The sequence below is a fragment of the Mustela nivalis genome (assembly GCF_964662115.1).
Source record: "Mustela nivalis genome assembly, contig: HAP1_SCAFFOLD_556, whole genome shotgun sequence".
Classification (NCBI taxonomy): Eukaryota; Metazoa; Chordata; class Mammalia; order Carnivora; family Mustelidae; genus Mustela; species Mustela nivalis.
The window spans coordinates 165,602-237,023 of NW_028136103.1; the positions used below are offsets into that span (position 1 = coordinate 165,602).

General features: G+C 43.9%; 1 protein-coding gene across 8 annotated transcripts; it reads left to right on the top strand.

The window, feature by feature from the left end:
- The first annotated feature begins 6,874 nt into the window (after positions 1 to 6,874).
- LOC309857252 (conserved oligomeric Golgi complex subunit 2-like) lies at positions 6,875 to 40,228 on the top strand. 8 transcript variants are annotated; one of them, XR_014307579.1, is made up of 7 exons: positions 6,875 to 7,185; positions 26,042 to 26,202; positions 27,365 to 27,427; positions 34,475 to 34,654; positions 36,307 to 36,434; positions 38,390 to 38,512; positions 40,128 to 40,228. XR_014307579.1 is itself a non-coding variant. In XM_082750027.1 (7 exons), the coding sequence occupies exons 4-7, from the start codon at positions 33,627 to 33,629 to the stop codon at positions 37,022 to 37,024; spliced, it is 378 nt and encodes a 125-aa protein (XP_082606153.1). In that variant the 5' UTR covers positions 26,042 to 26,202; positions 29,491 to 29,571; positions 31,186 to 31,289; positions 33,545 to 33,626; the 3' UTR covers positions 37,025 to 37,092. The 8 variants fall into 8 exon arrangements, 7 of the variants coding, with proteins under 7 accessions (XP_082606150.1, XP_082606151.1, XP_082606155.1 ...); XM_082750027.1 differs by lacking the exons at positions 6,875 to 7,185; positions 27,365 to 27,427; positions 38,390 to 38,512; positions 40,128 to 40,228 and adding exons at positions 29,491 to 29,571; positions 31,186 to 31,289; positions 33,545 to 33,653; positions 36,982 to 37,092; XM_082750024.1 differs by lacking the exon at positions 40,128 to 40,228 and having other exon boundaries at positions 38,390 to 38,843.
- The last annotated feature ends 31,194 nt before the right edge of the window (positions 40,229 to 71,422 follow it).

Sequence of the window (71,422 nt, forward strand, 5' to 3'; positions counted from 1 at the left end):
GATTGTTATTCTGATGTCAGAGCACTTCCAACATCTGCCCTAATCCCCTTTCCGATGTTAACCTTTACCCTTAATAAGGAGAGGAAGCTCTAAAGGTGGAGCCCCAGGACTGCCCACAGAAGGGCATTATTTGAAACAAAGCTGGTATTTCAACTTTGGTATCAGCCCAAGTCCTACACTCTAATAAGATCTGAGAGGAGTGTCTTGATCTTCCAGGAAGGAGAGGAGTATCCTGATATCAGACCCAAGAATGGGCTTATCATCGATCCTACAGAGCACACATGGAGTTTGGATCTGGAAATGGACTCCCTTAAAATGATCTGCACATAAGGATTCTTTATAGAGATTTTTCAACTACCCTTGGGGACATGGAACCCTACACCCTCAGGTGTAGACAAATATTTTACAAGCTATGCTGGGAATGAGGTGCGGAGAGAAATATGGAGGTTGTTATAGGAAGATAGAAGGTTAAAGGAAGTCTTTGTTTTGGTTTTTTTCCTTTTGTTTTTAAGAAAAAGGTCATTTGTCTTCTGACTGGAAGGATCCATTGGAACAAGAACTTGATATTGACCCTGGGAGTGGAGTCCTGGAGAGGGCTGGAGGGAACAAATCCCAGACACAAGGAAGAACAAACCCCAGCTGGGGATGTCTGCTCTTCTCAATAAACCTGCTCTGTCTTCAACTCTTTCTGTGTTTCTTGTACATTTCTCCAATTACCATGTAAATTCCATGATGCCAGGGACTTTTCTGTGTTGTTCACCACAGATTTATAAACACTCAGGGCAGTGTGTAGCACTGACTAAATATTTGTTGAGTAAATGTCTAAAAACAAATTAAAAATGGATAGAAATGTAGGTATAGATTTGATTGGGTGGTGGTAAGATAAGGGAATTCCTACACAAAGGGCTTTTATTTTCTTGAAGTGTGACACTAGTGATGAAGTTTTGGAACACAGGTGAGGTTTGGTGGGGTGAGGTCCAGAGCCAATGACCAAGAAAGGATTCTTGAGACGTCTTAGGTGCAAATGGTGGTTTTATTAAAACACAGGGACAGGACCCAGGGGCAGAAAGAGCTGCTCAGACAGAGGCATGGTTGACTGGGAGCTGAGGAAGGTGAGGACAAAGGGGGTGTCCAGAAGGACTGTCATATGCTAAAGAAGAATTTCAGGATAAGGGAGACCTGGTTATTGTCAAGTCAAGGCTGTTTTTGCCTCTCATGGGGGAAAGCATGAAGACAGTCGGGAGTTTCCTGGAGATATGTTACATTCCTCCTATCACACATCCTTGTCAGTGGGCTTTGGGCTTAGAAGAAATTTAGTTTTATTACACTTCCCTCCCCCTTAGCCTCCCACAATTTTATGGAGGGGAGGGTGATGTTAGGGCTTCTGGAAACTGAGGTATGGGTCTCTGGAAGTCAGGCTATTGATGAGAAAGCTTCTTCCTTCCTTGTAAGTCGCTAGGACATTTGTAGATGGAGGTAGACTCCTGTCCTGCAGGACTGGGATCTCTATCAGTTAAGCATCGTTTTTCCTTTAGGGCAGCCAGGAGTGCATGAGGAATGTTACACATATGGCATGGGGAGAGGGTGTAGGGTGCCAGTTTCTGCTTTGTCCTAAGCTTGCCTTCTGCTCCCTCATCCCTGGGACAGGAGCTGGGAGTGAGGTGACATAGTTCAGAAGAGGTGGGGGTAGGGATTGTTGAGGCAAGTCTTAAAGGTGTGAAACGGTCATCGATTAGAGGGAAAGCAAACTCACCGGAGAGACAAGGGAGTTTGAAGCCAGGGTTGACTATCCACTGGAGAATTGTGGTCAAGTGTTTTAAAGTACAGCAGGTTGGCTCAGCTGTATGATTCCTTCCTGGTTTCTGGTGCATGCCGCTGGCATTGGTAGAATCATTTGTAAAGAAACAAAGCAAAAGAGGATAAGCCATTCTTTCAGAAATGATGATGAATCAAGTTTTGAACATGCTGGGTTTTGAGGCACAGGTGGGACATCAGTGAAATAGCATGAGTAGGTAGTCAGTTACACGGGCCTGGTGGGTAGGAAAGAAACAGATGGTCGTGTATCAGTGGGAGAGATGTTGGCTAGGGAATGGGAGCTGAAACCAAGGGCACAGTTGATATCACCACAAGAGAGGGTAGCTTGGAAGAGAAAGGTTAACTGAACCCCCAGGGAAACCCTGATGGGAATGTCACATGCATTTCTCAGGCATGCCAATGTTGACACAGATTACTGTAACTCCTGGGGGCCAGAAGCCATGTCTTTGAGATTCATTCATTCTCTGCCTCTGGCATAGCGTGGGCCACATTGAAGGTAATTCTAAAATTCATTCCGATTTGATTTCATTGTACTTTTCATTTACCAGAATCTTGTCATGGTTTGCTAGTGTATCATTTTCTCAAAAAGATTAAATAAGGACCATTTTACAAATATGAGATGAATGCCTGAAGGGATTTTGTTTAATTCATTCATTAGCTCGGGAACCACTAAGATGTTACCACCACTTCAAGCAAGAATCTCAAGGCAGACACATATACAATCAGTAATACTTAAACGAATTTGCTTTGATAGATGCAAATAGATATGCAAATAGAATGCAAATGGATGCAAAACTGCCTTCTACCAAAGGAAAGGGGGTCAACTGTACTTCCAGTGGACAAAATACATTTACATATAGCTAGACAAGATCATCTGCATCCACATCAATTATGTACAATCTATAGAGTTGCAAAATAGCTCAAAGACAAGAAAGGCACAGAATATCCCATAGAATTGGTCAGCCCAGAAGGGTACATGAGACAACACCTGTTTTCCCTTGGAAGACACTATAATCTTTTAGGTTGATTTCAATGTCTTTCGTGATTTTGCCTATGCTTTAAAAGAAAAAAAAGTTACCCTTATCATTCTTATTAGTTTGAAAAAAAAACTAATAAAATACTAGTCTGTTATAAAATACACATGGAAGAATGTTCTGGCACTATCATACCCAATTTGGGGTACTAACTGATTAGGAAGATGAGGCAGAATTTGGGTGCCCGTAAAATGAGTCTGTTTCCGGTTGGAATGGGAAACATTTAAGAATCAAACTAAATGATCTCAAATCCACTCTGGAATGAAACAGGTTATAAGGAAAACACAGAAGATGTTGAAATGGACCTGTTGGCTCATTTTGAGCTTTCCTGGTCGAATGGAGACCTCTACCATGATGCTTGTCCTCCATGTCCCACCCGTCCCATACCTGCTATCCTGGCACCAAAGGGCCACCAGACTTTAGGCTCAGTCTGCAGTTCCAAATGGAAACCCTCTGTTCCCACAGTAGTGGACAGAATGACTCTGGTTGCTGGTGGAAGCGTCAGCTGCTTTAGTCCAACTGTTCAAGAGAGGATCAAAAGAGCATGAGGACGGTATTGGAAAAAAATGCTCGGACGAATTTCCAGAACACAATATTTCTCTTTGCAATTTTTGAGTGTTCTGTAGCCAACCTGCCAAAAAAAAAAAAAAAGTGAAAACTATAAATAGAGAGGAGTGGGAAGAAGAAATGAGGACCTGTCACAGTGCCAGGAAAAATAGGAAACTGAGAATTTTCCAGAGATTCAGAGTCAAAGGGGGTTAATATTTACTTAGAAAAGAAGTCGTGGGCACAAGCTCTAGGATGAAATGAAGGCAAGAGAGGCAAGTTAGGGAATCGAGAGAGAGAGAGAGACTTGAAGGTAAAAAAAAGTCAACTTAAAGTCTCATTCCTCATTAAGGAAAGTACAGATCAGAGAAGAGGGGAGAGACTGGGATATAGTTGATCGCCGGTTGTGTCTGGCTCTGATTAGAAGCTTTGTATCCACTTTTTAATTTCATCTTCCAGCCTGTTTCCTGGATTCCAGCTTCTATTTCCTATGAAATAGGTACCATCACCAAAGACGAGAGTCAAACATGTAACAGTAGTCAAATCTTTAACAGCGCGGACAACTAACTAACCAAAAGCTGGCCCGGGGATCCCTGCAGAGTCAAGTGTTACACGCCCAGTGCCTGGATCGCAAGGCCATGGTAGGGATCTTGGGAAGGGTTCAGGGTAGGGAGACACACAGCAGGTTCTGGCCAGAGGCCAGTCACCAAACTTTGTGTGGCTGAAGGGGTGTGTACCAGCTGAATGTCAGCTCCCAGATGAAACTGAGGGAAATGTCCTTTGGGAAGGTGTCCGCTGACTCTCTGCCTTTCCTTCATCCTCCCCAGGGTGTTCCATTAGCATTTGGGGTCTGGGGTCTTGCCTGTTGCTCCTGGCTTTGGTGGGCCACGCCACTGCCACAGCCAGGGCTCCAAGTGGCAGTGCACTGTATGGGGTCTTGACTGTTCCCTCCTGACTCTCGGAAGGAGAACAGGCAGCAGGGATTTTCATTCTTTGTTGGCACCTACTCTCTTCAGCAACCCCAAAATCAGTACCCCAGGCTGCACAAGCTCAGGTTTATGTCTTTACCAAAGGCCGGCAATAATTTCAGAAAGGAATGACAATGAAGGTAAAAAACAGTTCAACTACTCGCTCATCTGGACTTCTAGAGCAGGTGGGGTTCCCAGACAACTTTGTTCCGTCGGTCTGGCACCCTTGCCCCCGCCTCGGTGCCTTGGTGATGAGTGTGGGCCTTGCTGTTTGGCTGCCTGAATTTGCCCTTGTCGCTTATTAGCACTGTGGCCCTAAAAGTCTGAGAGGCTAAAAGTCATGCCTCTCAGAGCCAATCGGAATAGCTTATTAGACCTATTGATTCTGGCATAGTGGGCCTGTGTGGAAATCTCTCTTCTTCATCCCTCCTCCTTCTCAGTCTTCCCCTCCTCCACCTCTTCCTCCTCCTTCTTTGATGTGTAAACCAAGGTATTTGGGGAGCAGGGAATGATGTGATGTTTGCGATTTACTTTAAAATATATTCCAGACCTCCCCTCTCCCCCAAAAACAAAAATACAGGCACTTTGGGGGCAGTAGAAGAAGGAGGGCCTATGAAACAGTTGGGGAAGCAGAGTGATAAGTACTCGGAAGGGCCTGGATCCTTCTGCTCTACACACTTTGGTGTATGCTTGAGAATTTTCATAATAAGAGTAAACAAACAAAGACCAAATAATGAGGCTTTCATTCCCTATATCCAAATGACCACAACAGGGCATAGAATGCAATTTCATAGTTGCTCCCCTGGCAATTTATTCTGATTCTCCAAATAAGATTCCAGCTCTCATCCTTCCTGTCATAGTCTCTGGATATTGACTGGGCACGTTTTCCTCAACAAGGCCTTGCCAGGCCCACTGCTAGGGAATGTATTGTTTCAGATTCTGTACTCAGGTTTTAAAGATTTTTTTTTTTTATTTATTTATCAGAGAGAGAGGGGGGGAGAGAGAGAGCACAGGCAGACAGAATGGCAGGCAGAGGCAGAGGGAGAAACAGGCTCCCTGCTGAGCAAGGAGCCTGATGTGGGACTCGATCTGAGGACGCTGTTATCATGACCTGAGCCGAAGGCAGCTGCTTAACCAAGTGAGCCACCCAGGAGTCCCTGTACTCACGTTTTAAAAAAAAAATGTGACCAGTTTCCCGTTTGGAGTGACTCGAATGCAAGACTCACAGTAAGCCATTGTCTTGCTGTGTCCCATCCCTTTCTAAGGACTGCTCCTGCTATCTCTGGGAGATCACAGCATTGGGAGGGACAGCCCAGTCCTGGGCTATTACAGCAAAGCTGCAGCCTGAAGGGCATGGGTGAGATCTGTGGTTTGAGCTGTCAGAGTTTCACGGATAAAAAAAAGAGAAATGAATCATCATTTGACCATGACATTCCCACTAAAGGGGAGGACAGTGGGAGAAAGAGCAAGGGAAGAGGAAAGAAAAATCTCAAAATAAATGTGGGGTGGACGGCAGGAGGAGGGGGGCAGGTGTGGCGATTGAACCAACGCTAGCCACAAACACACGATTCCGCCCATTCTGGAGTGGACTGGACATAAACATGCTCCCACATCTACTTGTCGGCTGCGTTTTGTCGGCGGGAGCGAGGTGATTCTTTAAGAGCTCTGAGAACCCAAACTTGTGGCCTCCCAGCAGCTGAGCCGAAGTGGAGCTGGGAGCTGCCCAGACGACCGAAGGCTGCCAGCTGCCCAGTGCCTGGATCGCGAGGCCATGGTAGGGATCTTGGGAAGGGTTCAGGGTAGGGAGACACACAGCAGGTTCTGGCCAGAGGCCAGTCACCAAACTTTGTGTGGCTGAAGGGGTGTGTACCAGCTGAATGTCAGCTCCCAGATGAAACTGAGGGAAATGTCCTTTGGGAAGGTTTCTGCTGACTCTCTGCCTTTCCTTCATCCTCCCCAGGGTGTTCCATTAGCATTTGGGGTCTGGGGTCTTGCCTGTTGCTCCTGGCTTTGGTGGGCCACGCCACTGCCACAGCCAGGGCTCCAAGTGGCAGTGCACTGTATGGGGTCTTGACTGTTCCATCCTGACTCTCTTGGCTCCTACTGATCGCTGGAGCCAAGCTCGGCGGGGGAGAAGCCACGCTCCGGAGTGGGTGCGGGGGCTAAGGGCGGAAGCCGGGTTCCCACAGAGGACTCCGCGCCCAGGCGGATGCAGTGGCGGCGCACGGGGACCTGAGGCCGGACACCAAGACGCGCCCCCCACTCTGGACAACAGGCCACAGAAGTAAAGGGCCAGCATCCCGCCACGGCTATGCTTAACACGGGACAATCTCGGGAGAAGGTCCTGGAAGAGGCTCGCAGGCCGATTTTCCGAGGGAAACGGCGGGTTGGGGAGGGAGCGCCCCTGACCCTCCCCGCCCTCCCCTCTCCCGCTCATCCCACATCACCAGCGGCGGGGCTGCTCCGCAGAAACTTACGCGAGGTTGTAGTGTCGCCCTCCCGACGCATGGCGGCAGCATCACCTGCTGGCTCGGCGGCAGCGGTCCGCACCCCTCTCTTGGCGGAGGCAGGCGGAGGCGGGCCTGTGGCGTCCTCTTTCATTGGCCGGGGGACGGACGCTGCCATGTTGGAGGAAGCAGTGCCTTCTGTACAGTGGAAACGCGGTGGCTTCACCGGTAGCGTCGGGGAGCGCAGCCTCCTACCTTTACTCCTCGCTCGAGTGTCGGTGCTGAGAGGCGGCGGCCGGCGGGATGGAGAGAAGTAGGATGAACCTGCCCAAGGGGCCGGACACGCTCTGCTTCGACAAGGACGCGTTCATGAAGGTGCGCGCCTGGGCTCTGCTCCTCGGAGCTGGGCCGTGGGTGGCCTGCCCTCCTTGGCCCTCCGGGGCCTCTCCTCAGGCTTCTCCTGCGGGCTTCCTGGGCCCTCCCCGCCCCGGACGGGTCCTCGGCGGGGACCTCACTGCACTTCGCAGTGAGTCTCTTGGCCTCGGGTGGGCTAGGTGCAGCCTGGAGAAAGCACTCCTGTGAAATCGTGCACATTGAATGAAAAGGCCTGAAAGTTCAGGGCAAGTGGTTTTGAGCTAAACGTAAAAGCCCCGGACCCGTAGGACCCGCCTCTGGTACCGTGCGGCACAGTCAGACCGCCACTCCCCCAGCCTGACAGAAGCCTCCCAGTGCCTTGTGCCTAGAAGCTCAGCGACTGTGCGTTGAACACATCTCTGAACGCACGTACTTACCAGGAATCCGGTCAAAAAGGCACTTAACCTAACGTTTATGCCTGACTTTCGTCTTAAGCTCAGAATGAGAAATCTGAAAGATTGTACTGTCTTTACTGGTTCTGGTCCAGTACTACAAAGCATACCAAGCTCCTTTTCTAAAGTTGCCCTACTTCTCTTGGTGAGGTCAGCCTGAAGCTGGCAGCAGATAACTGTAGGACATAAACTTACAGAATAGAAATTTAAACTGAAAAGACTTTACTGACAGGAAAGGTTCATCAGACATAGCCTTGAAAATGTCCCAAGGTTTGAATCAGAGGCAGGAGGAGCTTTATCTGTTTTCTGTATCCCTCTGGGTCTGTACTTAAACTATCAAAACGTATATGTTTAATTTCTAAGGATTGGGATTTAGTAGCTGGTTTCAGTGTTAAAAAGTTTTGGCTCTGTAGGTACCTAAAATTCTGAAAAGAGTTTGAATTTCTTACTTTTTTATGGCTTCAAGTCATAATATGTTTTTTTCTTTTTTGGGTTAACCAGCTAGTTCCTTTTTGATACTTGCATTTGAAAGACCCCCCCCCCCCGTTGTTAACTAATTAACTGCTCTTTTGTTGTGTAAGAGTACCCCTCCTCCCCTTGTAATGAAAAGACCCTTCCCCCAGGGTTGAATTCAATGTAACTGCTCTTTTGCCTTTCTGTAACCACTTGGCTTTTAGGGCTTGAGACTTGTCTCCTGTTTGAACAAGATACCTTCTCCTAATAGCAGAGGCAAGGTCACGCAGGCAAGGGGGCTGCATGGTCAGGTAGGTCACGTAGACAGGGGGCTGCATAGTCAGGTATGCAGGATGTCTTTCCGCTGAGTAATAAGGTCAAACTTCCCCTCTTTGTTTCCCCTTCCCGCCTTTCTCTTCGTGTGAGGGGGTCTTCCAAAGCCAATCCGCTAACACCAAGAATGCCTTTTTTCAAATGTTCAAATTGTCAGCCAATCGGCCCCGTCCCATCTGGGACTTGTTTGTACCTGTCTATAAAAAACCTGCACCACCCAGCCAGGTGTGCTCAGCTAGCAGGAGCTGCTGACCACCCGCAGGCGCCTGTGCTACAATAAAGAAACTCTTGCTGTTTGCATCCTGTGGCAGTGTTGAATTCTTGGGTAAGGGGATCCGCGGGTCTTTCAGCATTCAGATCACATCTCCCAAACTCTGGCTTTAAAAGTGCTTATGTCTGGATCCTCTGCGGTGTGGCCATATCATTTTTAATATGTAGGGATGTCTAGACGAAGGTATATTGTACTCTTGTTCTTGTATGGTGATGTTAAGCCACTGTAATAAAAGGTGTAAAGTGAATGGAGTGTCTGAAGGAGAGCACAGAGTGAATTCTCGGATCCAGAAACCTTTTGTTAACGAAGGACACGTGATGAGGAGAGAGGTCATTGGAAGAAGAAAAGGCACAGACACAGACTTAAAGAATGTCAAAGCACGGAAGTCTTTTTAGCTGTCTGTCTTTGGACTTCGTCAGGCTTTCTTTGGGCCTAACACTAGCATTTTCTCACACTTCCTAGCCCTGCCATCTTTCTCACTCTGAGCTGACATAATGCCTTTGGCCAAAGCAGCTTCGGAAAATAGAAATCTCAAAATATCAGTTCTAAAGTAGGACTTAGAGGTAGGGAGAGAGCAAACTGGGAAAGTGGCTAGAATGCCAGCAATTCCATATTCTTTCAAAGCTCTGAAATTTCTGAATATAATGTACAATTTGTAGTGTTAATGAACATGACCCCTTCATACATAGAAGGAAAATACATGGAACAGCTGTTCTGTGTAAAGTGGTATTGATCTTCTATGTGGGAGCTGGAGATAAAGGTTATTTGCAATTTGTGTTTCCGTCAGAGAGATGTTTTGTTAAGTTACAGTTCCGAGGCAGAAATGAGCAGAGAGCTTGCTCTCGGGGTTGTATTTCTATGTAGGTGTCTTGTTTGGCACATTTTGGAATGAGACTGGGATGGTAGAAAGGGAGATGGGGTGGGGCTGTGGGTTGCACCTTGGACACTGCATACATTGAGGGGTCCACGTTGATGCAGTCTTCATGGTAGAGCTGCAGTCAGGTTTACAGCAGGAAGTTGCATGGTCATACCTGTTGAGTGCGAGCTGACTGGTGGCAGGAGACTACTTAAAAAGTCATGTTTATGAGATCTAATAAGAAATAGAAGGGGAAAGGTATGCAAAAAAGGTAGGTGATCAAAGTGCAGGAATGGCAGATGGGGAAGGGTCACCTGGGGCAGAGGCACTGGCAACATCATACTTTGTCGGCTTAGAAATATGAAAATCCTTTGGGTTGACAGCCAACTAATAGATGAGCAGGACATAAGGTATTGGTAGTAGGGGGAGAAAGTGGCCTAACAGATAAATTAGACCATTTACATGGGTGTGCTATTGACATCACAAGTAGCCTTCCTCTTTCATCTCCAGTTGTACAGAAAAATTAGCAGCCATCCCACGGGACCTCCTCCATCCTGCTGATCATGATCCCATTCTTGTATTTGTCCCCTTCTCCTCCTCGCCTGGTACGGGGAGGGGCTCTCCTTTCTCCTCGGGTTCGGTCTCCACTCTGGCTCAGAGTCCATGCCCTCCCGCCCTTCCAGGAGCCTGGAGGATCCTCTCCCCTGCACTCCTTCCCATCACGCTCTCCTGTTTGATCCTCTCCCACTTGACTGCCCCACCTCTAGGTATTGCCCTGTCACTGTCGCGCATCACAGCCAGTGCTCAGGGGTTGACTTGACTTTCCCACCTTCCACCCTTCAGGCCCTGTCATTCCACTAAAGAGTTCTTACCAAAACTGTTTCTAAGTCAGCGCACCTGACCTTTCTCTGTCTCCTTACTCGACATCGCAGTAGACCAAATGCTCTGCATTGCTTCCTGTCTTTCTTCTACCTCTCTGATGTGTCTCCTGTGCAAAGTCATGCTTCTGGTAGCCACTGAATGCTGATTATGGGCTCAGCCCCGTGTTCCTTTCTTTCCCTAGATGACCTTTTGTGCAGCTTCATGACCACCTATCAGCAGGTAAGGCAGATTCCTATCTCTGGCCCACACGCCTCCTGAGCACCAGTTCTGTGTATCGGACTTGCTGACCTTTCTTCTCGAATGTGTCTGTGGTCCCTCAGACTCATCAGGTTCAAGACGGTATTCATGAGCACCTCCTCCACTGAAAACCACCTTTCTTATTCTATTGCCTCTCTCGGTAAACACTTCATACGTTTAGCCTGGGGTCGGGAAACCAGAAGTCAACTCCTACTCTGTCACCTTTCCAAAATCTAGTCTGTCACACCAAGTCCTGTGGATTTCGCTTCCTAAACCTCTTGAGTCCATATACTTCTTTCCATCTCTTCTCGTACCTTTGCAATGCGCCCTTGCCATCACACCATAGAAGCTTCTCACCCAGTCTCCATGCGCCTTCCTTGTCTTTCTGGCCCCTGGTCTACACTGCAGGCAAGCCACTCTTGTCAGAATGCGGATGTGGTCTTGTATGTACCAGGTGACTGGTCAGTCCACCAGCTCTTGAAAAACCATTTTCCCACGCACTCGAACGTATTTCAAAGAGAATCAGTCCCCCATGAGGTAGTTTTCCTTGGTAGACAGTTTGTTTCTGCACTGAGCCATCTGCCTCCTTCAAACTTCTCTGTGTCAGTTCCTCTCTGGAACCTGTGGCTTCATTGGCACCCCGGGTAGGCACAGGATGACCTTTTCCATGAGAAGTGAAGGCAGGAGCCCTCTGGACGGTGAATGTATGTACCCTCATGTTCCATAGGTAAAAGAACAGTGTGTGGGGGTGGGGGGTAAGTCCTTGAGGTTTCTCCCTGTTATAAGTGGGTGAACTGGGAATTTTTTTTTAAAGATTTTATTTATTCGACAGAGAGAGATCACAAGTAGGCAGAGAGGCAGGCAGAGAGAGAGGAGGAAGCAGGCTCCCCACCGAGCAGAGAGCCCGATGCGGGGCTCGATCCCAGGACCCTAGGATCATGACCTGAGCCGAAAGCAGAGGCTTTAACTCACTGAGCCACCCAGGCGCCCCTGAACTGGGAATTTTGAGACAGGAAGCAGGTCCTGTGTGTCCTTGTTTGCAGGGAGCATGCATTCTGATGGACAAAACGGAAAAGGGGAAGAATGAGCAGCTGCTCAGATCTGTTTGTACTGTGCTGGTTGATTAGCTGTGACCTGCAGATGTGGGTCCCATCCTCGGCTCTGCTCTCTGCCTGCTTATGTCTGACTTGGGGCAAATCACTCGCCTCCAGCCTTCTGTTTGCTTGTTAGTATAATGAGGTGGTGCTTATCTATTTGATCTTTGCCAGCTCCTCTGAAAAGACTCTAGTCCATCCTGGCTTGCAGATAAGGAAACTGAGGCCTGAGGTGTGATGACTTCCTTTAAAGCCACACAGCTAGTTGGGGCCAATCACAGGCCAGATCTCCTGACCCCCACACATCAGTCCTTGGAAATCCTACTGTAATGTGTTCCTTTCCAGAGGCCACAGGTGGGAACTGAGGGAAGTGGGACAAGAGCTTTTGATTTTCTAATTCACTCTTTGTAGTACCATAAAACTTATTTAAATAAAATGTTGGCCTACTAAGTTATTGATTATTAGTAAGTTCTTTGTTCAAAATTTGAGAGCAAGAAGTATTATGTAAATATATCTTTTTGTTATTTAACTAGTCTTACAACATTTAGCATCAAATTTCTTGAAACATTTAAACAAATTAATCACAAACTGGGGCTTGGGCTCTTTCTTTCTTTCTTTTTTTTTTTTTTAAGTAATCTCTATACCCAACATGGGACTTGAACTCACAACCCTGAGATCAATACCTGCACGCTCCAGTGACTGAATGAGCCAGGTGCCCTTTGGGCTTTTTGTTTTTAAGTTCCTCAGGTGAGGGGCTGCCTTAGTGGCTCAGAGGGTTAAGCTTCTGCCTTCAGCTCAGGTCATGGTCTCAGGGTCCTGGGATCGAGCCCTGCATGGGACACTCTGCTCAGCATGGAGCATGATTCCCTCCCTCTCTGCCTACTTGTGATCTCTCTCTCTGTGTCAAATAAATAAATAAAATCTTAAAAAAGTTTCTTAAGTGATTCTTAAGTGTGACGAGTGTTGAGAACTCTAGCACTGGATAATTCCTTTAAATAGTTCAAGAAATTAATTTTGAAAAGTGAACTAAAAGCCTACATAGATTATGATTGGTGTTAAATTGAGGGGAAAAAAGAGATAAAGAGAAGAAATCAGCTGGAACAGAGTGTAATTAGGTACTCAAATATTTGTTAGATGGATAAATACATTTACGGAAAGTAGATGTTATTTTTTTTTTTGTCTCTTCATAAATATGTCAAATGGGTATATAAATTCAAGAAAGGAGTTTGATATAATATTGATGAAAATGTTAGAACAGAAGTTTTTTAGAATTTCAGTGTTACTATTTCATGATGCTTTTAAGATGATCTCTCTGTAGATGGTGGGAAGATCTTGTTAGCATATGTTTTTAATTTCTCAAGCTTGGATAATTTAGTCACCAAACAAAGATTTAGAATGAGTTTTGGGAGACACAAGTCCTAGATTATGTCCCCACCTAGCTGGGTCAGAGATTTGAGAGCAGGGGCTGGAGGGAAGAGCTCCAAGGACATTTTTGTATACATGCTGATACCTTGGGCGGGAACACTCTTCCCACACTTCCTGTGGCTAGTTCTTTTGTGTCATTTGGATCTCAACTCATTGTTCTATATTTCCTGGTTCATCCAAGTTAAAATACATGCCATTTGTCACTCAACCTTTACTGTGTCCTGTTTTCTTTTTAGCTGTGATCACTATTCATTAATCACTATTTGATCACTGTTCATTAATATAATGTTTGTTTACATATTTATTTTCTCATTTCTGCATTAGAATATCTGCTCCTTAAAAGCAGAGACCTTGTCTTTTCTTTTTATGACTGTGTCCCCAGGTCTTAGAGCAGAGCTGGAGTTGCATGATAAATAATTGAGGAATATTTATGGGATATACAGGAACATTTATTCATCTCTGTTGTCCATTGTTTTCAAGAATGGTTGGAAACACACACATACGTGAGCTCACACAAACTTTCTATGTCTTTCAACCCCTATGTAGTGTGCAGATTAGTGCTTAACTATTTTGGTTTTTTGTCTCGATGAAATGGGACATGTTTCATAAATTTCATATGCCCTCTTAGTACTTCTCATCATTACAGAGTGATGGTTCTGGGGGATTCTGCTTCTCGTGAAGATAGTATATAGTGATTTTATAAGTCCATGTATCTGGGAAGGAGTGTTTTACTTCTTGGCAGCTTAGAGAACTTCAATCTTTCCAAATTCCATGTAATTTTCAGAGCAATAAAGCTACTAATTTCAGATTATTGGTAAGTTTTAAATGATTAATTCCCAGGTTACTTTGAATTAGTTTTTGTTTGCCATCCCTGATTGCAGCTAGTTAGTAAAGTAGCTAAACTTTTAAACTCTATTTGGTTTTAATTTTGAGTGATGTCACTGCTTCTCTCATGGTTAATGGTTCTTAATTACCTGCAGCTTGTCTGGTTTGCTCATTTATTTTCCTGTGTTCCAACACCTCTTGTGATCTCCCAACTTCTGGCCTTTTGGGGGATTTGTACTTTAACTGGGTTCAGATAGGAAATACCCCTGAGTACAAAGAGAAGATATTTTTCTTCTAACTTCACTATCTCCTATTATTAATGTATTACATTGTTGTGGTACATGTGTTACAACTGATGAACCAGCATTGATACAGTATTAATTAATAACCCATGGTTTACATTAGGGTTCACTCCTCTTTCTATAGTTCTGTGGGTTTTGACAAATGTATAATGTTATTTACCTACTGTTGGTATCTTACAGCCTAGTTTCATTGCCTTGAAAAACCCTGTACCTCATCTATTTGTTTCTTCTCCTCTCTCTGCACCCTCCTCGCTCACCCCTCAGCCCAGGATCTTTTGACTGTCTAGAGTTTTACCTTTTCAGAGGCACCTGGCTGGCTTAGTTGCTAGGGCATCTGACTCTTGATCTCGGGGTTGTGAGTTCTAGCCACCACATTGGGTATAGAGATGACCTAAAAAATAAATAAAAATAAAAATGTTGGTTAATTTTTACCATTTCCAGAATGCCATAGAGTTGGAATCATATAGTATTTAGCCTTTGAGACTGGTCTTTCACTTAGCAATATGCATTTAAGGTTCTTCGAAGTCTTGTGGCTTAATAATTCATCTTTTAATTGTCGAATAATCCATTGTGTGGGTGTGGCACAGTGTACCTGTTCACCTACTGAAGGAGATTGGATTGCTTCCAAGTTTTGGCACTTCAGAGAATAAAGCTGCTGTAAATATCCTTGTGCAGGTTTTTGTGTGGACACTAGTTTTAAGCTCTTTTAGGTAAATACAAAGGAGCACAATTACTGATCTTATAGTGAGAATGTGTTTAGTTCTGTGAGAAACTGCCAAGCTGTCTCACACAGTGCATCCCATTTTGCATTCTGACCAAACAGTGAATGAGAGTTCGGTTGTCCCACATCCTTGCTAGCATTTTGGTATTACTAGTGCTTTGGATTTTTTATATTCTACGCGATATGTAATAGTACCTTGTTTAAATTTGCAATTTCTTAATGACATACAAAGTTGAGCATCTTTTCAGATCCTTTTTTTTTTTCGTTTTTAAAGATTCTATTTATTTATTAACAGCACAAGCATACGGAGAGGTAGCAGCAGGCAGCGGGAGAGGGAAAAAAGCAGGCTCCTCGCTGAGCCGGGGGCCCAGTGTGGATTTCAGTCCCAGGACCTGAGCTAAAGGCAGATGCTTAACTGACTGGGTTTCCCAGCCACCGCTCTTTTCACATTTTTTTTTTAAGATTTTATTTATTTATTTGACAGACAGATCACGAGTAGGCAGAGAGAGAGAGAGGAGGAAGCAGGCTCCCTGCTGAGCAGAGAGCCTGATGCGGGACTCGATCCCAGGACTCTGAGATTATGACCTGAGCCGAAGGCAGCGGCTTAACCCACTGAGCCACCCAGGCGCCCTCTTTTCACATTTTTAAATTAGGTTTGATTTCTTGTTGCTACTAAGACATCTTTATATTATATTTCTTATTTTAAGTCCTTTACCATGGATGTGTTTTGCAGATATTTTCTCTACTCTGTGACTGGTCTTTTCATTCTCTCTCTCTTTTTTTTTTTTTAAGATTTTATTTATTTATTTGTCAGAGAAAGAGCGAGCAAGAGTGAGCACAGGCAGACAGAGTGGAAGGCAGAGTCAGAGGGTGAAGCAGGCTCCCTGCAGAGCAAGGATCCCAATGTGGGACTTGATTCCAGGACGCTGGGATCATGACCTAAGCCAAAGGCAGCTGCTTAACCAACTGAGCCACCCAGGCGTCCCGTCTTTTCATTCTCTTAACAGTGTCTTTTACAGAGAAGTTTAATTTTAACAAAGTTCCTCTCATCCATTTTTTTCTTTTGTAGATCATGCTTTTGGTTTTATATCTGAAAAGTCATTGCCAAATCCAAGGATCCCTACATTTTTTCTTATGTCATCTTTAAGAAGTTTTGCATTTTACGTTTAGGTTTTGTGAAAGGTGTGAAAAGTTTGTTTTTATTCTTTTCATTTGTTTGTTTTTTCTTATCAATGCCCCATTGTTCGGTTCCATTTGTTGAAGACTGTCCTTGCCATTGAGTTGCCTTTGCCTGTGTGTGTGGATGTTGTTCTGGGCTCTCCACTCTGTTCCAAGGACCTGTCTCTTTTGCCAGGCACCTTCTGTCTTAATCACTATAGCTTTAATAGTAAGTCTTGAGATTGGGTGGTGGCAGTCCTCAATTTCCTTTTTTTCCCCGCTCTTTAATATTTTGTTGACTACTCTGGGACTCTTGGTTTTCCAGTTTTCCATCCAAATTTTAGAGTCAACATGTTGGTATCCACAGAATAACTTCCTGGCATTTTGATTGGGATTGCATTGAGTCTGTCGATCAGTTTGGGAAGAACTGACCTCTTAACAGTATTGAGTGTTCTTACCCAAGATTATGGACTTTCTTTCCACTTCACATCTTACCTTGCTTGTTATCTTTCATCAGAATTTTATACTTTTTCTCATATAGATCTTGTGCATATTTCGTTAGATTTGCACCTAAGTATTAATTTTTTTTGGTATGCTAATGTAAATGGTCTTGTGTTTTTAACTTCAAATTCCACTTGTACATTGCTGGTATATATGAAAGCAATTGACTTTTTAAATTTTTTAATTAAAATTCAATCTCATTAACATATAGTGTACTTTTAGTTTCATGGTTAGAATTTCGTGATTCACTGGTTGCATACAACACCCAGAGCTCATCCCAACAAGTGCCCTCCTTAATACCCCTCACCCAGTTACCCCAACTTTCCCCTCTCCAGTAACCCTCAGTTTGTTTCCTGTAGTTAAGTCTCTTGTGATTTGCCTCCCTGTCGGTTTCTATTTTTCCTTCCCTTCTCCTATATTCATCTGTTGTGTCTTAAGTTCCACATGTGACTGAAACTATATGGTATTTGTCTTCCTCTCGTTCCATCCATGTCCTTGCAAATGGCAAGATTTTGTTCTTTTTGATGGCTGAGTAATGTGTGTGTGTGTGTGTGTGTGTGTGTGTGTGTGTGTGTGTACCACATCTTCTTTATCCATTCATCTGTTGATGGACATCTGGGCTCTTTCAGTAGTTTGACTATAAACATCGGGGTGCTTTTGCCCCTTCAAATCACTTTGTATACTTTGGATAAACATCTAATAGGGCAATTGCTAAGTCGTTGGGTTGTTACATTTTTAACTTTTTGAGGAGCCTCCATACTGTTTTCCAGAGTTGCATTCCCACCAACAGTGTAGGAGGATTCCCCTTTCTCCACATCCTCGCCAACATCTGTTGTTTCCTGACTTGTTAATTTTAGCCATTTTGACTGATGTAAGGTGGTGTTTTGATTTGTATTTCCCTGATGCTGAGTGATGTGGAGCCCTTTTTCATGTGTCTGTTGGCCATTTGGATGTCTTCTTTGGTCTGTTCATGTCTTCTGTCTATTTCTTGACTGGATTTTTTTGTTTTTTGGATGTTGAGTTTGATAAATTCTTTATAAATTTTGAATACTGGCCCTTTGTCTGATACATCATTGGAAAGCAATTGACTTCTGTATTTTAACTGTGTATTGTGCAGACTTGCTATAATCACTTGACTAGTTTCAGGAGGGTGTGGGGTGTGAAGTCTTTGTATTTTCTGTAGACAGTCATGTCATCTGTGAACAAAGTTTTATTTTTTCCCAGGTTGTATACCTTTTGTTTCCTTTTCTTACCTTATTTCATTAGTTTGGCCTTCCAGTATAGTATTGAATAGTAGTAGTAGGAGGGACATCCTTGCCTTGATTCCCTGTCTTCTATTTTCTCAGTATTAATATCATGTTAGCTGTGGATTTTTGGAGACATTCTTTATCAAGTTGAGGAAGTCCTCCTATTCCTAGTTTCCTGAGGGTTAATAATGAAGAGGTGTGGATTTTGTTAAATGTTTTTTTTCCTCCCTTCATTGATATGATCATGTGATTTTTTTTTCTGTTGATATGATGGATCACATTGATTTTCTAATGTTGAACATTTTCTAATGTTGCATACCTGGAATAAATCCTACATGATCCTGGTGTATAATTTTTTAATATAGTGTTTGCTTTTATTTGCTAATTTTTGTTGAAGATTTTTGTGTCTGTGTTCATGAGAGATACTAGTTTGTAGTTTCTTTTCTTGTAGTATTGGTTTTGATGTCAGGGTAATAATGATCTCCTAGAATGATTTAGGAAGTATTCCTTCTACTTTTACTTTCTGGAAGAGATTTTAGAGAATTGTGTAGTATTCCATAAATGTTTGGTTGAATTTACAGTGATTGGGATTGTTAGCAGTAGCCATCCCTTCTTTCATCTGATATTAGTAATTTATGTCTTCTACCGTTTTTTCTTTGTTTGCCTGGCTAAGGGTGTATCTGTTTTATTGATGTTTTCAAAGAAACAGACTTGGGGTTTATTGATTTAAAAAAAAATTCCTGGTTTTAATTATATTGATTTCTGCTCTAATTTTTATTTTTTTCTACTTCCTTTAGGGTTTTTTTTTTAATGATTTTATTTGACACAGAGAGAGTCAGTGAGAGAGGGAATACAGGCAGGAGGAATGGGAGTCAGAGAAGCAGCCTCCCTGAGCAGGAAGCTCTGATGCAGGGCGCTGTCCCAGGACCCTAGGACCATGTCCTGAGCCAAAGGCAGATGATTAACCAACTGAACCACCCAGGAGCCCCTCCTTACTGTAGATTTGATTTTGTTGTTGTTGCTTAAAATGGAAGCATAGATTATTGACTTTAATCTTTTTTTTTCTAATATTTGCATTCAGTACTGTATTTTCCCTTTAAGCAGCATTCCACACATTTTGCTACATTGTATTTGGTTGAGACTGCTCTCCTGTCATTTAGAAGTGTGTCATTTAATCTCCATGTATTTTGGACTTCTTCAGCTGTCTTCTGTTACTGATTTTTAATTCCATTGCGGTCTGAGAACATACTTGGTATAATTTTTATTTTTAAAAATTTGTTGTGTTTTGTGGCCCAGAATTATTCTGTCTTGATGAGTGTTCCATATGAGCTTAAGAAGAATGTGTGTTGCACTATTACTGGGCGAAATTGTCTGTGTACATCTGTTGTACGGTAATTGATGGTGGTGTTAAGTGTGCCATGTCTGGACTGAATGTCCACATCTGTCAAATCCTTGTTGCCCTGCTGCTGGATCGGCCCATTAATGATGGAGAAGTGTTGAAGTCACCAGCTGTGATAATGGAATTGTTTATTTCTCCCTGCAGTTCTGTTAGGTTGTGTCTCACTTGTGTTGATCAAGCACACATACATTAAGGATAATTGTGTCTTCTTGGTCAGTCGATTTCTTTATCATGATGTAATGCTGGTCTTTATGCCTGATAATTTTCCTTCTCTGAAATCTGCTTTGTCTGAAATTCATGTAGCTATACCATTGTTCCTGTGATTAGTGTTACTTTGGATTTTTTTTAATGTATCCTAGCATTTAACTTGTTGATATTTAAGTTGTTTCATTTTTCATCAAAATGTAATTCACAAAGCATAATAGTTGCCATTTTAAAGTGTACTCTTCTCTGGTTTTTAGTATATTTACTGTGTATATGGTACATATGTCACTTCTGTCTAATTCCAGAATGCTTCCATCACCCGAAAAATAAACCTCTTAGTTCCAATTCTCCCCTCCCCTTATTCCCTGGCAATCATGAATCTACTTTCTGTTTTTATGGATTTGCCTTTTCTGGAACATCTCATATCAGTGGAATTGTATAACACGTGACCTTTTGTGTCTGGCTTCCTTTAACCTGAGAGTAGAATGTTTTCAGACTTCACTCGTGTTGTAGCATGTAACAGTTTATTCCTTTTTATGGTTGTGTATCCATTCATCAGTTGATGGACGTTGGGTATATACTCTTTTGGCTGTTATGAGCAGCGCTGCTGTGCACATTCATGTACAGGTTGTGGCAGGAACATCTGTTGTCAGTTCTGTCAGTGTCATACCCCTAGACGTAGAACTGCTGGGTAATTGTACGTGTGTAACTTCTTGAGGAGCTATCGAGCTGTTTGCTGCCTTAGCCACACTGTTTTACATTCTCACCGACAATACAGGAGGGTTCCAGCTTCTCCGCCTTCTTGCCAGCACTTTTCTTCCTTTTTTTCTCTTTTTCTTTTTCTTATGTTACCATAGTTGTCCTAGTGGGTGTGACGTGGCATCTGCATGTGCTTTTGATTCGCATTTCCCCAATGACTAAGAATGTCGAACATCCCAACATGTGCTCTTGACCGTCTGTGTATCATCTTTGGAGAAATGTCTATTCAAAAGTCTTCGGCTTGTTTTTAAATTAGGTTATTTGTCTTTTTGTTGTTGAGTTCTAAGAGTATATTTGCATATTCTGGTTATTAGATCCTTGTCAGACAAATGATTTGCAGATACTCTCTCCCATTCTGTGGGTTGTCTTTTCACGTTCTCCGTAGTGTCCTTTGACACACGAAAGTTTTTATTTTGATCAAGTTCAGCTTATCTAATATTTCTTATTGCTTTGTGTATCATGTCTAAGAAAGCTTTTCCTGATCCAAAGTCATACAGATTTTCACCTGTTTTCTCTGAGTGTTACAGTTTTTACTCTTACATTTAAATCTTTGATCCATTTTGAGTTATATTTTTGTGTATGTGTGACGTTGCTGTTCCAAGTTCATTCTTTTGCATGTAGATATTCACTTGTCCCAGTAGTAGGCACTCGAAAAGACTGTTTTTCCCCCCATTAAATGGTCTTGGCATCCTTGTGAAAAATCAGTTGACCATAAATGTATGGATTGTAAATACTTTCTTTTTGAATACTTGGGAAATCTACACTATAAAGTAAAACCATTCCTAAAGTAGTAACACCATTCTTGGTTAAGTGAAATGGGTCTCTATTATGGCACTGTGAGTTTGGGTTTGCTTTTCACAGCAAATGCTGCCTAACCCAGTATTCACAGATGTTCCGAGTTATTTAGTCATGTGTTATGCAACTTTTGTTTATCTGAGAACAAATGCATAAATGGTAAGTTGAGTACTAATATTACCTAATAGCATTTGTTCACTGAGGCTGAGTTATATTATTTATTTATTTATTTATTTATTTATTTAAGATTTTATTTGAGAGTGAGAGAGTGCAGGAGCAGGAGGAAGGGACAGAGGGAGAAGCAGGCTCCTTGCTCAGCAGAGCGCCTGATGTGGAACTCAAACCCAAGAGACTGGGATCATGACCTGAGCCAAAGGCAGATGCTTAACCACATAGGCACCCCAGTTATACAATTTAGAATGCCACCATGAAGTTCAAGAACTTCAACAATGTGTAACTGAGGCAGGGAAAGTGATCGACCTAAAGGTATACAGTTGGTGAGTAGGATGGCCAGGATTATGAACCGAGACCCCCTCCCGTGATGTACTACATAACTATGATATAAGGTCTGAGATGGTCTCAGGAGAAAAAGGTCCAGGCTCATTTGGTCACCAGTGTAAGAAGCAGGTGGCTTTCTGTAGATGACTGTGAAATTACGGTTTGGTATGAAGTCCTTCTCTCCGACACTAGCAGGGTCAGTCTTTGGTTGATTAACTAAAAAAGTCAGTTTAAACAAGTTCTCTTAGGGAATGGTACATACAGTTTTTAGGATTTTATTTGGAAAAAATATATGTACATTTATTCTCCATTGAAACAGTGCCAGGTCCTTTCTCTGGAAACTGGCCTGCAGATTAGATTTCTGAGTTATCACAGCACTTGGTTCACTCAATAGGTTAGGCATCTACCTTCGGTTCAGGTCATGACCTTGGAGTCCTGGGATGGAGTCCCGCATTGGACTCCCTGTTCAGCAGGGAATCTCCTTCTCCCATTGCCCCTGTCCCTGCTCATACTGTCTGTCTGTGTCTCAAATAAATAAAAAGAATCTTTTTAAAAAAAGCTTTCTATGTTGTCTTTTTTTGCCTTCAGTTTCAGTTTCTTTAACTGAATTGAGTGAGAATCCTGTAATCACTCCCTCCCTGCCTGGTACTTGGTCATCTCACCCATACCTAACTTAGCAAAAATTTTTATTGATTTCTTTGTATCAAATCTTTCCAAAGTAGCTGTGTTAGTTTTCAAAAGAACAGTGATTTTTTTTTTGCAGTCATATTTTGTTGATTTACATAGAGTTTAATGAAGCTGTATACTTACGAAGTAAGTGTAGGTGTCCTTAACTAGTTTGGGAATCATCACATTTGATTCTTGCTGACTAAACAGGTCATGGAGTAGCAGAGTCACAGGGGAAGTAGATAGTAATTTATTGCCTCTAAGCATATAAGCCTACCCGGGTATCACAGAATTGTAAAGGGGAAACACAGGATAGCTAATCCTGTGAGACCAATACTTGGAAATAGGTTATGAAAGATTTGGAACATCTGTTCAATGGGACACTCAGCATGCACATAAAATATTAATAGAAATGTATGTGCGTTACGTAAAGACATTCAAGTTATATTTTTAGATGGGAAATTTTTTTTAATAGAATGGGTTTTTATTTTTTAATTCTTTTTTTAAGATTTTATTTATTTATTTAACAGAGAGAGAGGTCACAAGGAGGCAGAGACAGGCAGAGAGAGGGGGGAAAGTAGGCTCCCAGCTGAGCAGAGAGCCTGATGTGAGGCTTGATCTCAGGACCCTGAGATATGACCTGAGCGGAAGGCAGAGGCTTAACCCACTGAGCCACCCAGGTGCCCCTAGCTGGGAAATAGTTTAGAAGAGCATGAATATTTGTGTGTGTGTGTGTGTGTACACATATGTGTGTGTACACACATACATAGAGAAGGTCTGGGGTTTCCATTCAAGATGGTGGCATAGGAGGATCTTGAACTCATTTCTTCTATGAAATACACACTGAATCTATAGCTCCATATGGAAAAATTTCCTGTGGAAAAAACCCTACAACTAGCTGAGTGACTCCTACACATTAGGTGAGTAAGGAAAAAAACCTATGTTGAAGTAAGAATCAGTCTTGCCATAAACCCCACCCCTGGTACAGTGACCTGGGATTGGGAGGGTACTCAAAATCCCAGGCTTCTCCCTGAAGAGCAAAGGGTTTGAGCCCCACTTCTGGCACCCCAACTTCCAAGACATACATCTAAGAGACAAGACCCCAAAACATCCAGCTTTGAAAGCCATCAGAGCTTGCACCCATGAGACCCACAAGGCAAACTGAGAAACAGTTCTTAAAGCAGTCACACGAGTAGACTGACCCACCCTGGAACTCAGGACAGAAGCAGCAGACTGAAATGGGTTCAGATTTCTGTGAAAGAGGCTCATTTGCTTATCTTAAAGCCCTGAGGGGCAGGCATCTAATTTAGCATGGATCTGGGAGCCTAGTAAGGTATTCTCCAAAGATGGAGCTGATGGGTACCATCTTTGCGCTGTCCCTTTACCTCGCTTCTGCTTTCTGGTATCTCCTGGAAAGGAGCTTGAATGCTCGTATGATGCCCCGAGGTTGGCAGTTGCTACCCAGGGTATACCTCTAGATCACCTGGCTCTAGCGGCCAGCAAGACTCACACTCACTGTAGTGAGTATCACAGTATTTACAACAACCAAGACTTGGAAATAACTAAAGTGTCCACCAACGGGGTGAATGGATAAAGAAAATGTGTGTGTATATGATGGAATATTACTCAACCATAAAAAGAAGGAAGTCTTGCCATTTGCAACAACATGGATGGACCTTGAGGATATTGTACTGAGTGAAATAAGTCAGACAGAGAAAGAGAAATACTGTATGATCTCCCTCACATGTGGAATCTAAAAAACAAAACAAAATGAAGTCATAGAGAACAGATTGGTGGTTGCCAGAGGCGAGGTTGTGGAGGAAATAGATGAAGGGGTCCAGTGGTATAAACTTCCAGTTAATAAGATAAGCCTTGGGGATGTAATGTACATCATAGTGACTGTAGTAAATAATACTGTGTATTATTGTATATTAATGTTATTATTTTTTATTAGAAATATGTATTATTAGCCCCAGGGTTACAGGTCTGTGAATTGTCAGGCTTACACACTTCCCAGCACTCGCCGTAGTACATACCTTCCCCAATGTCCACAACCCCACCACCCTCTCCCTACACCCCTCCCCCCAGCAACCCTCAGTTTGTTTTGTGAGATTAAGAGTCTCTTATGGTTTGTCTCCCTCCCCATCCAATCTTTTTTTTTTAAAGATTTTATTTATTTATTGGACAGACAGAAATCACAAGTAGGCAGAGAGGCAGGCAGAGAGAGAGGAGGAAACAGGATCCCTGTTGAGCAGAGAGCCCGATGTGGGGCTCAATTCCAGGACCCTGTGATCATGACCTGAGCCGAAGGCAGAGGCTTTAACCCACTGAGCCACCCAGGTGCCCCCCTCCAAATCCAATCTTGTTTCATTTTTTCTTCCCTACCCCCACACCCCCCACTTTGCCTCTCAAATTCCTCATATCAGGGAGATTGTATGATAATTGTCTTTCTCTGATTATTTCACTCAGCATACCCTCTAGTTCCATCCACGTCATTGCACATGGCAAGATTTCATTTCTTTTGATGGCTGCATAGTATATTATATATATATATTTTTTTTTAAAGATTTTATTTATTTATTTGACAGAGATCACAATTAGGAAGAGAGGCAGGCAGAGAGGAGGAAACAGGCTCCCTGCTGAGAAGAGAGCCTGATGTGGGGCTCAATCCCAGGACCCTGGAATCATGACCTGAGCCAAAGGCAGAGGCCTTAACTCACTGAGCTACCCAGGTGCCATATTTATTATGTATTTAAAGTTGCTAAAGCTTAAGAGTTCTTAGCACAAGAAAAAAATGTGTATGTTTGGTATGGATGTTAACTAGTCTTAGGGTGATCATTTCACAACAGATAAAAATATGGAATTTTTATGTTGTACGCCTGAAACTAACATGTGTCCATTATATGTCAGTTTCTTTAAAAAGTAATTAATATTTTATTTTTTTTAATTATTTATTTATTAGACAGAGATCACAAGTAGGCAGAGAGGCAGGCAGAGAGAGAGACAGGGAAGCAGGCTCCCTGCTGAGCAGAAAGCCCAATGCGGGGCTTGAACCTATAACCCTGGGATCATGACCTGAGATAACGACAGAGGCCTTAACCCACTGAACCAGCCAGGCACCCCAAAAGTAATTTATATTTTAAAGAGAAAGACTATGGCACCTGGGTGGCTCAGTCAGTTAAGCGTCTGCCTTCGGTTGAGATCTTGATTTCAGGGTCTTGGAATGAACCCTGGCATCAGGCTCCCAGCTCAGCAGAGAGCCAGCTTCTCCCTCTGCCCCTCCTCCCACTTGTTCTCTCCATCTCTCTCTCTCAAATAAATAAAATCTTAAAAAAAAAAAAAGGTAAAGAGAAAGACCAAAACAAAGTCTGGAAGGATGTGAATCGCTGTGTTAAATAGTGAAGAAAAATAAACATTAACAGTGCTTAACTGCAGAGCATTAGAGAGTGGGTGATTTTTTTTTTCTCTCTTACATAAGTATTTCTTGGTTGGTTGAAAGTTTGACAGTGAACATTTGTTACTTTTAAAATTAAGAAAAAAAGCTGTTTCTATTTTGAGAAGACCCTCTTTGAAATGTATAATTAAAAGAAATAAAATGCCTGTAGCGTTAGGCAACTGGAGAGAATGGTCTTGGTGAGGGGCCCCCTTTCCCATAATCTTAGGAAGTGAGCAGACCCCATGATGTCCCTGTGTGTGTTCCCCTGCAGTAATACGGCCTCTTATTCTTTCTCTGATCTTATTTTTCTACGTAAAATCTGGTATCAGTGCAATCATTTTTTCTTTCTCGTTTGATTTTCAGGAAGATTTCGACGTTGATCACTTTGTGTCTGACTGTAGAAAGCGTGTCCAGCTGGAGGAACTAAGAGGAGATCTGGAACTCTACTATAAACTTTTAAAACAGCCATGGTCGAGCTCATCAACAAGGATTATGCAGATTTTGTCAACCTTTCCACAAACTTGGTAAACCTGAAATTCACAAGTCCTACACACACACACACACACACACACACACACACACACACACACATTTTCTCTCTCCTTCATATTTATTAAAAGGGCAGAGTTTTTAGAAACCTTTCAGTTGATTACCCCACCAACCCCACCAGAAACTTGAAGAAATTACCAATTTCATTAATAAAAGAACTAAACTTTTTGGAATACATTTTTTTTGTTTGTTTTAGTTTTTATTCATTTAAGGTTGCTCTAGTTTGATTATGTTTCAAATTCATTAGTCAACAGTGAAAAGTAAAGGATAATAATACCCAAGGGGTTGTTTTATTAGTTGCTAAGTGATTACCCTGAAGTCTTCCTTGATTTAGACTAATTTGTAGGAGCAAATGTCCACCACTCTTACAATGTTTAATTTACTCCCAGGTATATCTGTTAGCCAGAGCTAGGTTGAGGGAACATTGGCCAATATTGATATTTAAAAAGTTTGGTTTTATAAAAATATAAGAATGATTTGCAGTGAGCTTATCAATTGTTTGTAAAAGCCGTTTAGAAATGTTGAATTTTGTTACTTGGCAGAAAAGTCTCCTTGTTGATACTTCATTTTGTTTTAAATCTGTTTGTCCAGAGAAGCACAGAAAGTTGCAGCTCCATGGGAATTTCAAGAACCATTAAAATTAATGATGCACATTTGCTTTTGGGAAATATACCACTAAGATAAATATCCCAATAGGATTAAAAACCTAGAAAATTTTACTTCTGTTTAATTTCTATTTTTCGCAAGGCTTATAATAATGTTTAAGAGAGACGTAGCCCGTCAGACTTTCACATCAGCTGGCTGAGTATCATCAATTACAGACAGAGAACTGTTCACCTTCTGTGAAAATTTTTCACATTCATTTAAAATGTCATCTAAAGGCAAATTGTTCTTAAGGAAACTTCTGTTTCTCATGACTTCCCTTATTTTTATAGGTTCATGTATTTCAACAGATTTTTTTCATATTCTATGAACATTAATGGCCAAATACCACTTCTGTTGTTTAGCTAGTTATGTAGCAAAATACGGTTGTGCCAAAAAAATAACTTAAATCTGGTACTGCTTTGATCGTTAAATAGATACGTCACTATTACTCCTTATCGTGATGTGTTTGTGCCAACCTGGTTTTGCCTTTAGGTTGGCATGGACAAAGACCTCAATCAACTTTCTGTGCCTTTGGGACAGTTACGAGAAGTTCTGGTAAGTCCTCAATTAATGAAAACAGTCTGCTGTGACGCCAGTTGTCCTCGTTGGCTTTTCTCTAAGAATTCTTTTCATCTGTTAGTTTGGTGGTACTGGTGGTTGTATTTTAACAGTTCATGATTATAATATTCACCTTCAGAAGAGTTGTAAATGATTTTGGTTTTGCATATGCTAAAAACCTAAAAAAACATGTTCGATTTGAAGAAGACATATTCTCAGAGTAGACAACCTTAAAATGTCAGGGGAGAGCAAGCATATTTCCAAATTCAACTTATTAATGCCACTTTGGTCATATGTAAGTGGTTTCTAACTTACGAATGACTTGTATTTTAACAGTTTGTAATCTTGTAAATATCCCCCCCACCCCACGTAATCTACGTGTGGTTAGGTTCCTGGGCTGATCTACAAAAACTGTGTAATCCCTAATGGAACTGAAGGATAATATAAATAAAATGTAATACTTAATAAATGTTACATTTGAATGTTCTCTCAGAAAAATCTCTGTTGTGGGAATGGGACTCCCCACCTCTAAGCCATTGGGAATAGGAACTCCACCTGGGTGAACAGTGGAGGGGCAGTTGTGGCATCACTTCTAACAGAAAACTGTGCTGCCCTGTCTCCCCCCAACCCCCGTCTGTGTCTGGTGCCCTGACTTACGGCCTCTGTCCGTTCTGATGCCCTGTCGAAACTTGTCATAAACGACACCATCCTTCCTTGTCTATCTCCTCTAGATTGAGTGGCCTCGTGCATCCCTCCCCTAAGACAGTGCCTGCATCCTAGAGAGAATATAAGGAGAACATAATTTAAGGGAAGACACAGTACATGGTTAGAACCAAGAAAAATGCGGAGTAATGGAAATATCAGTGCTGAGAAGCCTAGAGGAGGGGCAGGCAGGAAAGAGTTCATGAAACAGGTAAAAATCTTGAGTTGTACCTTGAGGTAGCCAATACTTTCCATGGTTTATGTCTCATTTGAATTTTACAAAATCTTGTTAAAGGTACTTTTCCTTGGAATGGAAGGGATTTTTGTGGTCCGCTGCTGGATTCCACACCAGCCACTGTGGGGCTCTCTCCCACTGCCTCCTTGGTGTGCCTCTTCCTCCCGGGGCCTCATAGTGGTGTTGTTTCCCAAGCCTAGCCTTCCTTTGGCCTCCCACTCTTCTCTCCCTGGAGGCAGATTTGCTCTACTCACACAGGCTCCCGTCCCACCTCACCCCCTGCCATCACCGTATCCCCTCCCTTTTCCATGGCCTGTTTTTATGGCCACTTTGGTCCTGCTCAGCCACAGGCCTGACCACCTTCCTGTGGAATTTTTGTGATATGCTTACTTAATTCTAGTTGTTTCTGTTAACCTTTGTTTTGGCCCTAATTCCTAATTATCTCTTTATTCATTAGCTTCTGGACATGTTTCTCTACCTCTGTGCTCTGCCTTTTTCTGGTCTTCTGTTCTTCATTCTTGATTCCTGGTATTTCCATACCCACATTTCATCATCATGCATCAGTGCTTTGACATTCTCTCGTTCTCCAAAATATGCAGAATCTAAAGACCTCAACTCAGTGAAGTTGGCCCTCCATTCCTATTTTTGCTTCTCTCCAGAAGGAAGCCTGCAGTGCACATGGCTGTGTGCCTGTCTGCCCCTGCCCCTGAGTATGTCTGCACTTACATCTGCCCCCCATCCCCTCCCCACCTCGTCAGCTGTGTACACATGGCTTTCAGAGACCGATTCGAGCCCCGTCGCATTTCCAGACTCTCCTGTACTTTGCTTCATATTATCTGTTCTCCATTCTAAGCCCCCTCATCCCCATAACTTTCACTGTATATGTATCATTCTTCTTCTGGCCGTGCGATCCTGCCTTCGTGTCATTATGCCCCTAGATCATGAGTCCCCTCAACAGTAACTATGTCTGGTATATCATGTTTTTTTTTTTTTTTTTTTTGGTCAATATCTGCATAGTACTGGTGCACAGGTATTAAGTTCTGTGGAATTGAATGAGATGTAGGAACTTGATAATGTGACAAAACAATGTCTGTAATACGTTTTATTTTTTATTCTTTTAAAGAGTCTCAGGTCATCAATCAGTGAAGGAATTCGGGCAGTAGATGAACTAATGTGTAAACAACAGGACATAAGGAAGAAAAAGGTACCCTCCAGTAGATTTCTTATGCTGCATGCCCGTTGAAGCCCTCTCCTCTTTTCTCCACGAACTTGTCAGCACTATTCAGCTTTTTTTCAAAGCTCTCACGCATGTGCATTTTATGCATTATGTCACGTTATCTACCTGAAATAATAAGACAGAATTTCAGAGGTACCCACACAATCTCAAGATCACTCACTTTTTGCAGAACAAGGAACCGTGATAACTGTTGTCGGTGCAGCGCTTGACAGTTAACGACTGTATAAATTGTCAGCGGCCCTGTAAAGAAAATAGGCCTATATTAGAGATTAGGGGAGAAGTGGGCTTTCCAAAGCAAACTCAGGATTCTGCCGTAGGTTTGTTGTTATTTTCTGATCCTGTGTTCTTTATGTTCTGGTGTTCACTTTAATTTTTTCGATTCCCAGTAGTTAGCATGTGATGTTGGCTTAGTTTCAGGTGTGTGAGACAGGCAACGGCTCTGTACATCTGAGGGCTCACCCCGGGAGTGTGCCCCTTAGTGCTATCTCCAGTTTCAAGTGTCCCCGATGTCATTCATGATCATAACGATGTAGGGGCACAGCGGGCATTGGGAGTCTGGGCTTCTGACTCTCGCCTGCTGCTCTGTACTATGTTTTCTATGTGTATTATTAGGATATTTGTTAAAATCTCAGTGGGGAGAAAGCCTGTTTGAGGGACCTTCTGTTTAATTCGCCTCTGGATCTCCTCACAGCTTTTGTCCAAAGAATGCTTGTCATGCGCTTCCAGACAAAACAGTAAGCTTTATGAGAGCAGGGTGTATTTCTTGCTTTATTTTCTTGTGTCCCCCTCCCCCCCCACCCCCCGTCGGAATGAATGTCGAGCTCCCAGGGGTGTTCAGTAACTATTTATTGAATGGATGACTTTGTATTTTTTTGTTCTTTAAGGATGAGAGTTTTCATAATGTCCCTCAACCTCTTTGATAATATTTGTAGTGTAAAAGGTCTTTAATGATTTGGTGCTTGGCCATATAGGTATATGCACATGTAAACTGAGAGGGTCAGTACGATGGGAAGCCAAAGTTAAAACATGAATAGAGGGCCATAAGAAAACAAATGGAGGGGCGCCTGGTGGCTCAGTTGGTTAAACGTCCGACTCTTGATTTTGGCTCAGGTCATGATCTCAGGGTCATGAGATTGAGCCCCGCATTGAGCTCTATGCTCAGCAGGATGTCTGCTCGAGATTCTCTCTCTCCCTCTGCCCCTCCCCTGCACGCGCACATGCAGTCTCTCTCTCTCTCAAATAAACAAATCTTTTTAAAAAAATAGGAAAGAAATGCCCATAGAAAGATTCAGGATGGGGAAAAGAAGAAATAAGAGTATAGAATATGAGAAAGCAAAGTCTAGGGTTTGTTTTTTTTTTCTCTATAAACTTGCAATAGAATATGGAAGTATGCTTATTCTAGAACTAAGATTTGCATTCTTGAGAATTCTGTGTTTCATAGAAATATTCAAAATATAGCATGCCCTATATATTTGAAGTTAACTTTTGGTCTTATATTTTCCTGCATTTAGCATGGGAAATAAAGATGATTAAGAGTAAAGATGGTGACGTTTTTTGTTTGCTTAATTTTTATTTTTATAGATGTGTGTGTTGAGGCTTATACAAGTTATTTGATCAGTTGAAAAGATTGAAAAAATCTTAAATTCACAAAGTTCTAAAGAAACCTCTGCACTAAAAGCAAGCAGGTAAGCATTTTTTTTTAACTAAGTAGCACATAAATTAATATTTCACATCCAGTCTAATTAGGTGGGGACAGCTTAGTTAGAATTCATTTCTAAACAAGAAGAAAATCCAGGTTTGTGGCTAGAATGTAGCTCCAGGAGAGTGGAGAGCATGAAATGGTGAAATCTATAACATGTTCCTATAAACCCTTTGGTTATAGACCACAGTTCTAACACTTCATTATGCTTGCAGTGGAAAAGTATATTTGGAACCACCTTCCCTGAGGACTAGCAAAGTCCTGTTGATCTTTAAGGCATACCTACCATTCATCTTGGTTTTTCTCCATCTCATTTTTTTTCCTAGACATGCCCAGAGTATTACCATTGATGTATTTTGCACCAGCATTATATTATTATGAAACAGTATAGGACACATCCATTTGAAATTTACAAACAGGAAAGAAAAAGCTTATGAAATAGGAAAAAGATGATGGCTCTCTTTGTTATACTGTGATTGTCTTGTTCCCTTCCTGGTGTGAATTTTCAATCAGCCAGGGTAGATGAGTGACTCAGAAAATGAGTAGTTAGGTCCTGTCAGCACCGTGAGACACACAGTGGTGCAGTGGGAGTAGCCCGGGCTGGTTCTGCACATACCAGCTGGGCTGCCTGCGTCAAGGTCGCCTGTTGCCCTGCGTGCCCTGCGTGCTCTGTTGTGTGAGGCTAACAGTCCCTCCCCCTGCAGGCGGAGTTAGGTTTCTAAATTTTAGGAATTAAGGTTTTAGATTTGGAAGGAACTTGAGAGACCATATGCTCCACATGTCTCATGATGGAGATTAAGAACGGACACATCCCAAAGGAAGCGATTCTCTGGTCCTAGGTCTCTGACCCTTTCACATCAAGGCATTCAACTAAGTGGTCAGCCTCCACTGTGCTTGTGTCTCTAGCCCGTTGCACTCGTGCTTCTGCCCAGGTTTGTCCACACTTAGCAGACAGTCTGTACACGGCCCTTCTGCAGCCTGTGTGTCTCCAGCGGCTCTGCTTTGCTGCGGCCCTTGGCAGCACCTGCAGCCCCTCCAGCCATGTCCACATTCAGCCCCTGGGGAGCTGGCCCTCCAGTGTTCTTCTCATCTTTGCTGCTGCTGCTGTGCTCCTCGGATAGAAACACCTCAGTGAGCTCTGTGTCTACAATCCTGTCCCTTTGCTGCACTGTCCTTGATAAACAGCCATTGTGCGCTTTCTTGCTCAGAATTACCTTGGAGGACTTTTTTCTCCAGAAGAGCAGCTCTGAGCTCTGGAGTCAGGAAAGCCAGAGCAGTGTCAACGCATGGTAAATCCATCTTGCTCTGCTAGGCCCAGAAATGCCGAGATAAGGATAAATAGGAAATGCGCATGGGATCAGTCAGTAGAGGTTGGGATTAGGCTTCTGCATTGGTCATGTCCAGCGCCTGCCTTCCCTCCACACCAGTTCTGATGCTCTGGGATGGGGCACACCGTGGCAGGTCTCCAGACATTTTTGGGTTTCCTTACAGTGTGTTTCCTCACTACCTGACTGCCCATCCTCAGATGTGGGATGCCTCATAGAGCCCAGCAGGGGCTTTGGGGCCTTTGTTGTGTGTTTTTTTTTCTTTCACTGTTCGGCTTCCTTTTGAGTGGGGTTGACGCTTTCTAATGTGGGGGGCAAGAGGGAAGTGTATCCAGTCCACTTGATGGCAGATGCACTGTGAGTGATTTCTCACCAGCTCCCAGAGCACCGAGCTTGCTCTTTCTGCCGTTGGGTAAATGTAAACTTGGAGTCCTCTGCTCTGAGCAATTTCCCAGGTTGCTGCTAGGCGGTCAGTTTTAGCTGATTGAGGAGACAGCAATAGTTGGTACTGGGGAGGTACTTGGGAGGGAGAATGAGGTAGGTGGAGAAGAAGAGGGGGATTCGCGTATGAACGGTAGGACAGGGCAAGAGAGAGGAGGGGGTTAGGGAATGGGAGAATAAGGGCACAAATGGGAGAGCTCGAGAAACGTGGTGGAAACATGCAGCTGTACCCACACTGACCTAAAATAGCTCCATCCCCTTGCCTGGGCCCTGTGGCCCGGACCAGGCTGCGTCGGTGGCTTCTATGACCTCCCCGCTCCTCACCCCTCGCACCAGGGGCCTGCTGCACAGAGAGTTTGTCCTGAAAATTGATGGCGTGCATTTGCAGGTGCCTGAGCGCTGTAAGGCATGGGGGGGCGGTGGGGGTGGCAGGTTTTAACTTTGGGAATTACACTTCTCTAATTGTCTCTACTAGCCCTCTCTGGACTAGACAGATTTTGGAGAGAATTGCCACAGAATTTAACCAGTTACACTTTCATGCTTTTCAGAGTAAAGGCATGCCTCTTCTGGACAAAGTAAGACCAGTAAGTGTTGGTTTCGATTTTCAATTTGCTGTTTGCGAATTTCCTGGATGATTTTGGTTTGACCTAGCATTGCCCCCTGATAATTGCTACTCTACAGGATTTTGAAGCTAGCTTTGAATTTTTTTTTTTTTAGTATCTCCTGCTTGGGACCCTGCTTCCATTATGTCACACTAGATAGATTTTGTGTAAAGACACAAGCGTAGTCTCCAAACTATGCAAGTAAAATTAATTCTGAATTTCATGTAACTTGACACATCATATGATGTAGTCAGAGTTCATTTATCCAAAGCCCTTGACTGGGTTTAAATGCACGTTTGTCAGATTTACTCTGTAGCTTAAGAGGCAAATAACTTTTTGTCGTTCCGTAATTGTCTAAACTTCACTTTGATGAAGCCGACTTACTTTCAAAGAAATCATAGGGAGGGGACGCCTCAGTGGCTCAGTCAGTTAAGCCACTGCCTCTGGCTTAGGTCATGATCCCAGGGTCCTGGGATCGAGTCCCACCTTGGGCTCCTTGCTTGGCAGGAAGCCTGCTTCTCTTTCTGCCTGTGCCTACTTATGTGCTTGTGCTCTCTCTCGACAAATAAATAAATAAAAAACCTTTAAAAAAGAAAGAAAGAAAGCAAGCAAGCAAGCAATCATGGGGAGAAAGAGATTCATTGTTATTCTCTAGGAAATGTTGGGATTTTAATCTTACATATATTCTGGTAGAATTAGAGGCTCGCTTTATATATATAACACATATGTATATAAATTATACACATATATTTGAGCTTTTAGAAACTGTTGGACCTTCTTTCCTGGTCTCTCTGTTCTTGCAGCGTATAGCCCACATTACGGCCATGCTGCAGCAGTCCCTGGGAGGCCTGCTGCTAGAAGGGCTTCAGACTTCCAATGTGGACATCATACGGCACTGCCTCCAGACTTATGCTACAATTGACAAGACACGGGATGCAGAGGCATCAGTTGGTCAAATACTGGTGAAACCGTACATGGATGAGGTTTGTGCCCCCATGCACCTCATTCCACAAACACAGAGCATCTAATCTGGCTTCGTTTCTTGACTGGGTGCGAGAGAGCTCAGGGCTCTTCCTTGAAGATTCTCTTAGTTCCTGCTCTTCTGGTTGTAAGAAAAGGTTGGTCCCGCTTGGAGCCCATCAGCATGGCAGGAATCAGGCATGCGCTCTTGTCTCTTCCAGTGATGCCATAACTCAGGGATCGTCTTAATTTAGTAGGGGTGAGGGACTTGCCTAGGAAGAAGGTACGGATCAGAACATTTTCAGGTCAATTTCCATTTCCATAAGTTATACGTTAATGAAGTTGCCAAAAAGCGTGACCCCACCAAGGCGCCCGTGCCCACTGGAGGAGCTGGAAGACATCTCTGTGCACAGGGAAAGTCTGTGAGGGGAGGCGTCTTCGCAGAATTGATGTGGCTTAAGTCTTGAAGACCATGGGGGAGTTTGCCAGGCTAGGAAGGTGAGAGGGAGGGAATATTCAAAGATAAAGGGCTTTGAAGGGTGATTTAGCGGAGTCGTACCGTAAGTCTGGAACTTGGTTACCCAGTGTTCTTGACCTATAAGGATACAGTTAAATACAGGGAGTCAGTGTATCCTGCCTCTGAGTGGCCGGAGTATGGGCTGCACCATGTGAGGCCACCAGCAATCAGCAGCTTCCAACTTAGAGAGCGTCGGATTCATCTAGTTCAGGCTGACAGAAGTCATGAAGCCAGTCTCAGCGTTTGAGGGCTTTCTTCCAGTCACCTGCCAGTGCGAGTGATCTTTCTGTCCAGTAAGTATAAAGCTACCCACCATGACTTCAGGATGAAAGGCTTCCAGTTTTAAAACGAGACAGTATCCCAGTGATAGAAGTAAATTGAAGGATTAATTTCAGTAATCGTCTCAGCTTCATTAAGACTACTAAAAGTAAATGATCTGTCAGTTCTTTGTATGTATCCTATTATAGTTTATAGCTCTCTCTGTGGGGGTGAAAAAGATCACATTATTCTTTGTCACTAAATGAAAATATTTTAGTTATTTAATTTATGCCCTTTTCATTGAATTGAATCTAATATGCTAAATTAGGGAAGTACTTTACGTTTCCATGTCATTAAATGAACTGTGGCCACGTTTGTATTTTAAGTTTCTATGCTTGTCATTCACCTCCTGCAACTCAGCCTCACCAAAAAAAAATAAAATACTAAAGCAAAATAAGATGTGTTTTCTTCCATCACTTTCCATCACAGCCCTTTCCCTGTTCTGGAGACAGTAGAGGATAAGGCCAGGGTGAAGATGGTACAGAGCTGTTGTCTGCAGATACAGTATTTCGCCTTTAAGCTCAGAAGGGAAGCAGATGAGTGTGTGTGATGTTTTAGCTTCAGGCCAGTCTCTGTCCCTCAGCCTCTGTGTCCCCCAGGGTTGGAGCAGTATTCCCAAATCCCGGGACCTAGATTTTCATGCCAGTGTTACTTACCTCCTGTTTAGAAAGCATACTGAGTGGGGAGGAGGAAGAACGAAGTGCATTTTTAAGGTTTACTCGATTCTTTTCTCTGTAGTGTATAGTTCATACTTCTCTTTTAGGTGCTTTAAAAACAAACAAAAACACAAACAAACAAACAAATAAATGAATAAAAATAAAACGCTCTTCCTTCTGCTAGGTGATTGTAGAGCAGATCGTTGAGTCTCATCCAGATGGCCTGAAGATCATGTATGCTAATAAGCTCCTGGAGTTCGTTACTCACCACTGCCGCCTTCTTCGAGAGGTCACAGGAGGAGCCATCTCAAGGTGACGTAAAATGCTGTGTATGCACCTGAGCTCAGTTTAGTGACCACCTGTCACCTCCTCATGTGCCGCTGATCCCTGGCTGTCCTGTCTGACCTGGGAACGTGTGCACTTCCCTATTTGTTACCAGTGCTGTGAGGCAGGTGTCGCTTGCCTGGGTTTACAGGGAAGGGAATGAAGAGTGGGGACGAATCTCAACGGTGACATTTGTGTGACTCCAGAGCCTCTGCTTTTCTCTTGTCTATACTTTCTCCTTAACCAGGTTCAAAATCAAAATTGGTTTCCTTCCATTATTGTGATGTCATCATCAGTCTAGAAATACCAATTCATTTTAATTCAACACGTTTTATACTGATGGCAATTAAAGTCATGTTCGGATTTCCCTCCGTCTCTTATTTCATTTCCATGGCTTTCCAGTTCTGTTTCATGAATATCCCATTACCTTCCACCATCTCCATCATCCCAGTCCAGACCTTTGTCGCCTTTTGTTCGAGGGTAGCGGGCTCTCCCCACCTGGTCTCCCAGCTCCACCTGTCCCTCTTCATTGCAGCCCTCAGCTGTCCCACCTGCCCAGAGCTCTGCAGCCTTCCTGAGTCGCTCGTGGCTTCTCATCGCCCACAGAGGAGCATCCAGTCTTCCTGCGCAACCTGTGACCCTTGGTGCTTGAGTCCTAGTGGTTCTCCGCTGTAGAACTTTCTACTGTGGAACTTTACCCCATACCACTATGGTTCCTGGACAGACAGGAGCGCTTGACCTTCCCTAACACACCTGGTACAGAAGATCCCTGACTTCACCTTGGTTCAGTTTATGGTTTTTTGACTTTTTATAATAGTGCAGAAGTGATATGCATTTAGTTTGGATCTTTTCCCAGGCTGGCGATCTACAGTAGGGTCCTTTTTTGTAATGCTGGGCAGGGGCAGCGAGCACAGCCCCCAGGCAAACCATGTGATCATGAGGGTCAGCAACCAACACACTTGAACCGTCCTGTTCTGGCTTTCAGTGCACTGTTCAGTAAGTTACATGAGATACCAGACATTTTATTGTGAAATAGGCTTTGTGTTAGGGGATTTTGCCCAATTGTGCAATACGGTAAGTGTTCTCAACACATTTAAGTTAGGCGGGGCTAAGCTCTGATGTTCAGTCGCTTAGGTGTTTTCCATGCATTTTCAACTAAAGAGATTTCCAGCTGAACAGTGGGTTTATTAGAAGCCGAGGCCGTCATAAGCCGAGGAACATCTGTCTATACTGTGCGCCTCTGTGTTTTCCTTCATTGCTTCCTGTCTCATATCCCTTTGTCTTTCTGTTGATCTGTCACTCCACATGAAGCTCCAGTCAAATACAACTTCTTTTTTTTAGGTTATTTATTTATTTACTTATTAGAGAAAGCATAAGCAGAGGGGGAGGCAAAGAGTGAAGCAGGCTCCCCACTGAGCAGGGAGCCCAATATGGGACTCGATCCCAGGACCCTGAGATCATGAACTGAGCCACCCAAGCGCCCCCAGGCTATGGTTATTTCAAGAAAAAGTCCTATTTGTGAATTCTTCATCTAGTGAAGATGAATTAAAATCATAAAGTCAACTCTGCCACCTTTAAAAACCCAGGAACAGAAACAAAATTCCACGACCAGGTATAACCCTATCCACAATAAATCACTTTCAATCCAGTCCTAATACAGAGTAGGAAGAAAGCATTCCAGAAAAATTTTGTTTTCTTTAATCAAGCTGGAAAATAATGGGCCTTACACGAATGCCCTTTAGGAAGACAGTTCTTATAGTTTTATGTTGATGGAAACTAACATTACATTCGAAATGCATGTTAAAACCATGACTGTAGACTAACTACCACTTTCAGTCATCAGAAGATGAAAAATGGTCAAGAGTCACCCAAACTGAATCCTGGTTCCTCCTGGAAAATGTTTTCCTAACTGAACTACTGTGCTCTTTCTGTATCTTACACAGCAGACACTGCGATGCACAAACACATCCAGAAGGCCTTTGAGGGCTGACAGCCTGCTGGAACAATGAGGAATTCACCCGGGTTTCTGCCTTTCTGCCGGGCCCAGAAAGTTCTGGGTAACCCAGGTGACGTGTCATGAGAATACAAGTGTGCCTCACACCGTACGTATCATCTCCTCAGGGTAGACACCAAAATCCATGTTTGTATATGAAAATCCGAGATGCGTCCAGAAATCAAGAGTAATTCTGTCATCTTGAAAGAAAAACACACTGTTGCGCTGCCACATGCCTCGTTTCTCCTCGAGTGACTGCAGGAAGTAGGGATTGCAGTCAGAAGTCTCAGAAAGAAAAATTAGAGTAAGGGCAACACCTGAAGTTTACTCCTGAAAATACTTGGAGAATGACTGTGACCAATAAACCAGGGCTTAGTTCATGAGACTATGTCAATGAGCTTATACATCCCATGTCCTGGTCAAACCTTCATGTCTGGGAGATGGAGGGACATCTTCATCTTCCAGAGCTACTATTAGGGAAAAAGGTGGAGACAATACTGACTGAGTCCCTCCTTCAGCAGGAGAGCCAAAAACACCTTGCCCCTCCATAATCCCAAATGAAAATAAACATCTCGGGGCGCCTGGGTGGGTTAAGCTTCTGCCTTTGGCTGGGATGGAGCCCCACGTCAGGCTCTTTGCTCAGCGGGGAGCCCAATTGCCTCCTTCTCTCTCTGCCTGCCTCTCTGCCTACTTGTGATCTGTGTCTGTCAAATAAATAAAATAAATAAAATCTTTAAAAAAGAAGAGAAAAGAAACATCTCATTTTACTAGTGTGCAGCAGTGACTATGCAGGAGAAATTATTATTATATTATTATTAGATGATATTATTATTATTATTGTACTATATTGTTAACCATTTGAATTTGGACACCTAAAATTTTTAATAAAATATGAAGGCCTTTTTTTTTTAAGATTTTATTTATTTGAAAGACAGAGACCACAAGTAGGCAGAGAGGCAGGCAGAGAGAGGAGAAAGCATGCTCCCCACTGAACAGAAAATCCGATGCGGGGCTTGATCCCAGGACCCTGGGATCATGACCTGGGCTGAAGGCAAGAGGCTTTAGCCCACTGAGCCACACAGGCGCCCCATGAAGGCTTTTTTTTTTTTTTTAAAGATTTTACCTATTAATTTGACAGAGATATCACAAGTAGGCAGAGAGGCAGGCAGAGAGAGAGAGGAGGAAGCAGGCTCCCCGCTGAGCAGAGAGCCCGACGTGGGACTCGATCCCAGGACCCTGGGATCATGACCTGGGCTGAAGGCAAGAGGCTTTAGCCCACTGAGCCACCCAGGCATCCCATGAAGGCTTTTTTTAAAGAACAAAAACTTCAGACTATATCTTTATCCTAGAAGTTCCCACTACAACTGGCTTCTGTCTTGGCCAACATTTAGCCATTCAGATAAAGTCCGTATTTAGTGCTTCGTGTGTATGCATGTGTAAAATAAGAGGACAGTCATAAATCTTTAAGATTGTGTATAATAACCGTGAAATAAGGATTCTTGATACACAAGGTGTCGTCTGGGGAAAACAGCTGGAGAACAGTATGCAGTTTTCAAATGACGGAGGGGAAATACGCATTCGGTTATGAGAAAGGGAAGGAGAACAAGACCAAATATTAATAAAAGGGAAAAAAGCTTTTTCTGCCATCTTTCTGTGCCGCAGTAACAGTGTGAACAAATGTCTCACAGATGCCCTCAAGAACATTAACACTGCTGAAAGGGGAGGCGAAGGCCAGGTTCTTAGGAGGCCATGCACCAAAGTCCTCATCCCGTTTCCTCACTGTGATGACGAAGCATGAGTACATTGGCAAATTTAAAATTATTGATGACCACAGAGCTGGGAAAACTGCTGTGAACCTCACGGGCAAGTTAAACAAGTGTGGCATGACCAGCCCTAGACTTGTATAACTGAAAGATCTAGAAAAGTGGCAGAATATTTCCATCCCCTAAGTTTGGTTTCACTGCATGGAAAAATTATTCTTCATAAAATCCTGGGATTCCTTTTTCCTAGAAATATAATATACATGGCACGTGAAATGCCTCAATGGGAAAAAAAAAAAGGAAAATAAATTACAGTCAACTAATGTTTGACAAGGGTGCCAAACAATTCAATGGGGGTAAGAACAGTATTTTACTCCCAAGCAGCCACATGCAAATAATGAAACAGGAGTCCTGCCTCACACCATACAGAGAAAATAACCCAAAATGCATCAAAGACATATATGTAAGCATTAAAATGATAAAGTTCGGGATGCCTGGGTAGCTCAGTTGGTTGGACGGCTGCCTTCTGCTCAGGTCATAATCCCAGAGTTCCCGGATCGAGTCCTGCATCAGGCTCCAAGCTCCACAGGGAGTCTGCTTCTCCCTCTGACCTTCTCCTCGCTCATGCTCTCTCTCATTGTCTCTTTCTCAAATAAATAAAATCTTTTAAAAAATAAAAATAAAGTAAAATGATAAAGTTTTCAGAAGAAAACACAAAGGTAAATGTTAGTGGTCTTGAATCTAACAACGGCTCCTCAGCCAAACACCAAAGTCAAGCAACTTAAAAAAAATAATAAACAAATAAATGGGACTCAACCAAAATATCCCAGTTTTGTGCTTCCAAGGACCCCATTGACAAAGTCAAAAGACAAGCCACTAAATGGGAGAAAATATTTGCAGGTCATATATAAGGAACATGCATTCAGACTGTGTGAAGAATTCTTACAACTCAAATAAAAAGACAACCAAGTTAAGAAATGAGCAAAGAGGGGCGCCTGGGTGGCTCAGAGGGTTAAGCTGCTGCCTTCGGCTCAGGTCATGAACTCGGAGTCCTGGGATGGATCCCCGTATCAGGCTCTCTGCTCAGCAGGGAGCCTGCTTCTTCCTCTCTCTCTGCCTGCCTCTCTGCCTGCTTGTGATCTCTCTCAATAAATCTCTCTCAAATAAATAAATAAAATCTTTTTTTAAAAATGAGCAAAGGGTCGCCTGGGTGGCTCAGTGGGTTAAGCCGCTGCCTTCGGCTCAGGTCATGGTCTCAGGGTTCTGGGATCGAGTCCCACATCGGGCTCTCTGCTCAGCAGGGAGCCTGCTTCCCTCTCTCTCTCTGCCTGCCTCTCCATCTACTTGTGATTTCTCTCTCTCAAATAAATAAATAAAATCTTTTAAAAAAAATTAGCAAGAACTTGAATATACATTTCTCCAATATTCAAATGTATACATTAATATATAAATGTATATACAAATATATTTTACATGATCATATATTTATATAAACATTTATGTAAATATATTTACATTCTTAAATATGTATTTAAATATAAATATAATATGAAATATATATATTTAAAGATACATATAAGGTATATATAAAATATATGGGACAATAAGCACGTGAAAATATGCTCAACATCACTAATCATTCGGGAAATGCAAATCAAAACCATGGTGAGATACCACCTCCCACCCACGTGGATGGCTACTATCAAAAAACCCAAAAGCAGGTGTTGGAAGGATGTGAAGAGCTGGAACCTGTAAATTGCTGGTGGGCTTGGAAAATGGCGCAGCCACATTAGAAATGGTTTAGTAGCTCCTCAAAATGCAGAACACAGAGTTGCCATATGACACACCAATATCACTCCTGTGTATAGAGCCAAGAAAAAAACTATGCCCACACAAAAACTTGTGCATGAAGGTTTAGGGTTTATTCGTAATAGCCAAAAGGTGAGAACAACCCAGATGTTCATCAACTGATGAAGAGATAACTAAAATGTGATCCATCCAGCCAGTGGAATATTATTCAGCCTTGAAAAGGAATAGAATTTTGATATGTGCCACGACACAGAGGAGCCTTGAAAACATTCTGCTGATTGAGAGAAGTCAGTCACAGAAGACCACATATTGCATAATTTGATTTATATGGAATTTCCAGAATAGCTAAATCTACAGATACCGAAAGTAGATTAGCGGTTGCCTAAGACTGGTGGTGATGGCTAAAGTTTTCTTTTGAGGATGATGAAAATGTGTAGGTAGTTCAGTATAGTATAGTTAAATATAGTGAAAGCCATTAAATTGTCCACATTAGATGGTGAGTGGTATGGCCTCTGAATTATATCTCAAATGCAAAGAACTTCTAAAATTTATCAAGTAGAAAAAGAATGAACTTGATTAAAATGGGGAAAATTAAAACAAACAAAATAAGTTGGGAGGAATAAAATCATGACTGTTTATCATTAATTTAAATGTGTACAGACTGACTTTTTCTATTCAAGCGCCTATCAGGGGGTTACAGATCCACGCTGTTCAAGAAACATACTTAAAATGCAAAAGGGATTGAGAATGTATCAGGTGAGGAGATACCATGCAAAAGAGAAAGCCGGAATGGCAAAATTCATCGCAGACAAGTTTGGTCTAAAGTTATAGGTACTAAGATGAAGAGGGACATTTTTAAAGGCAGAGTTTGGAAAGAAGATGTAAAAGGTATAAGCAGGTATACATCTAACAACATAATACCTAAAGACTCTAAAAATGCAATAACAAGGTAAAATTTTAGCTTTTCAAATGGGAGTATCTACTAGAAGGAGGGAAAAACAAGGACACTCAGAAAATAGACATCCTGGGGTGCCTGGGTGGCTCAGTGGGTTAAAGCCTCTGCCTTCAGCTCAGGTCATGATCCCAGGGTCCTAGGATCGAGCCCCACATCAGGCTCTCTGCTCCGCGGGGAGCCTGCTTCCTCCTCTCTCTCACTCTCTGCCTGCCTCTCTGCCTACTTGTGATCTCTGTCTGTCAAATAAATAAAATCTTTTTAAAAAAAAAGAAAATAGACATCCTTATTTCCCTCAGAAAACATTTCTTTCTTACACCTAAGGAAAGCCATATTTATAAAGATTAATTGCATACTAGGCAACAAAGGAAACCTTTACAAGCCTTCCAAATTAAAGATTTAAAGAACAGTTCTTTGATCACAATCCAGTAGAATCAGAATTAGATAACCTGGTAACAAAAAATTGAAACTACATACAAGTTAAGAAATACAGTCTTCAGTCAAAGAAGAAATCATAAGACGACTGAAGAAAATCTTGAAAGCAATGGAAAGGAGACTATTTCATACCAAAACTTACAGAAGACACCAGATGTTTTACTCTAAGGAAACTTTAGTGTCAAATGTCTTCAATTTCAAACATTTTTTTGAATAAAAGAAACGACTCATTTAAACCCATCAGAAAAGGGCAGCTCAATCAAACGAAAGGAAGTAGTTATAATAAAGATAAATTTTTTAAAAGATTTTATTTATTTATTTGACAGAGATCACAAGTAGGCAGAGAGGCAGACAGAGAGAGGAGGAAGCAGGCTCCCTTCCGAGCAGAGAGCCCGATGCGGGACTCGATCCCAGGACCCCGAGATCATGACCTGAGCCGAAGGCAGCGGCTTAACCCACTGAGCCACCCAGGCGCCCCCTGGCTCCAACTTCCAAAGATGGTGTATGAGATACCTTTGGTGGGAAGGAATGAAGATCAGCAACTGTCCTTGATTCTGCTTCTCAGGAAGGCATTGTGATGTGGTGCCCAGGACTTTGGAGACAGACACACGCTTGGTGCCCTCCGGCTCTGCCGCTAAAGCAACACCTTCCAGAGGGCAGCTGCAGGCACCGGGTGGCGTCACACAGGGTCAGACCCGGGAGGCACTCAGCTATGTACCCCTTCCACCATCCTGCTGGGGTTAAAAAATTTCCTATATATATTTAAAAAAAGAACCAGAATAGTGGGAATGAATGAAAGATAAAAGTTTTCCTATGAAGTAGTGGTAGTTCTCTTGTAGTACTTTTTTTCTCTCTCTCTCTCTCTTTTTTTTTTTCTTTCTTGGTTTGTGTTCTGGGGAAGGGGCCTGCCATGTGGGTTTTCAGTCAATGATGTTCCCTGACTTAAGTCCTCCCGCCCCCCCTCAAGGGGGTGGGCTCTGAGGAAACTTTTTTTTTTCAGGTTCTTGTTCTCTGGCGGTTTTTTGTTTGTTCACTTTTTTTCTCACTTTGACCGCTTTTGATGGTTTTTGTAGTTTTAGAGGAAAACAAACCGCACCCTGATCTCCCTCTCAGAGAGAAGCCTCAGTCTGGCTGCAGAGCCCAAATAAGTTCCCCCTTGGCCACTGGCAGAGCAGGTTCCAAGTTGCTGTCCCTGGGGATGGAGGATCTTTTGCTTGTACCCAAAAGCACAGCAGCAGCAGCTTTGGGCACCTCTAGACTGCTAGAGAGGTTCCAAGCAGCAATCGCACACTGAGATTTTCCCGCTGGCCCGGGCTGGGAGTGCCTGGTCTTTCTGGGTCTAAGAGCGCCCACCTTGCCCGCACCAATTTCAGGGAAGGCAGAGGTTCACGCACGGGTCTCAGGCTCTGAGAATGGGGCACAGGTCTGAGAGCACCAGGCTGGGCCTTTGAGCACCTCACTGGGGCGAGAGTTTGGTGCAGGCTCTGAAACAAGGGCCTGTATCAAAGGGCACTGGCTGGGCCTTTATACCTCTCTCAGGGGAGTATCTCAGGCTCTATAGCAGGACTCTTGCATTCTGCCGCCTGGTGTGGCTCCCATCCCCTCACAGGAAATGGACCCCATGCATTCTCAGTGCCCTGGCAGCTTAGGGACCAAGAGCTGGTTTCTCTGCTGCACTCTCTGCCTCAGCGCCACGGGAGGCTTCCTGGGACCGGGGACTTAAGCCCCTGTCCCTAGCCAGCCAAAGTCCTACAATTTCCCCTGAGATCCTTTGCTCTTTTGGAGTGCTTTCAACCAGTCTCCGAGTTAATGCTGGTCCCCAGACGCAGGGCACTCTCGCTCGTATTGGGGTATTACTTTCCAACTGGTTGCCTCTGGTAGCTCCCTCCCCCTTTTGTTTATCTTCTGATATCAGTTCACAGTTCCCACCCCGCTTTACCTGCCCACTGGCTTCTTCTCCCCCTGTAGAGATCCAGACGTGTATAATTCTGATCTAAGGCTGATTTCATGGGTGATTGGAGTTCATGGGTGATTGGTAGGTAATCAGCTCATTTTGGGGCACAAGTTGAAAAGACGCCTCCTCCTACTTCTGCGCCATTTTGTTCCCCCTCTTAACTTTTTTTTTTTTCATTGTATTTGACAGCACAAGTAGAGGGAGAGGATGAAAGAGAAGCAGGATCTGCACTGAGCAGGGAGCCAGATGCAGGGCTGGATCCCAGGACCCTGGACAGATGCTGCACTGAGGGAGCCACCCAGACACCCTTTTAGACCTAGGATGCAGGTAGGAGAAGCAAGCCAGGGGTTCCTTGGCCCAACACTAATGACCATGGCTCAGACAAATCCATCTTCCACTGCAGGCTTCCAGATACTCTGCGAAGGAGACATTCCCCTTCCTGTCCCTGAATGCTCTGCCAGTTCAAGGCAGATCCATGTTTCTGAGGGTTCCTCTTTGGTCATTCTGTCAGGGACAGCCAAGAGGGCTCCAAGCCTGTGTGGACCCCAGGCCTGGGGATCCCAGCCCTGAACTCTTTCCTCTGCCCTTGATGACCCCAGAATAGATCAATTCAGCAACTGTCAATCCATGCCAGGCCAGGGAACAAACACAGCAGTACACAAGATCAACTCGCCTTGGTCCCAGGAGACTGGATTCCCCAAGGACGGCTTCACCTGGTCTCTGAAGGGGATTCTGGGGGTTCCAAGATGGCCATGGGTGGAGCCCACCAGGTAGAGAGGCCCCTGGAGAGTGTCCACTGGCACTGAGCAGATGGAAGATCCCCTCAGGCCTTCCCTCGCGGCTCCACTGTGCCCTGGGGAGAGAAAAGGGCCAGCCACACCGCACCGGGGCCACAGCTCGGCCGCCCAGGAGCAGCAGCGGGCCTAGCCTGGAGCTCAAGCAGTGGCAGGGAGGCCGGGACTGGGCGGGGGTGCTGGGGTCCTGGAGTCAGCAGAAGAGCAGCTGTAACTGGCAGGGGGCGCAGCCAGGCCCCTCACCGGACAGGACAGACAGGAGGCTGGGCGAGGGCGCGCGGGCCTGCAGAGGCCTCCACCGCTGTTTGCCGCCCCCCACCCGCCGCAGCGCGCCCGATCCTGCCTGCCCTGCCCACCGCCTTCTGCGGGCCCAGCGAACTCACTGCGCAAGTAGCGCCTCCCGGGGAGGCAGGGGTTCTGGGCTGGCGGGGCAGGGCATGGGGGAGTGCATCGGTGCCCCGCTGACTCAGGTACTGAAGGGCTGGGGAGGGGTAGGGGCGCTAGGGAGAGAGGGAGGCTGTGTCCCTCCTGCCCGCTGCCACCTGCTGCTTCGTCCAAGGGAGCGGGAGGGGGGCCTGGCAGACAGGTTGCTGCTGGCCTGGTGCTCCTATGCCCCATAGCCCTTGCCCCACAGCCCTTGCCTCACAGCCCTCGCTCCACTTCTCTGTATCCAGGGAACCCGTGGGGCCCTACTGACATCAAGAAGCCCAGCACCACTGGGCTTGTCTGACCCCCGGAGAGACGCCTGTGCTGACAGGCTTCTTTTCCAGAACTTGATGGAAAATTTTGTCCCTCAGAATTGCCGGGCTCCCCAGCCCGAGAGGAGCTGGTTCTGCCCAAGCAGCCTGGGCCCCACTGGGCCCCCTCCACCTCAACTGCCTTTTACCCAGGAGCCCCAGGATACCATTCCTTTCTGGCCCATGGACCCCTTCCCCCCACCCCCACCCCCACACCTCTATTTTGGGGCTGCGACCACCCTGGGATCACTTCCATCTCCGGCCCCCTAGCCCACAGGTCCTTGTCCACCTCCAGGCCTGACCCCTGGCCCCTCTCACCTCTGGGGTCACTGAAACCCTTCCACTTGGGGGCCACTGGCATCTGCGATCCCAGACTCCCGGGACTCCCCTCCACCTTGGAGCTCCCTACCCTGTTTCCTCGAGGAACTGCTGTGCCTAGAGCACCAAAACCCCACATTCTCAAGCCAGCTGTCTTCGGGCCAGGGACTCAGGTATCCTCAGGGACCCTCCTTTCTGGGGCACATACTCCTCTCTGTGCAGGAGAGACCAGAGAGAGCAGGCTTGGGGATCCTTCACTCCAGCTGGATGGAGGGGCAGAAGCTGGGGTGTGTGTGAGGGGGTGCTCACAGGTGGCCTCCCTGGGTAAGGAGCTTCCAGGAGGAAACTTCAGGGCGAGGCCAAGATGTGGAAGCCTCAGGAAGCACTGGCTGCACAGACTCCAGGCTCCTGGCTTGGGCAGTGGGCATTTAGTGGCCAGAGCCCTACAGGGCCAACCCCGTCCAAACCCACCCCACCCTGGCTGGCTTTTTTGTCTTGAATTTGCACAGCAGCCTTTTCTCCAGTATGAAATTGAAAGCTTTGCTTTGGAAAGTTTTGTGTCCAGGAGGCTCCTGGGCATCCACTTACTTTATTTCCGGAGGCTAGTTGAGGAGGGTGGAGTCTTTGGGACCTTAACAGCAGGTCTCCTGATCCTTCCTGACTTCCTTTTTTTTTTTTTTTTTTAGATTTATTTATTTGAGAGAGAGAAAGAGATAAAGAGCACACCACAGAACACATGCAGGCACAGGTGAATGGGCCAGGTGAATGGACCTGTGCCAAAACAAAGAGTAAGATGCTCAACCAGCTGCAACCACCCCCCCCCGCACCCCTTTTACAGATGGGTTACATCTACACACTGTTAGGTGCTTTGCCTGGACCCAGCTAGTCTTACAGCAGTCCTAGGACACTGTCTCTTGCCCAGAGTCTCTGGTCAGTACCAACCCATGCCTCAAGTGTGGGAATGACTTCTTCCTGACTCCTTTTTTTTTTTAAGATTTTTTATTTTATTTTATTTATTTGACAGAAAGAGATCACAAGTAGGCAGAGAGGCAGGCAGAGAGAGAGAGAGGAGGAAGCAGGCTCCCTGCTGAGCAGAGAGCCCGATGTGGGACTCGATCCCAGTACCCTGAGATCATGACCTGAGCCGAAGGCAGCGGCTTAACCCACTGAGCCACCCAGGCGCCCTTCCTGACTCCTTCCTAACTCCCTGTCCAGCCCGGGTTGCCCACCCCCCTCCAGGCTGTCCTAGTTGTATATATTGGATCTCTGTAGATTGTGGGCACCATCAGATCCTCACCTGTCGTGACCGACACAACAAATCAACCAGGAACATGAGGGTAAGAGGATGAAGAAAAGAACTCGAGAAGCAAAGAGATGGGGGGCAGGAGGAGCACTGAGGAGGATGTCCAACAGTGCTAAGTTTATTCAAAGCATTAAGGCCATATATATAGTGACATTACGTCTGTGTTTAGTTAAGCAACTACGGTTCCTCATGACGCCAAATGGCTGATGCCAGTACAAATACAGCAAACCTGAAAGTAATTTATGGGCTGTACTAAGGCAGCAAGGACCAGCAACGAACTTTTTAGCCCAACCGAATTGTTCTCATGTGTTTAGTAAGCGTGTGGGAAGTCACGTAGGTGAGTGTACAACACATAGCACAGACTCTTTCCCAGTGCTACTGAACTTTTTCCGTCCTAAACCTTTTGTTAGTTTATTTGGACTTTAAAGGAGGCACAAGTCAGGGTCTGGTTTGGTTCTCGTCTCAAGCCTTATTGCGGCCTCCCACACTCACCGAAATGAGAACATGGCTCAGGGTTATGGAGTGAATATACCCTTTAGGAAACATTAAAAGACGTAGCATAACTGGTCCGGGGTCACCCAGCCTGTGAGAGGCATGGGTGAGATTCAGACTGCACTGGGTGCCACAGCCATTTTCAGCTCACCTTAGTGTCCAACCTGGTCCCAGAAGGTTCCTGCTCAGGACTTTGCTTTGTGCTGAGCTGGGCTTGCTTCCTGCCTGTGAAGCCATTTTCACAGTGTGTCCCCAGCCCACCCTCTCACATTGAGCATCAGTGCTGCCTTGGCTGGCCTCTGTTGATCGTGCCGTTCCTCTCCATCCCTCTGTCACCCCTCCGGCCCACTGTCCTACTGCCCTCTGTCCAGTGGGCCAAGTTCTGAGTTTCTTGCCTGCACTACCTCTTAACTGTGCTCTGTTGAAATCCTCTCTAACAGGGAGGACCTGCTTATCAGAGCAGCTTGATTTGGAATCCGTCTCCCCTGGAGGTCAGAGCTTCTGACCATCATGTCCCCAGCCTCAGCACTGGGGATGCCTGCCCAGCCTATTCTGGGTGCTCGTGGAGCTCTGGGATCTTGGAGAAGATTTGCCATGAAAATAAGCATTTATACATAATACGGAAGAGAAGATCTGAGGAAAATGAGTGGGTGTCATCTGGTAATGTTTGTGTTAGGATGGTTCTAAAATTTTGGGGCCCTGAGTTACCAAGAACCCTAGGTTGCCCAGCTGGAAGGACCTCAGATAGATCAGCTGGGCTCCTCACCTCATTTGACAGATGGGAAGTTGAGGCCCAGAGCTTAGTGCCACAGAGCAGGAGTGAGGAGAGATGTTAGTGACAGAAAGAAACCATAGGGTAAGCACAAAGTGGCTGAGCCTGGGCTTTGTTTATGCAAATGAGTTGCTAAAACAGTGGGCCTGAGGCTGCTGACTCTATCTAGTGGCCAGCAAGAAGTAACACCAGCCCACACCTTCTGAGGTTTAACTCATGCCAGGAATGATTCTCAATGTTTTATTTGTGGGCACCTGGGTGGCTCAGTTGTTCAGCTGAGGTTATGCTCCCAGGGTGCTGGGATCTAATCCTCCCCAGGCTTCCTGCTCAGTGGGAAGCCTGCTTCTCCCTTTCACACTCCCCCTGTGTGTGTTCCCTCTCACCCTGTCTCTCTCTCTCTGTCAAATAAATAATAAAATCTTAAAACAAGAACAACAACACCAAAATGCTTTATTTGCCTTAGGAGATAGGGTCTGTTATGGCTACCATTTTAATGCATGGAAATATGGGCACAGGGGAGCTAAAGGAGTCCAAGGTCACACACAACTTGCAAGTGGAGGAGCCAAGATTTGAACACTGGGCAGCCTGCCTCCAGAACCTGTATTATTTTTTCCCCTTGTGTATGTCATTTTTAAAAACCTTTCCCTGAATTCTAACAGAGATGTGTAAACATTGTTAAGCATGTAGTTTATTGATCATCACAAAGCTTAGGTTCTGAAGCATTGCAGCAAGCTGCGGTGGGCTTTGATGTCAGACCTGGTTGGAATCCAGTTTCTGGTGCTGCATGACCTTAGGTGACTTACTCAGCGTCAGTTTCTGCACTGAGTTTGGCAGCCTTGTGATGAGTAGATCGTGTGACAGTGCCTAGCGGGTTTGGTGCCTGGCGAGTGTTTAATAACTGTTTTTCTCTTCTTAATAATGAAGATCCTAAGTTGTGTTGGTTTTGTTAAGCAGTCCGAATACCTTCCTCATCGGTCAGTTGCCTGTCAGTCGCCTTGTAGGTACTTGTGATGAGTCATTTGTAAGTCACTATATATAGCTGAAACATTTGGGGGTAGTGGGGGGACACTCCCCCTGCCCCCACTGCCCCTGCATTGAAAGTCTGTAATTTAAAATGTTCCACCTGTGCCTCTTTTTTTTTTTTTTTTTAAACATAATCACTTTGGGACAGTGAAAGTTCTATGTCTTCTCCTTAGGGTTGTGACGGAGCCTTTGGGGACCTGCAACAGCTTACTTCCAGTTTCTGTCTGGCATGCTGATGGGCCAGAAGTTATTTTAACAACATTCCATCACATTCCAGGCACCTGGAAGGAGGAATATGTTGAACTTCTCAGAAATTATTTTTTGGAACTGTTTTTATCATGAGGAATAACCCATTTAAAAATTGAATGACCTTTATGGTTGACTTTTTCACTCTACATAATGCAAACTGAAAAACTCGTTGTTTTCAGCTGCTTCTGCAGCAGTGGGAAGAGCAAGCCTGTGGGAGTCCTCCCCAGGTTAGCCCCAGCACAGAGCTGCATCATTCTACACACCCCTCATGCCTTGTCTCCTTGTCTGTGAGGTGGTAATGATGGTGCAGGGAGCTCCAGGGGTTGTCGTGAAGGTTACAGAGATGGGGGGTGTAAACTTTGAACAGTGTGCCCCACATAAAATGCAGATCTGGTGAGCAGAGGCAGCTGCTCACATTAATTGTTGATGCCAAGGCACTGGAGTTCCACAACAGCCTATGCCTTTCTTTCCTGGGTCCTTTTAGTCTCAGCCACCACCTTAGAGAAAGTGACTCAGCAAGGCTGGTGCTTGTGGAGCCCTCTACAAAGCCAGCTAATTCACACGGGCGATGCCCTGGAGATAAGGGGGTTTTCCTGGGTGGTAGGACCCCATTTCAGAGGCTTAACTAGCCGGTTTCTCCTAACTGGTGCTGTCCTCCAGGGTCAAGATGAAGGCCTGCCAGGAGCCTGGTGGTCTCGCCAGAGTTTTCCACTGGAAGCATGAAGGACCCCATGGGGCCTCGTGCAGAATGACATGGGTGTTGGAGGGAGAACAGGGGGGACATCGCCTGTACCATCATGGGCAGGTCACTATATCTGGCTCACGCCGGCTTTCTTCCCATCTGGGAAATGGCAGAAGACCATGCTTTTTCACAGGAGGGATGAGGGTTTAGGGAGGTATTTGATGACTGTGTAGGGCTGCATGAGTAACAGAGTTGACGGAGGGGCCTTGGAGTCACAGACTTGGGTTCAGGCCCCTGCTGCTGCCACATAAAAGTAGATCGCTTGGGTAAGCCATGGACCTCAGTGTCCCCCTCTGTGCACTGGGGATAATACCTAGCATGTAGGTTTGTGAGGGGTACAAAATAGAAGGCCATATTAGGAGCTTAGAGAAGAGCCTGGTACTCACTAGATTGTAGTTTTATGGTGATACTCTGGCATCACTGGTGTTGCAGACCTGGTCCTATCCTCTGGAAGCTTTGGCTGTGTGACAGATGGCTTATGAGGCCGTGGCTGACAGAAAGAAGCGGCGTCTGTCTTTTCTTAAGATTAAGGGTACAGAGGGGTGCCTGGTGGCTCAGTCTTTGAAGCATCCAACTCTTGGTTTCAGCTAAGGTCATGATCTCAGGGTGGTGGGATTGAGCCCTGAGGTGTGCTCTGCTCTCAGTGTAGAATCTGCTGGAGGTTCTATCTCCCTGTATTTGTGTGTGTGTGCTCTCTCTGTATCTCTGTCTCTGTCTCTCTCTCCCTAAAATAAATGAATCTGTAAAAATAAATAAATACATACATGCATAAGTTAATTAATTATGGGTACAGAAATCAGTGATGGAGCTGGGCTAATGGGACGCTTGGCAGCAAAGACAGGTGCACCCTGCTTGAAGGCTCGGGGGTAGCTGCGGTGTCACCAGAGGTGATGGGGGTGTGAGGAAGTTGCCTCATGCAGCATCCAGAGGGCAACTTAGATGGGGAGGGTTCCAGGGAGTAAATGCCCATGGGTAGGAAGCATCTTCAGGCAGATGAATGTCAGAGGGTGTCCTCATAGATGGGGAGGCACCCTTTCTCCCTGAAGCTGCCCACCAGTGGAGGTTTGCCTGCTGGGGACATAACTAAATCATTGGGGTTTAGCCTCCTAAGCTGTTAATTTATGAAGATGTGGCCAAGACCTTGTCTCACTGCTTTTTAAAGAGAAGTAAATTAAACTGTTGTTTGGGATGGTGTTGTCTTCCAAAGGCTCATTCAGAGTCAGTGGCAGAGCTGCTGTGGGCTTTCCAACTTGTCTTGAAAGCCTGGTCCAGGCAAGGGTGAGGGATATTCCCATCTCTTGGGGTCTCTTGCCCTCTCTGTTTATGGCAGAACGTGGTTTTGGGACTGGTAAATAAACAGGCATCCTGTGCAGATCCTTCAGCTCTTCGTGTGGCTGCAGTAGAGGAAATTCCCATTCACTGGGCACAGACTGTGGCTGGACGGGCGGTGTGGCGGGGCTCTCACCGAGCATTCTCCTTTCACGTAATCCCCGACCACACATGAGTTTTGTGGTGTTGCCACTTTCCTGCTGGCCAGGAGGGAAGTTGAGGCCCAGGAAAGTTACACTTTCTCGCTGTGGTAAGCGGCAGAGCCATGTCAGCCGGTCCAGGCCCTGGCTTTCAGGTCTGTTTGCTGTGAGCATTTCCTCTTGTGTTTCCAGCTTTTGGCCTGTTTGACCTATCAAACTATTGATGGTGTATTGATAATTCTAATACTCTCGACATTGTGAGAGATTAGCTCTTCACTTTGTGCTAGAAATGTTTCTTGTTGTATTTTTCTTTTAATTAAAAAAAAAAAAGTCAAAGTCCCACATTTCTGCCCATATGAATCTCCCTGAGTCTCCCTGTTGTGAAGTCGTTGGGTTTGGGGATTTCTAGGGCAGGGGCCCGGACATAGTTGGTGGTGGCTTTGCCTGGAGGAGCCCATGGCTCAGGACTTAGAGTGGGGACTGGAGCAGTGTGAACTGTGGCCTGAAAATGTGTACGTGTGTGCTGAGGTGGTGCCCAGATTCTTTTGGAGGATGAACTGAGGTTTTGATCAGTAGGTTAGAGAAACACTTGATGGAATAACACTGATAATTTTGTTTTTGTATTCAATCCTAATTTTGTGTTTTTGTTTTCGTGTAGTGCAGTGTGCTCTATGTTCTAAGAAAAAATTGGCAATCAATTCATACAGTATCATGATTTAATAATCCTTCCTCACTCACCGGGTCATATTTCAGGTTTTTATATGTAGTTTTTATATCTGTAGTTCTGTTTCTGAATTCTGCATTTTGATTCATTCCTTCATTTTTAAATTTCTTATTTTAAAGATTTTATTTATTTGAGAGAGAGAGAGAGAGAATGAGCTAGGAGCAGGGGCAGAGGGAGAAGGAAAGGGAGACTCCTCACTGAGCAGGGAGCCTGATGTGGGTCTCAGATCCCAGGTCTCTGAGATCAGGACCTGACCCAAAGGCAGATGCTTAACAGACTGAGCTACCCAGGTGCTGCCACATTCCTTCATATTTTTATTTTTTACTCCGGTGCTGCACTGTTTGGCTGGTTGCTTCAGTTTCTGGGAGGGAGGGAGATGACCCCATCCCCTGTTCTTCTAACAAGTTTGCTTTTGCTGCGTTGACTGGAGAAGGGCCAGGCTTCCTGAAGATGAGTAGGATGATTCAGTGACACCCAAAAGGCAGTGGCTATCATTGTTCCCACTGTGCTTCAACAACTTCACCCACTGACTCTTTGATGATGGCAGCCACCAGCAAATCTTCTGCAGAGGACTGCTGCCTTGGGATGCTTTTCTTGTGGTGCTGGACTTCATTCCCCCTGGCAGCCAGTACAGCTAGGATTAGAACCTAAAAAAAGTCCCATTAGAACCCAAGAAAGTGGGGTGCCTGGGTGGCTCAGTGGGTTAAGCCGCTGCTTTCTGCTCAGGTCATGATTTCAGGGTCCTGGGATCGAGTCCCGCATCGGGCTCTCTGCTCAGCGGAAAGCCTGCTTCCCTCTCTCTCTCTCTCTGCCTGCCTCTCCGTCTCCTTGTGATTTCTCTCTCTCAAATAAATAAATAAAATACTTAAAAAAAAAAAAAGAACCCAAGAAGGTGGGGTGCCTGGGTGGCTTAATCGATTGTCTGCCTTTGGCTCAGTTCATGGTCTTAGGGTCCTGAGATCAAACCCTGCATTAGTGTCCGTGCTGGCTGTGGAGCCTACTTAAAATCAAACAATCAGAAATCAGCCCAAGAAAGTACCATCCTTTGTGTTGTTCTATACTGTAGGTCAGATTTAATTTTTCTTTTCTTTTTTTCTTTCTTCTTTCTTTTTAAAGATTATTTATTTGTCAGTGAGAGAGCACAAGCAGGGGGAGCAACAGGCAGAGGGAGAGGCAGGCTTCTGGTTGGGTAAGGAGTCTGATGCCGGACTTGATCCCAGGACCCTGTGATCATGACCTGAGTCATGTTAGGCTGCTGCCTAACAGACTGAGCCAACCAGGCATCCCCCAGGATCAGTCTTCAATAACCCTACCAGGTTTCTTTAGCTTTGACATTTTAAAGGACAATGAAAGCTAGCTAAACCTACACCAGGATTCTGCATCTGCTGGGGCTGTGCTGTCCGGGCCTATGTGCCTCCTGTTCTTCTAACCCCATCAATTCCACCCATGTTTTAGCCAGAGAACTGTAGGAAGGTGAGGGTGTGTCACTGAAAGCTTTGACTCATCATTCATATCTTTATTGTAAGCTTATAATCTTTATTTTTTCTTTTTCTGGGGTAAGATTTTATTGATTTGTTTGTTTATGAGAATGAATGGGGAGCAGAGGCAGAGGGAGAAGCAGACTCCCTGCTGAGCAGGAAGTCTGACATAGGGCAAGATCCCAGGATTATGACCTGAGCCCAATGCAGATGCTTAACCAACAGAGCCACCTAGGCGCCTCTTTATTTTTCCTTTATTGGTTATCTGCCTTTCTGAGGCAGCGTTCTACCTAGGTTTTCATAACTCCACACTAAGGTATTCTTCCACTAGTGTGGCCTATTTTGAGGTAATTCCTATACATTCTGGCTATGCTGCTAAATGATGTTATGATCTTGGACTCTTTTTTTTTTTAACCTCTCTGAGCCTTGGTTTCCTCTGTGCTAATGGGGATAATATACCCTCTTTTGCAGATGTGTGGAGGGCCGTGGCTGACTTGGATGCAGTTGGAGTCATCTCACGGCACATGGAATACACAATTTATCTTGCTTCCTGTCTTGATAACGACACCTTGGTTTTCATGCTGTCTTAGAACAAGTAGAACTTGACTTACATGTAAGTTGTGAATTCAGGTACTTTTGACAGAGGTGTTATTTTAGTTTAGTTTAGTTTAGTTTAGTTTAAAGCAGGCTCCACACCCAGTGCAGAGCCCAGTGTGGAACTCAAACTCACCACCGTGAGATCAAGACCCGAGCTGAGATCAAGAGTTGGCCGCTCAACCAGCCTAGTCACCCAGGCATCCCTTCTGTTTATCATTTTTCAAAAAATGTGAGAAGTAACACTTTTTCTGCCTGGACCTGTCCTCACACCTGTTATGCTGGCCTGGGGGCCAGACGTGTAACTGGTGTGGTGCTGGTGATGATGAGCAAGACAATTGTTAAGTCTTTTTACCCTAATTGCTGTTGTCCTATTATTTCCCTTTTTTTTTTTAAAAGATTTTATTTTATATCGTGGTGATATATACAAAAACTGTTGCTTCTGGTCCTGCATTAAAACTTGAATATGTAGGGCATTTTTCAAGGATTCATCCCTGGAGATACAGTATTTGTTTTTCTCTGTCTGACTTATTTTGCTTAGCACAATACCCTCTAGGTACACCCAAACTGTTGTAATTATCAGGATCTCATCCTTTTTGATGGCTGAGTAATATACCATTGTGTGTATTTACCACTTCGTCTTCTGTTGCCGGACACTTGGGCTGCTTCCATACCTCGGCTATGGAAAAAAAAATGCTGCAGTAGGCTTAGGGGTGCCTCTGTGCTTTCAGAATGTTGAGTCTGATGTGTCAACTGCCACAACAGTTGTAGCAACTCAGGAAGGGAGCCGGGTCCAGGAGGTAAGAGGAGGAGTGCAGCTTTAGGCAATCTGAGTTGAGGTGTCTGTGGGACCCGCAGGTGTACGTTCTGGTTGGACAGTCAAAATGTAGGAATGGGTGCTTGGGGGAAGAGAGATGCAATCATGCTGTTGCCAAGGGATATATTCCTTGGAGAGAGAGTGACAGTTAAGGATTTAGGGTAATTCCTTCTTTTCTTGGGCAGATAAAGGGGAAGAATAAAGGAGCAGTGGATGGAAGGGGAGGGACGTGGCTTTGATGTCAGGAAGGCATTTTTGCACAGATGTCTAGAGAAGAGAGATTTCAAGGAATGAAATGTCAGCAATGTTCGATGATGTGAAAAGTTGCAAAGCAGCTTGATTAGGGGGTGGGGGTAGATCGAGGAGGTTGTCACTGAGTACTGAAAGAAAATGGGAGGTGAGTAGTGGAGTCCTAAGCCAGACAGACAGATAGAGTGACTGGGCGTGAGACCATGGAGGTCACACACAAGAATAGCCTTTTAGAAAGTTTGATGGTAAAGACACAGACGATCATAACTCCAGACATAGCTTGGACAAGGGTGGGTTTTACAGGCTGTGTTTACCTATTTGCAGGTTGACTGAAGGGAGATGACAGATGGTGCATGCTGCTGGGTGTTGTGGGTTGAGATGGGATCAGGTATACAGAAAAGCACACAGAGAGGAGTGTATGGATGCCCTGACTGCTTCTGTAGAACGCGAGGCCAACATTAGGCATGGAGGGAATGGAACGTGGCTCAAGGAGATGTGCAGTCTCAGATACAGACCACATGGCTCAGAGTCTTACAGGGCTCTCCTTGCCTCTGCGTGGCCCTTCTCACAGGGTTTAAGTTTTGAACAGTCCTTTTGTTTCCCTGGGTTTGGGGTGTGACTGGAGAGACAGAGCAGAGAGCAAGGGCTGAGGAAAGACCAAGAGGGCAGGAACTCACAGAGGGGAGTCTACTACCCTCTCTGCCTTCCCTGGTATGGGCTCTCTCCTGATCTGGATGGACGGATGACCTGCCATTACTTCTTTTAAAAATGCATTTGGCTTTACCCTGCCAGAAAGCAACACATGTTTATTGAAGAATAGTGGGAAACCCCAGAGAAACTGAAGGAAGAAAATAAGCACTCAGCTGAAGACAACCATTCAAAAGTTCTGGCACCTTTTCCTCCCAACTTTCACTGAAGTTGAACAGATAAATGTATATATATGAAGTGATTTCTGGGAAAGACCCCCCCCCCCAAAAAAAAAAGATACCAACAAGAAGAGAACAAAGCAGAAGAAAACGGTGTTCATTTTCTTCCTGAGGCTGCCCTTCCTCGATACTGCTACTTGGTTTTACTACCTGCTTTTCTCCCTGGGCTTTCTTGACAAAACATGGTTCCACTACTTTTACCTTCTTCAAAGTGTTTGACAGAGTCGTTTGCTTTCAACATGGAGTTTGAGCAAAATGGACTATTGTTTTAAAATATTCTATCATGTGTGCTGTAATATATCATCCTGGACATGATACAAATGCTATGATAAAAAGAGGAGATGCTTTTAAAGTGATCACCAGAGTTGTGAAATTCATTGGCATGATCCTTCTTTTTTTTTTTTTAAGATTTTATTTATTTATTTGACAGACAGAGATCACAAGTAGGCAGAGAGGCAGGCAGAGAGAGGAGGAAGCAGGCTCCCTGCAGAGCAGAAAGCCCGATGCGGGGCTCAATCCCAGGACCCTGGGATCATGACCTGAGCTGAGGGCAGAGGCTTAACCCACTGAGCCACCCAGGCGCCCCGAAATGATCCTTCTTTTGAGGGTCATAATTCGTTTAATTTTTTTCTGCTCCAGCTTAACCTTCGCAGTCTTCAGTTGTTATGTGCATTAGACACAGTATTAGCAGTAGTGGCAGTAAAAATACTCCTGTCACCCTTTACAGGTACCATTTTACTAGCATCGCCTTACCACTGTAGCAGCTTTAAACCCTGTTTCCACCCTGTTCATTCCTTTAAATGCCTTTTCTCTCTGGCTTTCCTTAAAACCTTTTCTTAGTTTTTGGTGTTCTATAGCTTTACCACAAAATGTTTAATTGAAGATTTCTCATCTTGCTTGGTATCTGTGCATTTCCTGTATTTCTGGATTTATCATTTCTGTAATATCCTCAGCTGTTTTCTTCTGAAATGTTGACTCTGTCCTTCTGCTGTACTTCCCAGGATTCTTATTTAAACCTCCCGTCTGTTGTTCGGTGTCTCTCAAGCTGGCATTCATCCTCTTCTCCTGCCTCCTTGTGTTGCATTCTGGGGAATGTCTTCACTTCTTCCTTCATTCTGGGCTCATCTACTGCCCCACCATTCTGGTGTGTTTTCTGTTGTGTTTTACGTCTCAGTGATTTTTGGTCCCTGTTTAACTTCCTTCAGTTCCATGTTCACACTTGGCCTGTTGCTTTTGATAGGCTCTTGATCCTTCTTCATTTTTAAACCTCTTTTGTGTTCTTAAACAATTAACATGTAATATTTTCTATTCTGTATCTGATCATTCCAGTGTCTGAAGTCTTTATTTTCCCTCAGTCTTCTGTCTCTCACAGTGGCCTCATTTCTTGCATGCTCTGGGAAGGGATTTTGAGACCAGATTTATTGGAACATAGATGTAATCTCTTTTAATTCTGTTTTTTGGTGGTTTTTTTGTTTGTTTGTTTTTTCCTGGAGGGTTTGTCTTTCCTTTGCCAGGAGGCTGGGAGTGTTCTTGGTTGGGATCACTTTGGTCCCATTTGAGGGTCCTGGTTTATTAAGGAAATCTCAGGTTCAGTTCCCCCAACTTACCATGTGGTGGGAACGGTGTCTGGAGGGCACAGGCCTGTAGAGGTCCTGCAGTGAAAATGGCATTTGTTCTCTGGCACCCTGATTTGTTTCTCTTGAGCTTGTTGCTTACAGATCAGGTTTTGGCTCACTTGTTTCTGCCACCTCCCTCTTCCTGCTTTTTTTTCCTACCGTTTTCTAAGTCCTTTGTTAGTTTTCCGATGTCCTCTAAAGCCCAGAAATGTTTTGTGAATTCCATTTGCCATCACTAATTGCAAGTCTCATCCTGCAGCAGGAAGGCCAGAGCCAGACACTGTAATGCTCTACCTCCCACAGAGGAGATTTTAATACCCTCTCCTCGTGTTCAGAAATTCTAGATTGGAGATGGAGTTATGGATACATTACCATCTACAGAGGATTAGTTGCCTATATAATAGAACAAGTATGCATTATTCTAATCTTCCTAAAGCTTCCATTTTGCATAATAAATATGAATGAATAAGGAGCCCGCATTACTTTAGTTTATGCAGATGTTTTCTTTCTGTCTCTGGCTTTAGATGTTAGGTTGTAATTTGTATGGTTCATTCTGAAAATTGGGTAACTTCATTCTTTTTTTCCACATGTTGGTGCCATATAAAGTGATGATTTATGGAGATTCAGAGGTAAATATTTATCAACATCTAAATAATTGGGGAAGGCTTCCTTTACAAAAGGTAGAATTATTAAGATCTGTTTAATCACAGAAGGGATATCCTGTAAAGCTAGCCCATAAATAAAAAGTGGATCAGAAGAAAGCAGAGAGAGGAGAGAATTTGGAAGGAGCACGTGTAGGGACACATACTGCCTATCCCTGTAAGTCAGGGGCAATCCGGAAGGGAAACCTTGTGAAAGGAGGCAGTAGTGTTTAGATGTAATGAGCTACTGGAAACCTCACAGTGTTCTGGTGAAGCAAGTGGTGTGCAATCAATTCCGCCAGCCCAGTTGAAGTTGTGGCTTCAGGCAGCAAGCGAGCAGGCCTTTCTGTCTGCCTTTATCTCCAGTTGGAGCGGCTTGTCCTCCTTGAAGTCAGCCTCCAGACATCTTTTCCTGTAGCTACACGTCTGTGCATCACTGAGAATTTCTGCGGTTGCTGCTTCATGGAGATGTTTGTCAGTTTGGGGTTTTGTTTGTTTTGTTTTGTTTTTTACCGAGGTTCACTTGCTAACTTTTCTCTTCTCTTAAAAAAAAATATATTTAATCTAGGGGTGCCTGGGTGGCTCAGTGGGTTAAAGCCTCTGCCTTCGGCTCCGCTCGAAGGCATGATCCCAGGGTCCTGGGATTGAGCCCCACATCAGGCTCTCTGTTCAGCAGGGAGCCTGCTTCCCTTCCTCTCTCTCTGCCTGCCTCTCTGCCTATTTGTGATCTCTGTCTGCCAAATAAATAAATAAAATCTTTAAAAAATATATGTGTTTAATCTAGGGGCACCTGGGTGGCTAAGTGGGTGGGTTAAGCCTGTCTCTTCAGCTCAGGTTATGATCTCAGGGTCCTGGGATTGAGTCCTGCATCAGCAGGGAGCCCTCTTCCTCCTCCTCTCTCTCTCTCTCTCTCTCTCTCTCTCTGCCTCTCTGCCTACTTGTGATCTCTCTCTGTCAAATAAATAAGTAAGTAAATAAATCTTTTAAAAATATATATATAATCTCTTCCAGGAAGAGATTATGCTGAGTGAAAAAAGTCAAGCAGAGAGAGTCAATTATCATATGGTTTCACTTATTTGTGGAGCATTACAAATAGCATGGTGGACAAGGGGAGATGGAGAGAAGGGAGTTGAGGGAAACTAGAAGGGGAGGTGAACCATGACAGACTATGGACTCTGAAAAATAATCTGAGGGTTTTGAAGGGGTAGGGGGTGGGAGGTTGGGGGAACCAGGTGGTGGGTATTAGAGAGGGCACGGATTGCATGGAGCACTGGGTGTGGTGCAAAAACAACGAATACTGTTACACTGAAAAAATATATATATATATATTTCTTCTATCATTACCATGTATTTCAAATGGTAGTGGGGGATGATGGTGTGGGACCCCATGAAGTGAATTTACACTGCCATCTTGACCACAATATAAGTGTCATACACAGCCGTCCTGTGTCCCCTTTCCTTCTGAAATGGATTCTCTCTTCCCAGCTGTTATCAATAGAAGACAGGGGTCTTTGTTCTTGTAGGTGACTTGTCCAAGATCGCACAGCTTTCGAGGTTTAACCTTTGGTCTGATTGTAGGACCCATTTTCTTTAACTCAGTGCCATGCAACCTACGATGTGGGAGTCTCAATACTCTCCTGCTTTTGAAGCTGTACTCCACAGGCCACATCTACCAGTGCATATCTATTCTTGTCTAGTTCACTCATTTATTGCACACATTTACTGGATGCCAGCTATGTGTTTCAGGCACCTTTCTAGGTGCTGGAGATATGGCAGTGGGCAAGTCAAACACAACCCCCTGCCATCATTGAGCATGTTCCATTTCCTACTACTGGAAGCATCCACCAGGAACAATGGACTTATGCCAGAAGTCCAGCAATGATATGAGTTCCAGAAATTTCTGAATGGTTCTTTGTGGAAGTGATGATTTGGCAGCAGCCCTTTAGGTAGCTACCTGCACAGGCAAAAAAAAAGGAGGGCTGGTGTGGAAATGCCTAATGAATGGGCTTCAAGGTCAAATAACTGAGCCAGGTCTTTAAGGTCTTATTTAGCTCTGATATTTTTCAAGAACTTTCCATGATACATATGCATATTATAAAAAAAAACCCTATTCAAAGCACACTGTAAATTTGGAGGACGATTGTCTTTGCATTATTTTTGTGATTAAATGACAGTTGTTGATACAGGCACTGTTGTAAGTCACATATCCCTGTGCCAGCACTTTGTGGTAAATTCTTTTATCATCCTTATTTTTCAGAGGTAGAGACTGATGCAAAGGGATAAGTTTGGTGGTTCTCCACTGGCCACAGCTAAGCTAGCAAAAAGCAAAATGCAGAGCCTGCATTGGAACCAGGCACTGTGGCTCCAGACCCCAACTCTTCACCCTTGGGCTTCTTGCAGCACGCCTGATTTCTTGTCACTAAGAACTTGGTGCAGGAGTTTAACAGTACCTTTAACTTCTAGTTTTTCTTTCTCAGAACTGAATCTGCATTGCAGTGCATCTCTGCATAAACATGTGTTTAATTTTGTCACCTTTAATTTTGTTTTTAGGTAAGATCTGAAGGAGTCAATCTGTTTCTTCTGTGGCTTCAAGGACTTCAGACAAACTTTGCAGAAGAGCAGGTGCTGATTTTTGCTTGCCTCGTGCCTGGTTTCCCAGCGATCATGTCATCCAAAGGGACCTGCATGGTGGAGACACTCATCAGTCCTAGCCCTGGTCTGGCGGATGGTGAGGAACAATTTAGCCAGCCTTACAGGTTGAAATGACTCTGGAAGTTCTCTTGAGGGATTCCTCAGCTTGTCATGATCCTGAATAGAACCCTTTATTTCGTAGATGGGTTTGGAGGAGGAATTATCCCCTGCTCTTGTTCACAGTAATGTCTTACAGACATTAGAATAGAAAGAATCAGAGCCTTTTTCATATGCAATGAGGACGGGAGACATTTACTGAAGTGGTGGAAACAGGAATGGAAGGGAGGACTCAGATGTTGGAAACAGCAGGAAGTGGAGACACATCATGTATCTGGAGTGTTTTCTTGGCTGTGAATGAAATTTAAATCTGCCATCCAAAACTACTGTTTATTGTCCTCAGCATGATTGTTTCACGAGTGGACATTCATCTGCTCACCCAGCCCTTTATTTTCATGCCGCATTCATGGAAAGACAGTAGCTGCTTCCTGGGAAAGTCATGGCAACCATCTGTGTCCCATGAGTTTTTAAGGAACTTGCCAGTTAGGGCCAATGATTGATTAATGCACATCATTTTATTGCCCAAATACAGGTATTTGATCCTTAGGCTGACCGAAGCAGAATTTGGCAGAGAGAAGAATAGTTTAGAGGGAGAGGTGGCTTCATGGGACTTTGTACCGTATTTCCAACCCCTTGATGCTTGCTGGCCTGGAGTGTAGTATGAGCAGTTTCCAAAGGAGGGGCAGATGTATTTTAATGAAGGCCATTTTTAAAAAACCCTTTGAACGTTGGTGAAAGAACTCCTTTTTTTCCCCACTCTGGAGCAAAGATATATATCCACAAGAATCACTCCACTCTTGCCGGCCATATCAGGGGAAAGGATCGCTGAGGAGCAAACATGCTTTTTCCTTCAAGTACTATTGAACTCTATGGTTATTCAGGTAAAAGCAAAATCTTGGATAATTCAGGAATGGTCTTTCTCTTGATAGGAAAGAGGAAACATTACTTATTTTCTCCCAGCTCATCCATATTTTGTATGTTTGCTTGTTTGTCTGTTTGTTTGTTTTTTGAGTTGACTCTTTATGATATTTCACTAGAACTTGAATATGTGCTATATCACATCAGCAAAGACCTGGCATACATAATATTTTGTGTGAGAGAGTATGTCAAGCAAACATTTCAGTTCTCCCATCTGCTTTCATATTACCATATTCACACAGAACACTTCACTTCTAACACTGAGGCTGAGGCTGTGGATTTTTCCCTCACCAGGCAACTCTGCAACACCAGCTGGGTGTCCTGTAGTTTCACTCAGCTTTGACACTGTCTGCCTTGATATGGCATCTGATCCCACAGGTTAAGGTCTCAGTCCCGTGAGACTCTTCCATCACATTCAGGTGCCAGTCACAAGTAGGAGGGGCCCATGTTACCCACAACTTCTCTACAACTTGGCTACAAATCAGAGATTTCTTCAGCTCCTCCTCTGGTTCAACTGAGTGGCTTGCAGAACTCTGGGAAACATTTGTTTTCATTTACAATTTATGAAAGGTATTATAAAGGATACAGATGAACAGTCAGATGCAGGGACACAAAGGGCACAGTCTGGGAGGGTCGCAAGCACAGGAATGTATTCCTGTGGAGCTGGGTTTCATCCTCCTCCTGGTACCTGGATATGTTTACTTACCTGGAAGTTTCCTGAAACCCCTGCTTTGAGGATATTTTTTTTTAAGATTTTATTTATTTATCAGAGAGAGAGGTGGGGAGAGAGCGAGCACAGGCAGAGGCAGAGGGAAAAGCAGGCTCCCTGCTGAGCAAGGAGCCCAATGTGGGACTCGATCCCAGGACGCTGGGATCATGACCTGAGCCAAAGTCAGCTGCTTCACCAACTGAGCCACCCAGGCGTCCCTGCTATGAGGATTTTTTTGGAGGCTTCCTTACATAGATGTGCTCTGCTTTTAGCCCCTCCCCCTTTGGGGGAATGTAGGGGTTGGGGTAGGGGTGCCGAAGATTCTAAATTCTAATCATGGTGTGGTCTTCCTGGTGATGTGTCCCCACTGAGGAGCCATCTGGGAGCCCACCCAGAGTTGTGTTATTAGAACAAAATATTAAACTCAAAATGGATGAAAGACCTCAATGTAAGATAGGAATTCTTGCCAGTTTTCTTAAGGTGATTCTTTCTTTCTACTATCCCTCAAGATTCTGTCCTTGCCTCCCTTTTTGACTGCACTGTCCTATTGGGCAATCTTGCCTAATGGGCAGGTGGAATGGACCAGTAGGGTCAAAATGCACAGCTTCTAGAAGACAAAGGGATACTCCAGTCTGCTCTCAGGACTTTGGAGTCTTTGTGTTTTTGGTGTTGGCAAAAGGAAATGAGAGAGGAGAGCAGACAAGAAAGAATGCTAAGTCATTAGAGAAAACTGGTGGGATAAAATACAGGCATGATGAGTAGAATGAGTTTAAAAACATGATACCATTGGGTGATTTTTTTTAATACTCAGTAAGAATATTTTTAACAAAGTGAACCATTTAGTTTTGAAATATTCATTCTTAGCATGTTTTGAGTTTTAAGATAGGATTACATTACATGATTGTCAACATTATTTGTCACCATGATTTTTTTTTTTAATTTCGGATAGGAATTTTAATAAGATAGCATTTTATTTCAGTAGACATTTAAGTTAAAATTTAAATGTATATATGTTCTTTCCCACATATTATCCAAAGGCTACAAATTAGAGTGGAAGAATGAGAATCAAGATACTTGTTTTAAAGTTCTTTTTACACTGTTTTGAAAATATTGTCTTCCTCATTTATTTCCGTCATTTACCATGTTAGCAAAATCTACAAACTTGTACTTGGTAAGTACTGATTGGGCTGGGTATAGAGGATGTCCACAGGGAAGCTGCCATTCTCGTTCAAAGTGACCTTTGTTTATTTTTAAGCAAAATAGTCACTTTATTCTTATATTTAATGGTAACTTTATTGTAAGAGGTTTAAAGGTTCCTAATAAATGATTTTACCTATTTGTACAAACTATTTATTTGTACCTCAGGAATACTGTGGCTCCTAAAATAATTCAACATGTGTCATGATTCTTCTTGGTATAATTATATTTAAAATTAAGTTTTAAAATTTTAATTTTTTATTGAAACTGTTTATTGAAGGCAGTGTTTATTTTCTCAGTCAAAGATGGTGAAATAAACATTCTTGTTGAAGCCTTCTCTTAACGGTGTTGAGGTATGGTGACCCCAGACCCGAGACCTTGCCCAGTGGTGAGGCAGACCATCCCAGGCCATGCAACTGCCCAGAGTAGCCCTTCCTTATATCCTGGATCTTTCATCCACTAGGTGTTACTTACAGCTTCTTATGGAGGGGCCAATATTTGGGCAACTGTGCAACCTAAGGGCAGTAAGCTCCAGAAAGGAAGGAAACATGAGGGAATTTCTAGTTTCACTGCTCAGGGTTTTTTGGATGTTTGTTTGTTTGTTTGTTTGTTTTCCCCTATGAAAAATGAAGGCTCACAGGACAGAAGTATCCCTTTGATTGGTGCTGGGGTGGGGAAGCAAATTTTCTTCTCCCTATTATTGGAAAGCAGGCAAAATTAGTTAAAGTGAATAATCAGAAACAATTTGGGAGGGAAAGAGATCACAACAGGCATTAATCCATGTGGTGAATGTGGACTACTAATTCAGTTGTCTTTGGGTGTTTACTTACATACACACAAATGTGCATGCTTGGATCAGGGGAAAACAGCAGAAACTTGATGCCTTTTGAAATATGTGGAAGTACTAACCTTTAGAGGTACCGGGCTGTGTATTTGTTAGCTATCTGTATATGGGTATTTTTTTCAGAACTTGTTTCTGATTTGATAAATATTCACTGTGGAAAACATAGTATACTTTAATATATTGAAATTAAAGTTCTTTATTGAGAACTTGTCTGCCTCATGCAAGTGCCTCCAGGTATATAAAAGGTGGGAGGTCGGGGTACCAGGTGGTGGGTATTATAGAGGGCACAGATTCCATGGAGTACTGGGTGTGGTACAAAAACAATGAATACTGTTATGCTGAAAATAAAAAGAAAGTCAGTAAGAGATCTGGACATACAGCAAGTAGTAGCTCAAGTCCAATACCATGTAACATTTTGTATTGATTATGAAATTTAAAGAAGGAGAAAGAGACTTTTTTTTTTATTATTCTATTTCTTTTCAGTGTTCCAGAATTCATTGTTTATGTACCACACCCAGTGCTTCATGCAATAGGTGCCCTCCATAATACCCATCACCAGGCTCACCCAACCCCCTACCTGCCTCCCTTCTAAAGCCCTCAGTTTGCTTCTCAGAGCCCACAGTCTCTCATGTTTTGTCTCCCCCACCAATTTCCCTCAACTCACTTCTCCCCTCCATCTCCCAATGTCCTCTGTGTTACTCCTTATGGTCCAGAAGTAAGAAACCATATGATAATGGACTCTGCTTGACTTATTTCACTCAGCATAATCTCTCCCAGTCCAGTTCATGTTGATACAAAAGTTGGGTATTCAATTTTTCTGATGGAGACATAATAATCCATATTGTATATGGACCACATCTTTATCCATTCATCCATTGAAGGGCATCTTGGTTCTTTCCACACTTTAGTGACTTTGGCCATTGCTGCTATGAACATTGGTGTACAGATGTGCCCTTCTTTTCACTACATCTGTATCTTCTTGGTATATACAGAGTGCAGTTGCAGGGTCATAGGGCAGCTCCATTTTAATTTTTTTGAGGAATTTCCCCACTGTTTCCCAATGTGGCTGCACCAAGAAAGGGACTTGTTATTAATTCTGTGGAGCTGGTCAAGTATGATACTCAAAGATTAATTCTTTCAGACATAAAGTAGTTTATACTGATTCTATTCTTCAGATTCATCTACAAGGAAAAGGCTATATAAAACTAAAGTCCCATGGATTTGATTAGGGTAGTATTGGATGTTAAAGTACCTGAAATGATGAAGAATGTCTGTACATTCTTCTAGATTTGTTTCAGTCCTAAAATATTAAATTAGTTATAATGTATGTGAAAATATCCTTACTATTAGAATTGCTTATCCTTTCTCAAATTTTTTAGTGGCTTAGTACTTCCACCGCTGTATTCCATAGCTGTAATAAGCAAGCAGTAAAAGGAGCCGCCATCACACCTTTGTCAGGTCACAAGGCAGAATCAGAAACAAGTCTACCAAAATATGTCATCCCTAATAATTTCTGGTATTTTAATTTTAAAGTTTTAGTTGATATTTATCCAACCAAATATATAGCTGAGGTATATGTTTGTGAGAATTTGAACTGTTTAGGGTGGTGGGTTACACTCACTCCCCTAATCATGTATTCTGTTTCCTTCCAGACATCCCCCATTTGAGACCAGCGCCAGTGTATGTACATTACTTCCACTCAAGACAATGAAAACATTTATAGTATAAAAATTCCATACATGGCAATTCACATTGTTTTTATTAAATGGATTATAAAATTCTTTTTGGGAAAAAAGTATCTAGCTATAATCCAAAACACTCAAAATTGAGTTGCTGTACTGCCCCAAATCATACAGGTATGTCATTCCTCTTTTTCTTATATTTTACATAGGTAAAAATACACTAACATATACCAAAGTAATTGACTCATAGGGGTTTTGGTTCCTAAAGGATGCTGGTTCTAGGGATTATGTTTATGGGTGGGCTCTCTCTCTGTTGCTGAGGTGTCAGAGGGACTTCTGAGGTAGCACTTGCCATGCTCAGCTGACATTTCCATGACAAGGTGATCTTGGGGGCCAGGGAGATGTGATGAGAACATGGTGCTGTGTGCAGTCTCCTGGACCCTCTCATTTTCCTTCCTTTGCTCAAGAGCCAGTGACATCAGAGCACAAGACCAGGGGCCTGTGTTGCCTTCACCCATCCCCAGCACCAGGCAGGCCCTCAAGAATCATGTAGGTGGGCTGTGGGAAGGACCTATTCGACTGCCAAGTGCCTCTTGGCATCTCAGGGGGAGCAGTGGAAGAGCATCTCAGGATTTTGAGGTGCCATGATGGAATGCCTGGAAGAAAAGGCAGACTCTCTTTCGAAGGCTTTCAGTGAAGACCTCTTTCTGTGTGGGGCCCACACAGAAAGGAAGAGGTCTTCCCTCTCTTGTGGGAAGAGGCCTTGAGGGAAGAGGCCTTCCCTCTCTTGTGGTCCTTGGTCATAGAGAAATGGGCTTTCCCAGCAGGTAGAGTTGCTTAGAGACTTTGTGCTGTGTAGGGAAGGACTACTTGGGGAGGTTTGATAGGGGCTGCTTCATGGCAGGGGCCTGCTTTTATGCACAAAGCATGGTCCCCTTAGAGCAGGTTCGCTGATGCCCCAGAGTTCCCAAAAGTGTGACTAGGCCTGAGCTGCAAGAGTTCACACACCTGAGTGGCAGGTAGCATCTTGGTGGAGGAGCACCAAACTGAGGTCCAGAGCAAGTGTCCTCATTGATTAAGAACTGACTACAGAGCTAGAGAAACTTACTGTCAAGAAGTCTGAGGGGGATACAGTTACAGTAAAGAGCAGCAAAATACTTACTGAAGATTTTGAAAGGGAGCTTTGGGGTGCGTGGATGGCTCAGTTGGTTAAATGTCTGCCAGAGATCAAACCCTGTGGTGGGGGGTGGGGAGTCCCTGCTAAGTGGGCAGTCTGCTTCTCCCTCTCCCTTTCCCTCTGCCACTCTCCCTGTCTGTGCTCACTTTCTCTCTGTCTCTCTGTGTCAAATAAATTTTATAAATCTTTTAAAACATAAAAATACAAGAAAGATTTGAAACTTAAATTTACTAGTTGTAACATGTAATAGGAACCCTGTAAACAGTAAAAATCACTGCTGAGAACAAAATTGATTTTTTTTAAGATTTTATTTATTTGGCAGAGAGAGATCCCAAGTAGGCAGAAAGGCAAGCAGGGAGAGAGAAGGAATCAGGCTCCCCACCGATCAGTGAGCCCAATGCAGGACTCGATCCCAGGACCCTGAGATCATGACCTGAGCTGAAGGCAGTGGCTTAACCCACTGAGCCACCCAGGTGCCCCACAAAATTGATTTTCCAAAGGGATATCCCAGAACACTGAGGAAAATTTCAAAGAGATGGAAATGAGAAACGAATTAGTAAGATCTGAGGTCAGGTCCAAATCTACCTTGCAAGTACCCTGAGGACAAAAGGAGAAAATAACAGAAGTTATAACTGAACTAATGCAGCATTTACTTGAGCTGAAAAACAGTCATGCCTTCAGTTCATAAAGCCTTCAAGTCCCAGGGAGAATTAGCTGAACAGACTCAAACCAAAACAGACATAAACCTATTTGACTTTCAGGGACTAAGAAAAAATTGTCAGAGTTCCAAACAGAAACCACCAGTTCCTTCTAGAAAATGAGACAGAGTATCATTGAATATTGACTTTAAGTTCTATCCCTCAGAGCTGAAAGAACTCTCTGTCTTAGAACTCTTGCTTCCTATCACATATGTAAGCAGATGTCAGATTGATTAACCTTGTGAATTGGTTTAAGTTCTAACTTTACAAACAAAATGATAAAGAATTTGGAGACAATCTAGGGGCATGTAAAAATTTGGGAAGTGGTAGACTACCTTAGGTAGAGATAAGACCCACAGACCATAGAAGAAATGACATGCCACTTTATTTTAAAAATTTGAAAAAGATTTGTATATCAAAAAAGAGTAAAGCTGCATGTGGGCAACAGGCTGTGAAAAGCATCTGTAACATTAGCTGTTCAAGGAGTTCATGTGTCTGACGTGCCTACAAATTGAGAAGAAGACAAACAGTCCGATTGAAAAACAGACCAAGTGAGAGGAAGGAGAAGTTCATGGAAAAGGAAACAGAAATGACCCTGGATTTCATAGTGAGCCAGGGAACACCATTAGTTCTGGACCATGTTGAGACACCTTTATTCACTCACCCTGTAGACAAAAACTAAAAATCATCAGGTAGACAAAAATTTGCATGAAATCATATATAAGAAACTCAGCTCCACTCTTTGATAAATTTTACAGTCTATCTTGTGTGATTGTTAAGTCAATTCAAAACAATCTGTTTAGAGACTCTGACTGTTCCCTACTTGGTCACAAATTTTCAGGGAACCATTACTGTATTTATTGAGAATAAGTTCCTCATTCTTGAAAAATACATTTGAGTGATGAAAAATAGCAAGAATAATGGAATAGCCACAAATTCAAGGTTCTAGTTTTCTCCCCGCCCTTAGTGGGAAAGAAAACTTTTCACACATGTGAGTCATCTACTTTTATTATCTGGATTTCTTAGTTTCCGTAAAGTCTGACGTCCTGAATCAGTTTGGATAGTTGTCTCATCCTAACTCAAACTGTCTTAAAGATTAAAAAAAAAAAAAAAAAAAAAAAACTTCAATCTCATGAAGAAGCAGCTCATGGCAGGG

Excerpts from the sequence above, each read along its gene's own strand:
- LOC309857252 (XM_082750023.1), top strand. The coding sequence starts at position 26,146 with ATGGTCGAGCTCATCAACAAGGATTATGCAGATTTTGTCAACCTTTCC. Across the intron at positions 27,428-34,474 it reads GACAGTTACGAGAAGTTCTG|CGTATAGCCCACATTACGGC; the intron begins GTAAGTCCTCAA and ends CTGTTCTTGCAG. Across the intron at positions 34,655-36,306 it reads TGAAACCGTACATGGATGAG|GTGATTGTAGAGCAGATCGT; the intron begins GTTTGTGCCCCC and ends TCCTTCTGCTAG.